Raw genomic sequence first — 72,089 nt, forward strand, 5'->3', positions numbered from 1 at the left:
TCCTAGTAGTAATATGGAAGACTTTGTTGCTGAGAGTAATTTTAATGGTGCAGACCAAGAGGTTTCAGAGGAGAATATGTTTAGTATGTTGCATAGAAACTGTTTTTTGTACTAATTTGGTGAAGAATGTGGTTGCTTTTTTGCCCTTGTCTGAAGAGTCTATCTGAGGCTAAGCTAAAGAGATTAATGTTAATTGCATTGAAAAGGGAAGTCTCAAAAAAGCCCAACAGAGACTTTGTTCTCTGGTTAAGTCTCATGAACAGCATTTTGAACAAGCATAGCAAGCTTAGAAGGGGAAAAAAAACAAAATATATGGTTTGAGTATTATAGAGGCACCAGGACGAGAAATTCAGCTGAATCCTGTATTCTAAGAGATAGCTAATTAAAGGGAATAGGATTTGGGGGTAGGAGGCAAGATCCTACACAGCTAAATTTAGATCCAGGCATAGTGGTACACACCTTTAATCCCAGGAAACAGGCATGCAGATATCTGAGTTCTAGGTCAATCTACAGTGCAAAATCCAGGACAGCCAAGTTTATGCAGTGAAGGAGTTGGGAAACAGAAAGCAAGCAATAATGTAATAGGACAAGGGGGTCATGTTCCAGTTCCTAGAAGCAGCAGAACTCAGCAGATTCAGCCATGTGGCTCTGGCTTTATAGTGAAAAATAAAAGAGTCTTCTGGGACAATTGATGATGGTTAGCTGGAGCTAAGAAATTAGCTATGATGAACAAGAGACCAGCATAACTAAGGTGAAATTTTCTGGGAAGTTTTTTTCTGAGATCATAAAGAAGCTGTGTTTCAGACGTAGCCAAGATTGTACATCATGCTGCAGCTAGACTTGGTAAATGTGTGAGAGTTACCCAAATGACACTGGTTCTGAAGACATGAAGAGGTCATGAAGAACAGATGAGACTTGACACTGTGAGAAGTCATGGATGGCCGCTAGTTAAGGTGCAGCTTTGATTACAGTTGATGGCCCAGGACTGAAGGTATCATATAAAGGAGTTGAGGCTTGGAACTATGAAGAGAGCTTATGAGAGTTTGTTGGTGAAGCCTAATTATAGTGAAGACCTCAGTGTATTAGAAATACTAATACAAGTGATGTATTAGTACAAGAAATAGTACAAAGTGATGATCATGAAGAACAGCAGTGGCAGTGGGGTGGATCAACCTGAACTTGGAGTGCTACAGAGGGCAGATCTGGAGAAGTGACACTGAAATAACCAGAGTTGGGGGGTCAATCTAAGGCCAGTGGTAAAGTTCCACCACAAACCTCTAAACACAAAGACCCCTCCCTTCCAGGGAGTAGTCAGTTCCCAGAGCAACTGCAAGCCAAAATGTCAAACAAAGCCACCTGTAACTCCCAGCTGTCTCCCCTGGAAAGTACAGAATGGTCCACTGATCACAAGTCAGCTTGGAGATCACTTTGCCCCATCAATAATACCATGCCTAGTTACCAACTGTTTCAATTGTGCCCCAATTGTTTGATAGGTATATAACTCCCTGTCAGAGTCTGCTCGGGGTCATCTCCCCTTGAAGTGGGAGGACCCTAACATGTCAAAATTAAACTCCTCTTGCTATTGCATCAATCACTGCCTCTGTGAGTCTCATTCAAGAGGTCCTGGAAGAGATTCAACTCGGACCTCACAACACCAGCCCTATGAAGGAGCCCAGAAGATCATGTGTGGATCTCAGACATTGAAATAAGATGCTGTAATATTAAAGCTGCCTTGGAGAGCACAAGGTGTTCATGATGACAGAGCTGTGGGCTATCTTCTGAGAAAAGCTGATAACAGAAAGTAGAACCAAACAAGGAGAAGTTTGTTGAAGTCAACACAGAAGAAAAAGGATGAAGATCGTGTTGACATCAGACATGGAGATTCAGAGTTTGGAGTTAGTCCATCTGGTTTCCTGGCTTGCTTTGGGGATTACAGTTAATTGATTGGATAAATCTCAAAAGAGACATCAAACTATGGACTTTTAACATTGTTGAGACTCCTATAGACTACGGGAAATTTGGGAGTTGGACCAAATGTACTTTTTTATTATACTGTGGCTAGATTTGGCCCCTTTAGTCTCATATGTTTGAACAAACCTATTGGGGCCAAGGAGTAGAATGTAATGATGTAATGGTTTATATATGCTTGCCCCAGGGAGTGGCATTATTAGGAGGTATGGCCTTATTGGAATAGGTGGTCACTGTGGTTATGGGCTTAAGACCACTACCCTAAACACCTAGAGTTCAGTCTTCCAACATCAGCCTTCAGATAAAGATATAGAACTAGTTAGTCTTCCACTATCAGCCTTCAGATAAAGATATAAAACTCTCAGCTCCTGCACCATACTTGCCTGCATTCTGACGTGGCCCTGCATTATTGATTATGGACTGAACCTCTGAACCTGTAAACCAGTCCCAATTAAATGTTGTCATTTATCAGACTTGCTTGGTCATGGTGTCTGTTCACATCAGTAAAACCCTAACTAAGATAACAACTTTCACTGCATTTGGTTAACATATCACCCCCAAAATGCCTACCTGTTCTAGTCCCTCCCCATATTCTCTCCCTCAATTGCTTCTTTGACCTTGAATCCACTCATAATAGCTATTCTATTTCTTCTTCCCAAGGAGATCCATGCATCACCCCTTGAGCCACCCTATTACTTAGCCTCTCTGGCTGATTATCCTTTATTTAACAGCTATTATCAATTTATAAGTGACCACATAACATGTTTGTCTGGAATACCCTACTGAGTCTGGGTTACTTTGCTTGTGATAATTTTTTTCTAGTTCCATTCATTTGCCAGCTAATTTCTGATTCAAATGATGTCATTTTTTCTAACAGCTGAGTAATACTCCATTGTGTAAACATACCACATGTTCTTCCTTCATTCTTTGGTTGAGAAACATCTAGGTTGTTACCAGTTCCTGGCTATTATGAATGAAGCTGCTATGAACATGGTTGAGCAAGTTTCCTTATGACAGGATTAAGCATCTCTTGGGTGTATGTCCAAGAGTTAAAAAACTAAGTATTGAGGTAGACCAATTCTTAGTTTTCTGAGGACTCCCATATTGATTCCATAGTGGTTATACAAGATTTTACTCTCACCAGCAATGAAGAAGTGTTCCTCTTGTGCCATATTCCTCACCAACATGAGCTGTCACTTGTAATTTTAGTCTTAGCCATTCTGACAAGTGTTAGATGGTGTATTAATCAGGGTTCTATAGAGTCGCAAACCTTATGGAATATCTCTATATATTAACGGAATTTATTGTAATGACTTACAGTCTGCAGTCCCATTAGGCCGACAATGGGCAACTGTGAATGAGAAGTTCAAGAGCCTAGTATTTCTCAGTTCCATGAGGCTAGTAGTTTCATCTGGTCTTTTGTATAAGCTGGAATCTTGACAAAGTAGATTCGAATAGATGTGCTGGTAAGTAAGTGCAAGCAGGTAAAGATGGGTAATTCTCCTTCTTTAAAAGGGGAACAAGAATATCCTTGGCAGGGAATAGGGAGGCAAAGTTTAGAACAGAGGCAGAAGGAACACCCATTCAGAGCCTGCCCCTCATGTGGCCCATACATATACAGCCACCAAACTAGATAAGATGGATGAAGCAAAGAATGAAATTGGGAGGCAAATGGTCGGAACTGGAAAATATCATCCTGAGTGAGGTAACCCAATCACAGAAAAACACACATGGTATGCACTCATTGATAAGTGGATATTAGCTCAAATGCTTGAATTACCCTAGATGCCTAGAACAAATGAAACTCAAGACGGATGATCAAAATGTGAATGCTTCACTCCTTCTTTAAAAGGGGAACAAGAATACCCTTGACAGGGAATAGAGAGGCAAAGATTAAAACAGACACAGAAGGAACACCCATTCAGAGCCTGCCCCACATGTGGCCCATACATATACAGCCATCCAATTAGACAAGATGGATGAAGCAAAGAAGTGCAGGCCAACAGGAACTGGATGTAGATCTCTCCTGAGAGACACAGCCAGAATACAGCAAACACAGAGGCGTATGCCAGCAGCAAACCACTGAATTGAGAATAGGACCCCCGTTGAAGGAATCAGAGAAAGAACTGGAAGAGCTTGAAGGGGCTCGACATATGTACAACAGTGCCAAGCAACCAGAGTTTCCAGGGACTAAGCCACTACCTAAAGACTATACATGGACTGACCCTGGACTCTGACCTCATAGGTAGCAATGAATATCCTAGTAAGAGCACCAGTGGAAGGGGAAGCCCTGGGTCCTGCTAAGACTGAACCCCTAGTGAACTAGATTGTTGGGGGGAGGGCGGCAAGGGGGGGAGGATGGGGAGGGGAACACCCATAAAGAAGGGGAGGGGGGAGGGGGATGTTTGCCCGGAAACCGGGAAAGGGAATAACACTCAAAATGTATATAAGAAATACTCAAGTTAATTAAAAAAAAATCCAAATATATATATATATATATAAAAGAAGTGCAGGCTGACAGAAACTGGATGTAGATCTCTCCTGAGAGACACAGCCAGAATACAGCAAATACATAGGCGAATGCCAGCAGCAAACCACTGAACTGAGAATGGGACCCCAGTAGAAGGAATCAGAGAAACGACTGGAAGAGCTTGAAGGGGCTCGAGACCCAATATGCACAACAACCAACCAGAGTTTCCAGGGACTAAGCCACTACCCAAAGATTATACATGGACTGACCCTGGGCTCCAACCTCATAGGTAGCAATGAATAGCCTAATAAGAGCACCAGTGGAAGGGGAAGCCCTTGGTCCTGCCAAGACTGAAACCCCAGTGAACATGATTGTTGAGGGGAGGGCAGTAATGTGGGGAGGATGGGGAGGGGAACACCCATAGAGAAGGGGAGCGGGAGGGGTTAGGGGGATGTAGGCTGGGAAACCAGGAAGGGGAATAACAATCGAAATGTAAATAAGAAATACTCAAGTTAATAAAGATGAAATTTAAAAAAAAAGAAATATCAAATGGCAAATGCCTGCTAGAAAAGAAACAAAAAGGATTTAAGTCAATGGTTTCAACTTCTATCTTGAAAGTCGAAAATAAGAGGAGAAAATTAAATGCCACATGAAATAGAAGAAATCAAATAATAATGATCTGTATAGAAACTAGTGAAATAAAACAAAAGGGAAAATAAATGAAACTAAAAATTAGTTCTTTGCAAAGATAAATAGAATTGATCAAATTTACCTAATGTAATTAGGGAAAAATGAACAAGAGCTTCCAGGGACTAAGCCACTACCTAAAGACTATACATGGACTGACCCTGGACTCTGACCTCATAGGTAGCATTGAATATCCTAGTAAGATCACCAGTGTAAGGGGAAGCCCTGGGTCCTGCTAAGACTGAACCCCCCAGTCAACGTGATTGTTGGGGGGAGGGTGGCAGTGGGGGGAGGATGGGGAGGGGAACACCCATAAAAAGGGGAGGGGGAGGGGCTAGGGGGATGTTGGCCCGTAAACCAGGAAAGGGAATAACACTCGAAATGTAAATAAGAAATATTCAAGTTAATAAAAAAAAGAAAAGAAAAACTGCATTAATTTTATGAGAGTCTTATATTACATGCTTTGTTGACATTCATTAAACAACTCTTTCTTGATTTACCCTACCTGCTCTCTCCAGACAACTCAGTGTTCTTATTTTGTTTTATAAATCTTGCAAGAGAAACTGATGTCACATAAGTATTCCTTTTGGATTAATCAATTTAGAAAGAACAATTTTTAAGTAGCTATAACCCAAATATTGCATATATAATATTATATGATGTAATAAATATTGTGTGACATTGAGGGCATTGAAGGGTAATAGAAAATAATATAGTACCTGAAATTGATAAGTGATGTTGGTTAGCACAGGAATAAATATAGCAATATCTGTTAATGTCCCACATATAAATATATACATAGTATGTATACATATAAATATATATACATATAAATATGTATACATATAAATATATATACATATAAATATGTATACATATAAATATATACATAGTATGTATACACACATATGTATGTATGTATTTATGTGTATATGTATGTATGTATGTATGTATTGCCTCAGGTTCCCACCTCCATGTGTAGTGTGACTTGCAGTGCTGGATTCAGAAAAATTCACCAGGAACGAATAGCAGACTGCTGCTTTGATTGTGTCCAGTGCCCAGACAATGAGGTTTCCAATGAGACAGGTACATGCTTGCATGCAGGGAAAAAAATACTGAATTTGAATATCTTCTCTTTCCAAATTAAAAATGTAAAAGGGCCTAGATGGAAACTGAAGAGCTAAAATCTGTGTGTTTCAAAATACAATTATTTAAACAATATCAATTTCTTTTGCATCTTGCAGATAACCTGCACTGTTTTCTACAAACAACTCATTTCTCCCACAATATAGTGCTTATTAATTTTATATTATGCAGAAAATATGCAGAAGGACATAGCTGTAAACATTTTAAACAAAATTTAGGCATAATCTATACATAAGTTTAATCTTCTTTGATTCTTTGTACAAAGTAACTTGACTACATGATCAGTCCACAATTTTTCATGCCTATATCCAGTTTGGTCCCTGACAAAGACCAGATACATGCTCAGGGTAGCAGTTGTTGTTCAATAAAATACATTTTAAGAACATAAAGGATTTAAAGGATTAAGTTCTTTTTGTCAAAGAATTGGAACAAGAGTGAAGATTTCAACAGTGCACCCAGAGATGTGATAGTGCTCATCAACAATCACAGACTAAATAAGGAAAAAGGGATGAATGTGAATATCCAAAAGCCTTCATGCCATCTAGCTCAGGACGCATAGTTGAGAAGAATCTTACTACAATGAGAAGAACATGGATAGGTCTATGAGGCATACAGCTCCAATAATGGAAATATTCTTTATGCAAACAACATTCTGCATTAATAATTGTGTTCTTGTGCCTTTGTGAAGACACAGAAAAAAGACACAACCCTCGAACCCAACAAAGTTCATAATTCAATTCATCAACTGGTATTGAGAACTATGTCTGCACATTGCACATGTCTGTGAGTAGTGAGTTTATGCTTTGAAGAATTAAATAAGCTGATATTGTACATATTATTGTTTATAGCACTAAAAAACAACATATTTTTCCTTCTCTTTGTTTAATAAATATGTTCTACTCCAAAAAAAAAAAAAAGAAAAGAAAAGAAAATCAGGAATGAAAGGATTGTATCACATACATATTCTAGAAAATTTAAAAGCATAATTGATTTTGGATAGTAAATTTTTTCAATAATTTAAACAATATTAATAAAATTGACAATTTGCTTAAGAACACTAAATACTAGAGGTCACTAAAGAACAGATAACCCGGATGGATGCACACACACACACACACACACACACACACACACACACACACACACACACACACACACGAAGCAGTGATAGAGAGAGAAAGGAAGGGAGACTGAGAGAATGTAATTTAAAAATAAAAAGGGTTAAATGTTTCTATCCCTTATATTTTCAGTCATTCTGCATCATTTACTTATTCATTCTGCTTGACTAAATTACATTAAACTGTTAAGGCTTGACAACTTGTTTTACTACCCTCCTGGACCTTATAATTTGTTTATGTTATATACTTTATCATTCTCTGCCTTATATTTTTGGCCTTAATCATTTGTTTGTTTGCTTGATATACAGTATTAGCTTCTCAAACAGTGTTTGTTATCCTTAAGAGAAGAGAACTGGCATCGTTTCTGTGATCTTTTTCATAGACTCTGTACCATGCAGGATACAAAGCAGACATAAAAATATTTTTTTCTGTTTCCACTGAGAACAAATATACTGTAGTTTATAATGTCTGAATAACATGCATTTACTATTGATCAAAATTTAGATTGTTTGAGTTATAAAAGCCTCTTCATAAAAATGTCTCTGAAACCATAATCAATATTTCACTATTTCCCAAAGTTATATTAACACCCCAAATCCTATGTCATCTCTGGATAATTCAAAGGAAATCAGCATACATCAATCCACCACATTTCATCCAATAGAGCTGCATCAAGATAGCTTTTATATTTCTCTTTTGCTTTCTACTTAACTTTCTTTCCCATATTTTGTCTTGAAAAAGGATAGTTTATGTATATGAAATAGTTAATTTTATCACCATCAATAATAATTAGGAAAAGTAGGAAACAGCAAATTAAGTTACAGTGAGATACAAAGACACAGAGAAATGTGTTTGAAGGGGATACTGATGGATATTTATATGCAGAGGACCTAAATAACAAAAGTATGTGTGCATAAGGATATAGATAAGTATAACTGGTAAAAATGGAAGAAATATATATATAGGGAGTATCATGTGTCTCTGTTTATTCGTGTGGATACATGTACACATGTATATTCATAAATATGAATATCAGAGGTCAAATTTGGGAGTAATTTCTGAAGGCCCATTCACCTTGTGTTTTGAGAAATCATTTGTCACTGTCCCAGAGCAATGTCCTATGCTGGCTATCCAGCAAGCCCTTGGAATACATCATGCACACTACTACAAGTAGCTTTTCTGCCTTGCTTCTCTGAATCAAGCTGATATCCTCACTCTTCCATTGTAAGAACTATACTATGTAAGATATCTACCAAGTCTCAAAGATTTTTAAAACTTCAATTATGAAATGCTTCTTTAATGTTCAATTAAAATCTATAACAAAGGAAAAAGAGATGGGTAATTCTTCCTTCTTTCAATGTCTTTATGTAGGCAGAAGGTGTGGCCCAGATTAAAGATGTGCATCACTGCCCCTGGATTTGGAACTTGCTTTGTTTCAGGCTGGCCTTGAACTCAGATATGTACTTGCCTCAATCTTCTGGAATCAAAGGTGTTCACTACCTTGCCTGGGCCTAAACTTTTCATGGCCACTATGATTCAAGATCTCCATGTCAAGATCCCAGTCAGGAGCCTGTATCTTCCAGCCTCAGATCTGGAACATGCCCTCCATTTCTGGATTGTAGTTCATTCCAGATGTAGTCAAGTCAACAACCAGGAATAGGTTACAGATGGAATGTCAAAATAGTTTTGATTTGCATTTTCCTGATGGTAAAAAATATTGAATGTTTCTTTCTCAACCATTTGAGATTCCTCCTTTGAGAATTCTTTGTTTAGATATGTACCCTATTTTAAATTTGATTATTTCGTTTGTTAATATCTAGTTTCTTGCATTCTTTTTATATTTGGATATTAGGACTCTGTCAGATGTTGAGTTGGTGATAAACTTTTCCCATTGTGTAGTCTCACAGAAAGCAAACTACATTGGTGACAAAAAAAAAGTCGAAAGAAAAATAAAAAAGACAAAAAAAGTCTATACTTTTTGTGATTGTGTTTTTGAGTGAATATAAAAGGAATCTACTCCCTGAAAAACTGGAAAGTTGGCAAATGATTGTTTCTCCCAACGGGAACAACCAACAAGAGAATTCAATAATGGAATATTGAGTCTACAGTATTTTTTATTCTTGTAGCACATAAATATCTTCTCAGATAAAAACAAGTCATATATTGTGCTATGTAATAGGGGTGGGTCCTGAGAGGACAAAAAAAAACAACATTTTCTTCTACAAGAGTGATTTTGTAGAAACAACAAAAGGCTACTTAGGAAACATTTGGTTTTCAGCCCCTTTATATTGTAAAACTTAAAACTGACCAATAACATGACATACTTAATAGCCTGATATACAGCTATGGTTCCCTGAGAGAAGGATATGATTATAAATGCCTATGTACATAACATAATGATAACCTAGTAGAACATGTCAAGGTTGTAGAAAAGAAAGAATGGGAAAACAAAATAGTAATTGAATAAATATCCCCTTAATCATAAAAGTTTTCCAATGAAAGCATATACCTCTCCTCTACTGTAGGGTTCCATATCTCTTCTCAAGTATACTTCAACCCTATCATCTGACTTTTAAGAATCTAGAAGTTTATTTTGCCAAAATCTAACATCCACATAAAAATATTTTTAAATTATGATAAAATAAGGAATACTCTTGAAAAAGATAATCTGTTTCAAATGGGGCTGCTTTATCAAATGCCTTCCCTCCAAGGTTCGTATGGAAGAGAAGATATGAGTATTTTAATAAACAGGTCCTGAATATCTACAAAAAAAGTGGTGTTTGCCAGACATGGCAAGAGTACAGAACATATGAGCTCATAGTTGTTTAACTCCATTCATAAAGACCTTTATAAGATCATATTGGGCAAAATCCCAGCATGGTTTGGGGAGCAGTTCATGAAGAACAACAATAAATAGCTCAGGAGCTGTAGACAGCTGATGGCTTTCACGAAAGGGACAATCAGTTTTACTCAGGAATGCAGAAACACGAGACACTGACCATGCTATGAAGACCTAAGCATATACCAAAAAATCAAGTGGACACAATGTGTTTTTAAAATAGGAAAGCATAAAATTTGGAAGGAAAAGTGGGGGGGTGGGGGAGGTAATACCAGAAGAATTGAAGAAGAGGGAAAATGGAGTGGGTTTATCAAAATATAGTACAAACAAGTAACCAATTTTCAGAATTCCTTCTATGAAGCCATTATTATATTTATATCTAAACCACACAAAGACCCAAGAAAAAGAACTTCATAACATTTTCAATTATGACTATCAATGCAAAAATAATAAGATTCTCACAAACTGAATCCAAGAACACATGAAAATGATGATACATCATGATCAAGTTGACTTCAAAAAAGCAATGCAGATAGGCTACAGCTGGTCCTCAATAACAATAAGGGAAGAACGCCCACATATACACGGAAGTTGAACAAAGCTCTACTCAATGATAACCTGATCAAGGAAGAAATAAAGAAATTAAAGACTTCTTAGAATTTAATGAAAATGAAGGTACAACATACCCAAACTTATGGGACACAATGAAAGCTGTGCTAAGAGGAAAACTCATAGATGAGTGTCTGCAGAAAGAAACAGGAGAGAGCATATATCAGCAGCTTGACAGTACACCTAAAAGCTCTAGAACAAAAAGAAGCAAATACACCCATGAGAAGGCAGGAAATAAATAAACTCAGAGCTGAAATCAACCAAGTAGAAACAAAAAGGACTATACAAAGAATCAACAAAACCAAAAGCTAGTTCTTTGAGAAAATCAACAAAATAGATAAACCCTTAGCCAGACTAGCCAGAGGACACAGAGAGTGTGTCCAAATTAACAAAATCAGAAATAAAAAGGGAGACATAGTACAGAATCAGAGGAAATTCAAAAAATCATCAGATCCTACTACGAAAGCCTATATTCAACAAAACTTGAAAATCTGCAGGAAATGGACAATTTCCTAGACAGATACCAGGTACCAAAGCTAAATTGGGAACAGATAAAACATTTAAACAACCACATAACTCCTAAAGAAATAGAAGCAGTCATTAAAGGTCTCCCAACCAAAAAGAGCCCAGGTCCAGATGGGTTCAGTGCAGAATTCTATCAGACCTTCATAGAAGACCTCATAACAAAACTATCCAAATTATTCCACAAAATTGAAAGAGGTGGAGCACTATTGAATTCCTTCTATGAAGCCACAATTACTCTTCTACCTAAACCACACAAAGACCCAACAAAGAAAGAACTTCAGACCAATTTCCCTTATGAATATTGACGCAAAATAGTCAATAAAATTCTTGCAAACCAAATCCAAGAGCACATCAAAACAATCATCCATCATGATCAAGTAGTCTTCATCTCAGGCATGGAAGGATGGTTTAATATACGGAAAACCATTAACATAATCCATTATATAAACAAACAAAGATAAAAAGCACATGATCATTTCATTAGAGGCTGAGAAAGCATTTGACAAAATTCAACACCCCTTCATGATAAAAGTCCTGGAAAGAATAGGTATTCAAGGCCCATATCTAAACATAATAAAAGCCATGTACAGCAAACCAGAAGCTGATATTAAACTAAATGGAGAGAAACTTGAAGCAATCCCACTAAAATCAGGGACTAGACAAGGCTGCCCACTCTCTACCTACTTATTCAATATAGTTCTCAAAGTCCTAGCCAGAGCAATCAGACAACAAAAGGAGATCAAAGGATACAGATTGGAAAGGAAGAAGTCAAAATATCACTATGTGCACACGATATTATTGTATAAGTAAGCGATCCCAAAAATTCCACCAGAGAGCTACTAAACCTAATAAGCACCTTCAGCAAAATGGCTGGGTATAAAATTAACTCAAATAAATCAGTAGCCTTCCTCTACACAAAAGAGGAACAAGCTGAGAAAGAATTAGGGAAACAACATCCTTCATAATAGTCCCAAATAATATAAAATATCTCAGTGTGCCTTTAACCAAGCAAGTGAAAGATCTGTATAAGAACTTCAAGCCTCTGAAGAAAGAAATTGACGAAGACACAGAAGATGGAAAGATCTCCCATGTTCATGGATTGGCAGGATTAATATAGTAAAAATAGCCATTTTACCAAAACCTATCTACAGATTCAATGCAATCCCCATCAAACTACCAATCCAATTCTTCCGAGAGTTAGACAGAACAATTTGCAAATTCAGCCGGAATAAAAAAAAAAAACAGGATAGCTAAAACTATCCTCAACAATAAAAGGACTTCCAGGGAAATCACTATCCCTGAACTCAAGCAGTATTTCAGAGCAATAGTGATGAAAACTGCATGGTATTGGTACTGAGACAGACAGAGAGACCAGTAGAATAGAATTGAAGACCCAGAAATGAACCCACACACCCCCTCTGGTCACTTGATTTTTGACAAAGGAACCAAAACCATCCAATGGAAAAAAGATAGCATTTTCAGCAAATGGTGCTGGTTCAACTGGAGGTCAGCATGTAGAAGAATGCAGATCGAACCATTCTTATCACCCTGTACAAAGCTTAAGTCCAAGTGGATCAAGGACCTCCACATCAAACCAGATACACTCAAACTAATAGAAGAAAAAGTGGGGAAGCATCTTGAATACATGGGAACTGGAGAAAATTTCCTGAACAAAACACCAATGGCTCATGCTCTAAGATCAAGAATCGACAAATGGGATCTCATAAAACTGCAAAGTTTCTGTAAGGCAAAGGACGCTGTTGTTAGGACAAAATGGCAACCAACAGATTGGGAAAAGATCTTTACCAATCCTACAACAGATAGAGGCCTTATGTCCAAAATATACAAAGAACTCAAGCAGTTAGACTGCAGGGAGTCAAATAACCCTATCAAAAAATGGGGTTCAGAGCTAAACAAAAACTCACTCTTGTGGAATGCCGAATGGCTGAGAAACACCTAAAGAAATGTTCAACATCTTTAGTCATAAGGGAAATGCAAATCAAAACAACCCTGGGATTCCACCTCACACCAGTCAGAATGGCTAAGATCAAAACTCTGGCGACAGCAATGCTGGCAAGGATGTGGAGAAAGGAACACTCCTCCATTGTTGGTGGGATTGCAGACTGGTACAACCATTCTGGAAATCAGTCTGGAGGTTCCTCAGAAAATTGGACATTGAACTACCTGAGGATCCAGCTATACCTCTCTTGGGCATATACCCAAAAGATGCCCCCACATATAAAAAAGACACATGCTCCACTATGTTCATAGCAGCCTTATTTATAATAGCCAGAACCTGGAAAGAACCCAGATGCCGTTCAACAGAGGAATGGATACAGAAAATGTGGTACATCTATACAATGGAATATTACTCAGCTATCAAAAACAATGACTTTATGAAATTCATAGGCAAATGGATGGAACTGGAAAATATCATCCTGAGTGAGGTAACCCAATCACAGAAAAACACACATGGTATGCACTCATTGATAAGTGGTTATTAGCCCAAATGCTTGAGTTACCCTAGATGCACAGAACACATGAAACTCAAGGATGACCAAAATGCAGAATGCTTCACTCCTTCTTTAAAGGGGAACAAGAATACTCTTGGGAGGAATAGGAGGCAAAGTTTAGAACAGAGGCAGAAGGAACACCCATTCAGAGCCTGCCCCACATGTGGCCCATACATATACAGCCACCAAACTAGATAAGATGGATGAAGCAAAAAGAAGTGCAGGCCAACAGGAACGGATGTAGATCTCTCTTAGAGACACACCCAGAATACAGCAAATACATAGGCGAATGCCAGCAGCAAACCACTGAACTAAGAATGGGACCCCAGTTGAAGGAATCAGAGAAACGACTGGAAGAGCTTGAAGGGGCTCGAGACCCCATTTGAACAACAATGCCAAGCAACCAGAGCTTCCAGGGACTAAGTCACTACTCAAAGACTATACATGGACTGACCCTGGGCTCCAACCTCATAGGTAGCAATGATAGCCCTAGTAAGAACACCACTGGAAGGGAAGCCCTTGGTCCTGCATAAGACGAACCCCCAGTGAATGTGATTGTTGGGGGAGGTGGTAATGGGGGTAGGATGGAGGGAAGCCCATTATATAAGAGAGGGGGAGGGTTAGGGGGATGTTGGCTGGTAACCGGGAAGGGGAATAACAATTGAAATGTAAATAAGAAATACTCAAGTTAATAAAGATAAAAAATAAAAGAAAATATCCAATAAAAGAAAAATGTTAAAAAAAAGAAAAAGAAATTTATAATGAGATAAATACCATTAATTTATTTGGGGAAAAAGGGTATTTTTATAAAAAAAAATTAAAGGAACTTAGATGTGACTCAGTAATTCCATCTCTAGGTGACCCCCGAAAATATTATTGAAATGGTACTCAAAATATTATAAATGTATATCATCAGCACAATTCATCACACTAAAAAACCTAAAAATTACTCATACATTTACCATCAAATGACTTAATATGCAAAGGGTTTAACAAAAATATTTCCCAATAGAGAACCATTCTTTTATCATGCTCCCCCTCAACAAGACCAAAAAAGGACCAAGGGTCTACCAGCTCAGGAAAATATCTCAGTAGCACATTGACATGAGCCAAGTAAAGGTATATAAGACCCAAAAGGTAGGAAAAATGTGTCACATACCACCCCATAATTTCTTGTCATATTACCCTGTAGAATGAACAATTCAGAATTCTGGGAAGAATGTGGACAGAACATGATACTTTGAACACTCTTTTGGTATGTAGCAACAGATTTCACATGCCATGACCAAGGAGACCTCAGCAGAGGTATAGTAAGAGTCTGAAGGCCAAAGATTCTCACCATTTCCTACCCAAGTCATACCATGTAAGAGCTCTTCAGACAGAACATAGCGCAACAGCCTGGTAGAACTAAAGTGAAAAGAAAGAGCACTAGCCCAAGCTAGAAAAAAATCAGGACATAGAAAGAAAAGTGAGCACAACATCTCACCCTGGCCAATAACCTATTCTGTAGTTGATACCTACTTGAAAGTGGAAAATTGGTTTTCCTCAATGGAGTGACACCCACCATACTTCAGAAAACTCATTTCTCTCAGGAATAGTGACTGTGGGGATATTACCTTATATTTTATTTCATTGGTCATTTGTGTTCATATATTTTAATCCCTAATATTATTTCTTTAAAAATGGCATCCAATATCTTGGTGAGGGGAGAAAAAAGAACAGCTGGAAGATTGAAGGGAGAGGTGGATATAGTACAAAATGAGTACTGATGTATACAAATTTCAAACTATGTTTAATATTAAAAGTGGAAATGGAATTCTTACCTTACACTGCTAATGAGACCAAGACCCTGAGACTAAAAAGTCCATGGGCCTAGGGGAAAGCATATCACTATTATTCTACTAAATGAACATAATGGTAAAGTAAGCCCTAATAACATAATCTATAGCATAAATCATTTCATCATTCAACCCTTATCAAAGAAGAGTTTTCCTGCATAGACAGTAATTAATGAAAAAACCCACACCTGGGCACTATTCAGAGAGTGAGACAATTTGGAGCACTCAGCCATAAATGAGATAGATTTATCACATCTCTCCTCCCAGTGCTCAAGTAGAATACTGAAAAGGGGGGAGAAAGATTGTAAGGGACAGACATGCTGAGTGACTTCAAGAAAATGGCTTTTCAGACACAGAAAATAGACATATGAAGTCACAGAAACTATGAAACAATCCAAAAGACTTGAACAAAATTTAAGCCAAACAAAATCCAAGCACAAAATACGAAAAGTGACCACAAAGTCCCACCCCCAAACAGGAACCTATTTTGCAGTTGATACTTACTGGAAAATGGAAAACTACTTTCCTTTTTTTGTTTTAATTTTTATTTTTTATGTTATTCCCTTTCCTGGTTTCCCGTCCCTAAACCCCCATCCAATCCTCCCTTCCCATTCTTCTATGAGGGTGTTTCCCCCTCCCCATCCACTCACCCCTTCCTACCTCCTTGCCCTGACATTCCCCTACACTGGGGGATCCAGCCTTGGCAGGACCAAGGGGGTCTCCAATTGGTGCTCAACAAGGCCATCCTCTGCTACACATGCAGCTAGAACCATGGGTCTGTCCATGTGTAGTCTTTGGGTGGTGGTTTAGTCCCTAGGAACTCTGTTGGTTAATATTGTTGTTCTGATGGATTTGTGAGCCCTTCAGCTTCTTCAGTCCTTTCTCTAACTCCTCCAATTGGGACCCCATTCTCAGTTCAATGGTTGATGCATTCACCTCTGTATTTGTCAGGCTCTGGCAGACTCTCAGGAGACAGCTATGGCATGCTCCTGTCAGCATGCACTTCTTGGCATCAGCAATATTGTCTGGGTTTTGTGGCTGTATATGGGATGGATCTCCCAGGTGGGCAGGCTCTGAATGGTCATTCCTTCAGTCTCAACCCCAAACTTTGTCTCCATATCTCCTATGACTATTTTTGTTCCCCCTTTTAAGCAGGACTGACACTTTGGTTGTCCTTCTTCTTGAGCTTCATGTGATCTGTAAATTGTATCTTGGGTAATTCGAGCTTTTGGGCTAATATCCACTTATCAGTGAATGCATACCATGTGTATTTTTTTTCTCTTTTCTTAAGTGGAGTGACAACTGAGTAGATGAGCCACACCTGATGAAATGCCTTATTCTCAGGAACCAATCAGCAGACTCCATGTTCTTTTGTGCTTTTTGCTGCTGCTTTAGTTTTGTTTTCCTTTTATTGAAAATAGAATTTGTTTTTCCTTCTATGTGACTACTTCTTTTCCTGCCAGTTCCTCCCAACTTCTTTCCCATCTATATCAACCTCCTTTCTGTCTCTCCTTAGACAACACAAGCATCTAAGGTACAATAATAACATAACATAATGTAACAACATAAAATAACATAACAACATCCTAAATCAAAATCAAAAAGTACAAATAGGAAAAAACAAACAAAAGTAAAAGAATGGAAGAAATAGATACAGATGCAGAGACCCACTTATGCAATCCACAAAACAAGAAGCACTAGTGTATACACAAAATCTGTAAGGTAGAAAGCAATTAAAGTAAAAATAATAGACCATGACATGACATTATGAGACGAGAATGGACATTACCTCAGGCTAAAGGGTTAGAAAAAAGATATTACAAGCAAATGGACATAAGAATCAAGCTGGTGTTGCCATTTTACTATCTAACAAAATAATAAACCAAAATTAATAAGAAATAATAGGTAATAATATGCTCATAGAAATTCTATCAGGAGGATATTTCATTTCTTAACATCTATGCCCCAAACACAAGGGAAGTCCAGTCACATTTGTAAAAGAAATACCTCTACTGCGTCATTCACATATTGAGCCTCACACACTGAGAGTAGGAGAATTTGATGAACCACCCTAAACAGTAGACAGGTCATCTAGACAAAAACTAAACATAGAAATCTGCAAGCTAATTGAAGTTATAAGTCTGTGGATCTAACAGATATTTACATAATATTTCACCCAAACACAGCATAATGTACCTTCTTCAGCTCTGCAGCATATGGAAATCTCCACCAAACTGTTTAGATACTCAGATACAAAACAAGTTTCAACAGATAGAAGAAATATGAAATAACTCCGTGCATCCCATCAGACAGCCATGAGTTAAAACTAGATACCAACAATAACAGAAGCAATGGAAAACATATAAACTTTTGGAAGCTGATCTATATGTAGATTTATCCAGCATCATGTCTGCCTGCATGCTACCACAGTCCTCACCATGAGGATAATGGACTGAACCTCTGAATCTGTAAGCAAATCCCAGTTAATGCTTTCTTTTTTCTACATGAGTTGGTGTGATTATGGTAGCTGTTAACAGCAATAAAGCACTGACTACGACAAGTGGTATAGCTCAGTCCTTAAGAATGCACTGTTTTCTAGAGGAGATAAACTAGTTAGTTTTCAACCGCACCAACAGTGAGTGAAGTTTCCATCTTCCCCACAGTAACACCAGTAATTCTTATGATTCATTTTGTTGACCTTGTCAATTCTCAGTATAGAAGGATGGTATGTCAAAGCTGTTTCGACTTGAATTTCCTAGGTTTCTAGGAATTGGTGTCTTTTCCTTTGTTTGTTTTTCTGACTTTTTATGTGCTGATAGTTTGTTTGTTTATTTATTTATTTATTTTACATCACAATCAATCACAGAACACTCCCTCCTATCCTCCCAGTCCCACACTTGAAAATTCCTCACCACATTACACCCTCCCCTTCTCCTCAGGAAAGGGGAAGCCCCACTTGTATATCACCCTGTCCTGGGATATCCAATCCCAACAGAGCTAAGCACATCTTCTCCCACTGAGGCTAACCAGGCTGTACTCTAGGTAAAGGGGATAGGGGACCCAATGGCTGGCAGGCAACAGAGTCAGAGACAGTGCCCGCTCCAATTTTAGGGAACCCACATGAAGACCAATCTGTACATCTTCTAGGGCCTAGGTCCAGCCCCTGCATGCTCTTTGGTTAGTGGTTCAGTCTCTATGAGCTCCCATAGACCCAAGTTAGTTGTCTCTGTAGGTCTTGTGGTGTCCCTGATCCCTCTGGCTCACTTAGTTCTATCCCAGACTCTTCCACAGGACATCCTGAGCACTGTCCGGTGATCAGCTGTGGATCCTGCATCTGTTGCTGAATGAAGACTCTCAGGAGACAGTTTTGCTAGATTCCTGTGTGGAAGCAAAACAGAGTATCATCAATATTGTCAGGGAATAGTTCTTGTCCATGGGATGAGTCTGTATTTGTCCAATCATTGGTTGACCATTTCTCTTCCATCTCTGCTCCATCTTTGTCCATGTATATCTTGAAGAAATGACACATTTTGGCTCGAAGGGTTTGTAAGTCACTCCCCTTATCCCTATACTGAGAGTCCTTCCTGACTACAGGAGGTGGCCACTTCAGTCTCTACATCCCCTACTGCTACAAGTCTCAGCTAAACTTACCTCCAGAGACTCCCTGGGGCCTCCCTACACGCAAGGTCTCTGACACATCCTAGAGATACACCCTGGTCCATACAGTGTTTTTGTTGGTCTGGGTTAACTCAGGTAGGATATTATTCTCTAGTTCCATCCACTTCATGCAAATTTTATGATATCTCTGTTATTTTTAATTGGATTTTAAATTTACATTTCAAAAGTTATCCCCTTTCCAGGTTTCACTACCATAAACTTCCTATCCCGGCCCCCATTCCCCTACCTCTATGAGGGTGGTCCCCCTCCCATCCACCAACCCCTTCCCACCTCCCTACACTGACATTCCTCTACACTGGGAGGTCCAGCCTTGGCAGGATCAAGGGCTTCTCACCCCTTTGGTGACCAACAAGGCCATCCTGTGCTACGTATGCAGCTGGAGTCATGGGTCTGTCCATGTGTACTAATTGGGTAGTGGTTTAGTCCCTGGGAGCTCTGGTTGGTTGGTTGGTTGGTTGGTTGGTTGGTTGGTTGGTTGGTTGGTTGGTTGGTTGGTATGGCTGTTCTGAAGATGTTGCAAAAACCTTCAGCTCCTTCAATCCTTTCTCTAATTCTTCCAATGGTGACTCCATTCTCAGATAAATGGTTGGCTGACAGCATTCACCTCTGTATTTGCCATGCTAGGACTCAGCCTCTCAGGAGATAGGCTCCTATCAGCACCTACTTCTTGGCATAAGCAATATCATCTGGGTTTGGTGACTGTAAGTATATGGGCTGGATCCCCAGGTGGGGCAGGCTCTGAATGTCCATTCCTTCAGTTTCTGCACCAAACTTTGTCTCCATATCTCCTCCTATGAATATTTTTGTTACCCCTTTTAAGATGGACTGAAGCATCCACATTTTATTCATCCTTCTTCTAGAGCTTCATGTAGTCTGTGGATTGTGTCTTGGGTAATCTGAGATCTTGGGCTAATATCCACTTATCAGTGAATGCATACCATGTGTGTTTTTTTTGATTGAGTTTCCTCACTCAGGATAATATTTTCTAGTTCCATCCATATGCCTATGAATTTCTCGAAGTCATTGTTTTTAATACCTGAGTAGTACTCCATTCTGGAAATGTACCACATTTTCTGAAACCACTCCTCTACTGAAGGACATCTGGGTTCTTTCCAGCTTCTGGCAATTATAAAAATGACTACTATGAACATAGTGGAGCATGCATCCTGTTATTTGTTGGAGCATCTTTTGGGTATATGGCCAGGAGAGATATAGCTGGGTTCTCAGGTAGTACTATGCCCAATTTTCTGAAGAACCTCCAGACTGATTTTCACAGTAGTTGTACCAGCTTGCAGTCCCACCAAAAATGGAGTAGTGTTCCTCTTTCTCCATATCCTCACTAGCATCTGTTGTCACCTGAGTTTTTGATCTTAGCCATTCTGACTGGTGTGATGGGAAATCTCAGGGCTGTTTTGATTTGCATTTCCTTGATGACTAAGGATGTTGAACATATCTTTAGGTGTTTTTTGGCCATTCGATATTCCACAACTGAAAATGTTTTGTTTAGCTCTGTACACCATTTTTAATAGGCTTATTGGATTCTCTGGAGTGTAACTTCTGAAGTTCTTTTTATATATTGGATATTAGCCCTCTATCAGATGTAGGATTGGTAAAGATCTTTCCCCAAACAGTTGGTTGCTATTTTCTCCTAACAACAGTGTCCTTTGCCTTACAGAGGCTTTGAAATTTTATGAGATCCCATTTGTCAATTATTGATCTTAGAGCATAAACCATTGGTGTTCGCTTCCGGAAATTTTCCTGAGTACCCATGTGTTCCATGATCTTCCCCACATTTTCTTTTATTAAATTGTGTCTCGTTTTATGTGGAGGTCCCTGATGCACTTGGAATTAATCTTTGTACAAGGCAATAAGAATGGATCAATTTGCATTCTTCTACATGCTAACCTCCAGTTCAAATAGCACCTTTTGTTGAAAATACTATCTTTTTTCCAAAGGATGGTTTTAGTTCCTTTGTCAAAGACCAAGTGACCATAGGTGAGTGGGATCATTTCTGGCTCTTCAATTCTATTCCTTTGATCTACCTGCCTGTTTCTGTACCAATACCCTTTAGGTTTTTGGTTTGCTTGTGGTTTTTTTTTTCACAATTGCTCTGTAATACAGCTTGAGGTCAGGGGTGGTGATTCCCCCAGAAATTCTTTTATTGTTGAGGATAGTTTTTACTATTCTGGGTTATTTGTTATTCCAAATGAATTTGCAAATTGCTCTTTCTAATACTGTAAAGAATTGAGTTGGAATTTTGATGGGGATAATGGAATCTGTAGATCACTTTTGGCAAGATGGACATTTTTACAATATTAATCCTGCCAATCCATGAGCATGGGAGATCCTTCCATCTTTCAAGATCTTCTTCAATTTCTCTCTTCAGAGACATGAAGTTCTTGTCATTTAGATCATTCATTTGCTTGGTTAAAGTCACATCGAGGTATTTTATATTATTTGTGACTATTGTGAAGGGTGTCATTTCCCTAATTTCCTTCTCAGCCTGTTTATTCTTTGAGTAGAGGAGGCTACTGATTTTTTTTTAGTTAATATTATATGCAACCACTTTGCTGAAGTATTTTACCAGGCTTAGGAGTTCTCTGGCGGAAACTTTGGAGTCAGTTAAGTATGCTATCATATCATCTGCAAATAGTAATATTTTGACTTCTTTTCTAATTTGCATTCCTTTGATTTCCTTTTGTTGTCTGAATGCTCTGGTTAGGACCTCGAGTACTATATTGATTAGTTAGGGAGAGAGTGGACAGCCTTGTCTAGTCCCTGATTTCAGTGGGATTGCCTCAAGTTTCTTTCCATTTAGTTTGATATTGGCTACTGTTTTGCTGTATATTGCTTTTACAATGTTTATGTATGGGCCTTGAATTCCTTATCTTTCCAAGACTTTTAAAATGAAGGGATATTGGAATTTTTCAAATGCTTTCTCAGCATCTAGTGAAATGATCGTGTGTTTTCTTTCCTTTGAGTTTGTTTATTACATTGATTATTTCCGTATATTGAACCATCCCTGCATTCCTGGAATGAAGCCTACTTGATCATGATGGATGATCATTTCATGTGTTCTTTGATTCGCTTTCCAAGAATTTTATTGAGGATTTTTGCATTAATATTCATAAGAAAAATTGGCCTGAAGTTCTCTTTCTTTGTTAGGTCTTTATGTGGTTTTGATATAAGAGTAATTGTGACTTCATCGAAGGAATTTGGTAGTGCTCTGTCTGTTTCTATTTTGTGGAATAGTTTGGACAGTATTGGTATGAGGTCTTCCATGAAGGTCTGATAGAATTCTGCACTAAACCCATCTGGTCCTGGGGTTTTTTTGTTTTTTGTTTGTTTTTTTTTAATAACTGCTTCTATTTCTTTTGGAGTTATGTTGGTTTATCTGATCCTGATTTAACTTTGGTACCTGGTATTTGTCTAGAAAATTGTCCATTTCCCCAGATTTTCCAGTTTTGCTGAGTATAGGCTTTTGTACTAGGATCTAATGATGTTTTTTAATTTCCTCAGATTCTGTTGTTTTGACTCCCTTTTCATGTCTAATTTTGTTAATTTGGATACTGTCTCTCTGTTCTCTGGTTAATCTGGCAAAGAATTTTCCTATCTTGTTCATTTTCTCAAAGAACCAGCCCCTATTTATTTGATTCTTTGCACATTTCTTTTTGTTTCTACTTGGTTGATTTCTGCCCTGAGTTTCATTACATCCTGCCATCTACTTCTCTTGTGTGTATTTGCTTCGTTTTATTCTAGAGCTTTTAGGTTACTGTCCAGCTGCTAGTGTATGCTCTCTCCAGTTTCTTTTTGGAGGCTCTCAGAGCTATGAGTTTTCCTCTTAGTACTGCTTTCACTGTGTCCCATAAGTTTGGGTATGTTGTGCCTTAATTTTTATTAAATTCTAAAAGGTCTTTAATTTCTTTATTTCTTCCTTAACCAGCTTATCACTGAGTAGAGTGTTGTTCATCTTCCATTTGTATGTGGGCTTTCTGTTGTTTTTGTTGTTATTGAAGACTAGAATTAATCTGTGGTGATCTGATAGGATGCATGGGATTATTTCAATCTTCTTGCATTTGTTGAGGTCTGTTGTGTGACCAATTATATGGTCAATTTTGGAGAAGGTACCATGAGGTCCTGAGAAGAAGGTATATTTTTTTTGTTTTAGGATGGAATGTTCTATAAATATCTGTTAAATCCATTTTGGTTCATAATTTCTCTTAGTTTTTCTGTGTCCCTGTTCAGTTTCTGTCTCCATGATCTGTTCATTGCAGAGAGTGGGGTGCTGAAGTCTCCCTCTCCTCTTGTGTCAGTTGTAATGTGTGCCTTGAGCTTTAGTAATGTTTCTTTTATCAATGTGGGTGCCCTTGCATTTGGAGCATAGATATTCAGGATTGAGAGTTTATCTTGGTGGATTTTTCCTTTAATGAATATAAAGTGTTCTTCCTTATATTCTTTTATAACTCTTGGTTGAAAATCAATTTTATTGGATATTAGAATGTCTACTTCCACTTGTTTCTTGGGACCATTTGCTTGGAAAGTTGTTTTCCCACCTTTTAATCTGAGGTGGTGCCTGTCTTTGTCACTGAGGTGTGTTTCCTGCATGCAGCAAAATGTTGGGTCCTTTTTAATGTAGCCAGTCTGTTAGTCTATGTCTTTTTGTTGGGGAATTGAGTCCATTGGTGTTAAGAAATATTAAGGCATAGTGACTGTTGTTTCCTGTTATTTTTGTTGTTAAGTGTGTAATTATATTTTTGCGGCTATCTTCTTTTGGTTTTGTTGCAAGAAGATTACTTTCCTTTTCTGTGATGTAGTTTCTATCCTTGTGTTTGAGTTTTCCATCTATTATCCTTTGTAGGGCTGGATTTGTGGAAAGATATTTTGTAAATTTGCTTTTTCCATGGAATATCTTGGTTTCTCCATCTATGGTAATTGAGAGTTTTGCTGGATATAGTAATCTGTGCTGGCATTTCTACTTTCTTAGGTTTTGTATGACATCTGTCCAGGATCTTCTGACTTTCATAGTCTATGGTGAGAAGTCTGGTGTAATTCTGATAGGTCCACCTTTATATGTTTCTTTCTTCTTAATTGCTAAATAGTATTTCATTGTGTAGATGTACTATATTTCCTTTCCCTTTCTTCAGTTGGGGGACATCTAGGTTATTACCAGTTTCTGTCTATTATCAATAAAACTGTGAAGAGCATAGTAGAGCAAGTGTCCTTGTGATATGGTGAAGCTTCTTTTGAATATATACCCAGGAGTGGTACAACAGTGTCTTGGGGTAAAACTCTTCCCAGTTTTCTAAGAAATTGCCAAATTGATTTCCAAAATGCTGGTCCAAGTTTACATACCCACCAGCAAGAAGGAATGTTCCCATTGCTCCATTCCCTTGCCAGCAAGTGCTGTCACAAGAAGTTTTGATCTTAGGTATTCTGACTGGTGTGAGATGGAATCTCAGAATCATTCTTGTTTGCATTTTCATGATTACTAAGGACATTGAACATTCTTTAAGTGCTTCTAGCCATTTTAGACTTGCTTGTTGTTTTTGTTTGTTTTGTTTTGTTTTTGTATTTTTGGGAGTTTTTTTTGTTTTGTTTTTTTTTTTTTTTTTTTTTGTTTTTTTTTTTTTTTTTTTTTTTTTTTTTTTTGTTTGTTTGTTTGTTTTTTTAAGAACTCTCTGCTTAACTCTCTACTCAATTTTTAACTGGGTTATTTTGTTGTTGGTGTTTAATTTCTTGAGTTCTTCATATATTTTGAATATTAGTCATGTCTCAAATGTTGGGTTGGTGAAGGTCTTTTCCAACTCTACAGGCTGCCAACCTGTCTTATTGATGGTATTTTTAGCCTAGTTTCATGAGGCTTTATTTATTAATTGTTGATATAATGCCTGAGTTATTAGTGTTCTGTTCAGAAATTTGTCTCCTGGGCCAATGTGTCCAAGTCAGTTCCCCAGTTTCTCTTCTATTAAATTTAGTATGTCTACTTTTATATTGAGGTCTTTGATCTACTTGGAGTTGAGTATTGTGCAGGATAATAGATATGTGTCTATTTCCATTCTTCTAAATGAAGACATACAATTAGGCCAGCACAGTTTGTTGAAGATGCTTTCATTTCTATTGTATGGATTTGGCATCTTTTTCAAAATTTAAGTGTCCATAGGTATGTCTGTTTATTTCTGAGTCTTTGACTTTATTCCATTAATTAAAATGCTTTTATGCCAACACTATGCCATTTTTATTTCTATTGTTCTGCAATATAGCTAGAAATCAGTGATAGAATACCTCCAGAAGCTCTTTTATTGTACAGGATGGTTTTAGCTGTCCTGTGTTTTTTGTTTTTCTATATGAAGTCGAGAATTGCTCTTTCAAGGTCTGTAAAGAATTATGTTGGAATTTTGATGGGAATTGCATTGAATCTGTAGATTGTGTTTAGTAAAATGACCATTTTTACTATGTTAATCCTACCAATCCATGAGCATGGGAGTATTTTTTTTAATTTTTTAAACCTCTACTTGCATAAATAGTTTCATTTGTAGCCAACAGTGTTTCACCAGAATTTATTTATTTATTTACTTATTCACTTATACAATATATCCCAACCAAATTTTTCCTTCCCTCCAATTCTTCCAGTTCCCAACCACGCATCCCTTCTCCATATGCACTGCTCCTCTATTTCCCTTCAGAAAAGAACAAGCATCTCAAGAATCTAGTAAACATGACATAACAAGTTACAATATGACCAACTACAAGTCCATAAATCCAGATTTTACAAGGTAACCCATCTGGAGGAAAGGGATCTCAAGCACAAGCAAAATGTCAAAGACACCCCCACTCCCACTGTTAGAAGTTCTACAAGAACACCAAGCTACACAATCATAACGTATATGCAGAGGACCTAATACAGGCTGAGGTAGGATCCTTGAATTTCATTTAAATCTCTGTAAGCCCCAATGAACAATACTTAATTGAGTCTGTGGGCCATCCTCTTCTGATGCCCTTGACCCTTCTGACTCCGATAATCCACCCCCCTCTTCTGCAGGGTTTCCTAAGTCCTACCCATTGTTTGACTGTGGCTATCTGCATCTGTTCCCAACAGTTGCTGGATGAAGCCTCTAAGGGTCTGATAGCTCAATATAGCAAGTATAGAAAAGTATCATTAAGATTTTGTTTCATTACTGGTTGTTGTTGTTGTTGTTGTTGTTGTTGTTGTTGTTGTTTTGCCAGTCATGTTTTGTTGTACTCTAGGTCTCTGGGCTATCCAGCCTATGGTTCTGGGTCATCCAGAAAGTGTGAAATATGTCCTCCCTCTCATAACATGGGCCTCAAGTTAAACTAGTTATTGATTGTCCTCTTCCTCCAATTCTGTTTCCATTACCCCAGGACATCTTGCAGATAGGACAATTGTAGGCTGAAGAATTTGTGACTGGGTTGGTGTTCTATACCCATCCTTGCCTGGTTATAGAAGATAGCTGGTTTATTCCTATTACTAAGAGTCCTCACTTGGGTCACCTTTATAGATTCCACGGAGTTTTTTACTGTACTAGATTTTCATATTGCTCCCATTATGCCCTCAATCTAGTCATCTCTTCCACCCCATTGTCTATCCCACCATCCCTTACCTTCTAGCTGATCCCTTCTCTTCTTTTCTCTATCCTCTGCTAATCCACCCACAAAATCAATTTTATCTCCTATCCCAGGGAGATCCATGGGTTCCTCCTAGAGCCCTCCTTAACCTCTTTTGGTCTGTGGATTATAACATACTTATTATTACTTAGTTAACAGCTAATGCTCACTTATAAGTGAATACATGCCACTTTTTTAGTTCCATCCATTTCCTGGAAAAATTTATGGAATTATTGTTTTTAACAGATGAATAATATTCCACTGTGTAAGTATACCAATATTTTTCTATATCCATTCTTCAGTTAGGGGACATCTAGTTTGTTTTTAGTTTCTGGCTACTATCAATAAAGTCACTGTAAACATGGTTGACCAAGTGTGCTTATGGTAGGATGATATTAAGACTTAGGTAAAATGTTAAGGTCTAGGTAAATGTTACCTGTTTAGACTGCCATTTTCTGTTGTTACTAATGTTATAAGGAAGTGTTCTCATGTGCTATTACTAGGAAACTTTCTCATGTTCTAGTTGATTGCATATTATGTTATGTTTTTGTGCTTTAGTGTTCTTGGGAACCATTTGCAATAAAAGTCAGATAGAACTGCTTGATATAGTTAGCAACAATAATCTTGTACTGCCCAGTAGCACTTTTTGCACCTATGTATGAGCTTTTATGGATTTTGCTTTCATAAGCTATCTCTGGGATTGACCCCAACATAAGAGAGAAACCTACACCAATATAAGAAGCCATTTGGAGTAAATCTTCCATTTTGACTAGGGTTTGAATAAAGTTTAAGTTCCCAAGACTTCCCTGGGAATTGACATCCTACTTGTCAGAGAGAGACATGTACATGGGTAACTAACTTCCTGGTTGGCAAGTTAAGACATAGATGTTAGAAAAAGCAAGTCTCCTGCCATAGTGGATCACCCCAAACAATGGGAGCAGTATAAATGTACAACAGAAACAGTCTCCCAAGGAAGTCCCCATCCCTATATCATGATCCATGGAATAACTTGTCACAGATGTTTGTAGATTTCCAGGCTTAAAAACCCTATAGGATCTTGACTCAGTGTTGGAGCCAGATCCTAAGTATGAGTGGTGGTTCTGATCAATCAGCCCTGGGGCAAATGCTCAATAAACTATCCATTTCAGACTGACATCAGTGTTTTTGTGGTGATTCTTGGACCCCAAAAGATAGAGTATCTTTTTGGTATATGCCCAAAAGTGGTATAGTTGGATCTTGAGATAGATTGATTCAAAATTTTCTAAATAAATGGAATATTGATTTCTATACTGGTTACACAAATTTGCATTCTTACCAGCAATGAAGGAATCTTCTCCTTGATCCACATCCTCACCAGCATGACCGTCACTTATGTCTTTTTAGCTCAGTATATCTGACAAGTGTAAGATCTCAGGGCTAGAGTGATGGCTCAGTGGTTAAGAGCACTGACTACTCTTACAGAGGTCCTGAGTTCAAATCCCAGCAACCACATGGTGGCTCACAACCATCTCTAATGGTATCTGATGCCCTCTACTGGTGTGTCTGAAGATAGCTACAATATACTCATATACATTAAATAAATATTATAAAATTTGTTTAAAAAAAAGATAGAATCTCAGAGTCATTTTGGTTTGCATTTCCCTAATGTCTAAGGACTTTGTATATTTCTTCTAGTGCTTCTCAGCTATTTGAGTTTCCCCTGCTGAGAATTCTGTTTAGATATGTACCTAACTTTTAGCTGGATTATTTAGTTTGTTGATGTCTAGTCTCTTAATATATTCTGTCATAGGAGAATTTGGTAAAAAATCTTTTCCTATTCTGTAAACTTCTGTTTTGTCCTATTAACAGTATTATTTGTCTTATAGAAATGCTTCCATTTCAGGAGATCCCATTTATTAATTATTGATGTTACGGCCTGTGTTATCAGTGATCTGTTCAGAATATTGGCTCATGTGGCAATATGTTCAAGGTTATTTGCACTTTGTTTTCTACCTGGTTCACTGTATCTGGTTTTATGTTATGGTGTTTGATCCACTTGGATTTGAGTTTTGTTCAGGAGGATAGATATTTATCTATATGCATTATTCTACATGCAGACATTCAGTTAGAACAGCACCATTTCCTGACAACATTTTCCTTTTTCTATTTGTTTTTTCTGGTTTTACCAAAAATTGGGTGTCCATATGTGTATGGATTTATGTCTGGGTCTTTAATTTGATTTCACAAATCAGCCTGACTGTATTTATGCTAATACCATATGGGTTTTATTACTATTACTATGTAGTATAGCTTAAAAGCATGGATGATGATACCTCAGAATTCTTTTATCGTACAGGATTGCTGTAGCTATCTGTGATCATTTTTTTCTCCATATGAAGTCATGTATTGTCCTTTCAATATCTGTAAAATATTGGGTTGGCATTTTGGTGTGGATTGCCTTGAATCTGTAGATTGATTTTGGTAAGATGGCCTCTTTTTTGTGTTGATACTATCAAACCATGAGCATAAAGAGTCTTTCCATTCTCTGATATTTTCTTTAATTTCTTTCTTCAAAGACTTGATTGGTTAGAGTTACCCCATAATGTTTTATATTATTTGTGCCTACTAGGAAGAGTGGAATTTTTGTGATTTCTTTCTCAGCCCATTCGTCATTTGAATATAGAAAAGATACTAATTTTTTTAAAAGTTAATCTTGTATTCAGCCACTTCACTGAAGGCATTTATTCACTATAGGGGTTCCAGGGTAGAACCTTCAGAGTCACTTATGTATTATATCATCTGCCAAAAATAACACTTTGACTTCTTCATTTCCAATTTCTATCTGTTTGATCTACTTAAGTTGTCTTATTGTTCTAGCTAGAACTTCAGTTACAATATTGAGTAAATATGGAGAAAATAGGCAATCTTACCTTGTTTCTAATTTTAGCTTTGTGTTTCTTTTCATTTAATGTGATTTTGGATATTGGCCTGCAGTAAATTACCTTTATTATATTTAGGTATGTCTCTTGTATCCCAAATCTATCCAAGACTTTTATCAGGAAATAGTGGTCAATTTTTTTTAAAGACTTTATCAGCACCTGAGATGATCATGTGGTTTATTTTTCTTCATTCTGTTTGTTTATATGGTGGATTAATTGGTTGATTTTCATAGTTTATATCATCCATCCCTGCATAGTTTTTCTCAATATTTTTACTTTAATTATGATGCAAATATATCACTTCCTCATTACCTTTTCTTTCCCACAATCCCTCCAGTGTCTTTCTTCTCCAATCATTCCCTGGCCCACCGCATCTCATTCCCTCTCAGAATCATGGCCTCAGTAGTAGCAGTAGTTCTCTTTTTTTGGAGATTTTCATGGCATTTTTCCCTCCACCTTTATTAAATTGGGTATTCCTTATTTACATTTCAATTGTTATTCCCTTTCCAGGTTTCCAAGCCAACATCCCCCTAATCCCTGCACCTCCACTTTTATATGGGTGTTCCCCTCCCCATCCTTCCCCCATTACTGACCTCCCCTCAACCATCACGTTCACTGGGGGTTCAGTCTTTTTCCTCAAAGATTTAAAGCTTACATGAGAATATTTCTTGATGGCTGATGGTACATATCAAAATTTCATAAATTGTACCTTCAAATGTCACCTGTATCTTTTTTATTTTATTCTTGCAGAGTTATTTTAAATTAAAAATAAGAACAAAGATATTTAAAATGTGTATCTATGTCTTTTTTCCTTAAACATAACGGGGGAGTATGAGAAGATATCTTGTAAGAGAAAAGGGTTTGCTTATGCAAGTCTGTTAACCTGAGTTCAGTCTCAGAGCACTTGATAAGTGGAAGAAGAGAAGCAACTTTACAAAGTTCTACTCTGACTTCCATAATCAAAGCAGGACTCACAAAAAGATGCATACTACATAATTTTAAAAATAAAAATTTAAAATTCTAATGTGGTTTTTATAACTTGGCACCCAATTCATACCTGCCATCATCATATAGAGTCACATATCAGACTGAAATGCATTAACCAAGTAACCAGGGTTGTGTGCCAATTTAACACAATCTTGTCTCATGCACTAGAAAACTATATTCGCAACATAACTCTATCTTATCATATCTCATACTGTTCAGCACCTAGCCTCTTGTATCTATAAAACAATTTTATTCACTTAGATGATATAGGCATAGAAATATATCACAATATCACAAAACTCCTTGGTTCTTATTGGCCAAGTGAATTTTTTTAAAAAATGTACAAATGTTGTCATTTATGGACTAATAAGAATCTCTCTATAATTTCACAAGTAAGTAGTAGCACTTGGTATCATTCTTAACAGTGAAATCCCTAAGAGATATTCAAGATAATTAATTTCAGGGTTCTCATTTTGTTCAAGAAACAGAGCAAATCATTTCACCCATGGGACAACTTTAGGCAGTGAACATAGGTGAAGCTTAAAAGAGGTGCTTCAAGACAATACATCTGCGTGAAATGGACATCTTCATGAGAACACATCAGAAGAAAGAAAATGTGATCAAGGAGGAAATATGAGTTTGGTAAGTCATCTTATCTCCCCCAAACTCTAAGGCATTGCTTGAAATATTTATAGGTATCTTTTCTGTTAATTTCATTATATATGGACTTGAGCATGTTTTTAGTATGTCAATTTTAGAAGCCAACTAAATGGCTTCACTATCTTTTGAACCACCAGAATTTTCTGTAGATTAATATGAGTCTCCTACCACCAAAAGGCACACCCTTAGAGGGTGTAGATACAGTACAATGTTCTATTACTTCATCTGGAATTCTTTAACTTGGTGGCTATTCTCATAATTTAGGTGAGTGATATTTAAAAAGTTGGTAGAAACATGCCAAATTGTCCTTTTAGTAGCATTTAAACCAACTATTATTTTCTCTCATTAAATATTTTTTCTATGCAGATTGATTTGGTATCAAAGTTTTAAACTCTGTAATAATGTCAATATTTATATTTGGTAAGAACTTGTGAATCAATTCATAATTACACACTGTAATCAGATTATACATAATTATACTCATTAATAATACCCTTTTGTATTGTACTGTAGGTGCTTTTAAAGTGATATATGGGGGTTGGGTTGCATGCCTATGTTTGTGTGTGTGTGTGTGTGTGTGTGTGTGTGTGCGTGTGTGTGTGTGTGTGTGTGTGTGTAAGTGTAATTGTAAGTGTAAGTGTATAATCTGAAACAAAGTTCATCTGATTGTCTAAATATAAGCAAAATTACTTTAAGATGTACACAAAGTTTAAAGGAGACAATCTTATGGATCATTTTACTACAAATACTAGAAAATATTGCTGATTTCTCTGTATGTGCGTCCTAAAAATCTACTCTGCTAATATTGATAGAATAATATGATAATTACTCCATGATTCTGAGTAATGTCAATATAAAACTTAATATCCAAACTGATACATTTTTATTGGGCAATTGCATTCTAAGAATGTGTATGATCATCTTGCAGCAAATTTTTATCTTTTTTATTTTATTTTTCTTGGATATTTCATGCATTACATTTCAAATGTTATCCCCTTCCCCCTCCCCCTGCTTCCATGAGGATGCTCCCACCCACACCCACCCACTCCCACCTCAAAACCCTGGCATTCCCCTACATTGTGAAAATGAGCCTTCACAGGACTAAGGACTTTTCCTCCTGTTGATGCTAGACAATGCCACTGTCTGCTACATGTGTGCCTAGAGGCATATTTTTATCTTAAATACATGAAGAAATACTAAATTTCCATCATCTAAGTAAATTGTATAAGAAGATACAAAAATGAGTTTTTGAAAGCTATCCTGGAAATTTTCAGGGTAAAATCTCATTTAGAGGTAGCATTCAGAAAATTATCAAAAATTTCAAGCTTCACAGTTGTGTTTTGTGAAATAGCATTGTATTTTCCTTAGAGAATCTGGTATTCTCCAGAAATTTCACATATTTATGTAGCACACAAGTTTCCTATCATGCTTCTATAGCAAATAGACGTATTACCTAATGCCTTTGGAGTATACTTTTCATTCTTACTCTTTGGAGTCCTCAAAAAGGGAAGGTGAATATAACTTTAATGATAATAAGAGAGATTGATAATTCACTTGCTCTGTTTCTCTCACTACAGAGATTTCAGAGAAAAAAACGAATGAGACCTAAACATTGAAAACACCAGGAAAATTACTGAAGATGAAGAAAATAAGCAATGATTTCCCACCATCCAGCTTGAGTGTTAATTACAGATCACTATCTACACAAAGCCTGGCCTTTGATGTGAATAACTGCTATTCACAAAAAGTTCAGCATTACATTCATCCAGGGTCAACAGTCAAAGGCATCCTCTGCTTATTAGTTCAAGTAATTTATTTTCTTTTTTAAAACAATATAGATGATCAATAGGTAAGTGTCATAATGAGAAAACATGACAGAAGAATGATAAATAACATATCATTCATGTCAGGAAACTAAAATATTTCAGTGTAAGGATTCTAAGCTTTCATTAGGGTTCAGTTAGCTTTCATAATTCAATTTGAATATGATGCCTTCTACATTCATTATCACTTCTATATGAATAGGCAGTGGTAGCTCAATTGGCAGTTTAGATGAATAAATAAATCCTATGATAAGTTTGTTAATAAGATATTGTAATTCTGGTTTTTACATCCCAGGCTCAAATCATATATTTCATGTATGGAGTTCTATATAGCATAGCTACAAGAATAAGGATGAAACATCTACATCTACTCTACAGATTTAAGTGAACCTTTAAATTCAATGATGTCAGAGAAATTACTGATGATCAATGGAGTCATTATACATGATGTTGACAAAATGGCAAGATCCTATCAGAACTTTTATACTGAAATTTAATGTAATTCATATCAAGTCAAAAGTTTATACTTATTCAAAGTATAAGTCTCATTTCTGTTACAATTTGTTATGACTGCTGGTGAGATTAATATCCAGAAACTCACTGGTAAAACACGCACATCTTTAGGCTTTCAAGTTGCTGTTTTGCTTCCTTACTCTCTACTGCAAAAGGAATTTCCTAATAGAGCATGTGTATAACAATCACACCTTTTGGAGAGTTGCTCTTGGCTCATTAGCTTTCACATTGGGCACTGATGTTTCTCAAAGCTGGCACAGACTTGTCTTCCATTTGTGCTTTTCTATTTCAGGTGTAGATGTTAACTTTCATTGTGAATGTCATATTCAATTAGCTAAGTCATTTTCTACTTGCCTCTAATTGATCTCTCTTTCCCAGAAGCTTGTTTCTGAAGACACATGAGTAAAATGGATAGAGGTAATCAGTCCCTGGTATCAGAATTTGTGCTTTTGGGACTTGCCCACTCACAGAATATTCAGGCCTTACTCTTCATGATGTTTTTGATGCTTTATCTGCTCATTGTATCGGGAAATATTGTCATCATGGTCTTAATAACCTTTGACCCCCATCTTCATTCCCCTATGTACTTCTTGTTGGCCAACCTGTCTTTTGTTGATATGTGGCTTTCCTCAGTAACTACTCCTAAGATGATCACAGACTTTTTCAGAGAAAACAAGACCATTTCCTTTTCAGGCTGCATGTGTCAGGTCTTCTTTGCCCATTGCATCGCTGCAGGAGAGATGGTGCTGTTGGTGGTGATGGCTTATGATCGCTATGTGGCCATCTGCAAACCACTCCATTACTTCACCATCATGAACCTGAAGAGATGCACTGGGTTGGTGCTGACTTCCTGGACAATTGGCATTGTGCATGCCTTGAGTCACCTGGTAGTGATTGTAGAGCTGCCCTTTTGTAGTCCCAAGGAAATCGATAGTTTCTTCTGTGACATGCCACTGGTAATCAAGCTAGCATGTATGGATTCTCATAATTTGGATATTTTAATGTATGCTGACTGTGGGGTTGTAGGTGTAACCTGTTTTATTCTGTTGCTCATATCTTATACATATATCCTTATCACTGTTCACCAAAGCTCTAAAGCTGGGGCATCTAAGGCACTGTCGACATGCACTGCCCACATTACTGTGGTGATGATCTTTTTTGTACCCTGCATCTTTATCTATGTGTGGCCCCTCAATATCACCTGGTTGGACAAATTTCTTGCTGTATTTTACTCTGTTTTTACACCTCTCCTAAATCCAGCCATTTATACACTGAGAAATAAAGAGATGAAAAATGCTATGAAAAGGTTCATAAACACCTACAGGGATTTCCAAGGAAAGTTCTAATATCCAGAAACCTGAAATAAATACAAATAATAGAGACTGACTCCACAGAATAAGTTTCAAGCCAGAAAGTCTATTTATATTCAATATTTTACCACCCCCACTTCCAGTATAGGTTTAATGTACTTCAAAGAACATAACACATTATAATCAGCCACCACAACATTGTGAGTTATTCACCTACAGTAAAAATATGATTGATAAAAAAAATATGATTGATCCTTCATACAGAAATATTATTCAACCCATTCTCTTATGTCATCAATAAAGTAGAACAGTGTCTATTTACCAAGCTTACATGTTTTTCTCTGTGAATCATAACTTAGTAAACTTTATTTGAATATAATTCTATGTATCACCACATTCCCCAAACTTGTAACTTACCCCTTGCCAAGTTGTAACATCATTATTTTTGGTTAACATTGATATCTACAAAAATGTTAAATAATTAAGAAGAGTTCAGACAAATGTAATAAGCTGTGTATGAAATAACAGTAAACTCTGTACATATTCTTATTCTACTTAATGAGCATAATATCATAATAAAGTTTACCAATGAAGCCTGATGTTTTTTTTTCTAAGTTGCCTCAGCCATAAGGACTGAAATTTCATTCTATATTTGTTAACATTTATGTAAAATTTTAAATGTCATCTCCCCAAGTACCATGAGCACAAATTCACTGTTTAATTCATGCATTTGTACTTAATCCATTCACTAATACATAACAGACCTCTAACATACATTTTTTTAAGAATTTATGCTGTTCTGGCTTCCTATATTTTATAGGTCAGAAAAGCCTCCAGAGGCTTCCAAAACTGTTGCTCGCCATGACCGAATGGTACAACCCTCTTGCAACATACTTTGGCTCTAACACATAGAACAATCAGTTTCAAAGTGACAGAAATATTTCTGAGCTGATTCACTATCATGGTATTGGAAGGTCCTATGTAAGGCACTGGAAATGAAAAGACATCAGTGATTTCTATCTCTGGAATCTGCATGCAATGAATAACCTACCAAGCAATATGTGTCCACCAGTACAATAATAGCTTTGCTCCTATGGAGTAGCCCACAACTTTCTGATTAGATTTGAGGCCTTTTCCATGGGTAATAACCCAAACCATTGGTTTGGTCAGACCAATAAACCTGATCAAAACTCTGGAGCTGGGAGTCAGATGCAAATTCACTGAGGAATCTACTATTACTAATTTGCAAAATGATCATGTCCAACTCCCTTCAAACACTTGTGATTGTGGCAATATATCTGTGTTTTTCTCAACCTGAGGGAAAGAAATTGTTTTATTTTTTGAAGTGGGTACTATTAATGTAGAGACATGATAGTATTTAAAGTGCTGAGAAGCCAATTATACCCCAATAAAATTGTTTATGTTTTCATACTTTTAGGTGATTATAAGTATGACTCTGAAATAAGAAATGTATCCCTCTAAGTAAAAATAAAAGTGTACAGATAGCCTATGAGATACCAGACAAGTATTTTACTGATTATATTATTTGTCCTAGAGTCTTCGACTGAGTTTCCTTCTTTCCAAGTAGTCATTGTTTATACCAACTTGGAAAAAAAAATTAAGCAATTATGGTTTTCTGTAATTATCAATTTGTACATATTGAATCATCCCTATCTGGAATAAAACCAATTTTACCATTGTGATTTTTTTCATTTTTATTCTAAGTGCGTGGATTTTTTTTTCTGCATGTATGTCTGTGCACCACTTGTGTACCTTGTGCTCATAGAAAAAGCATATCCTGAAAATGGATTTCCATTGTTTGTGAACCTCCTTGTTATTAATGGGCATCAAGCCTGGTCCACTGAAAGTGCAGCCACTGCTTTCTCTACAGCTCTACAAATAATCTTTGGATGTATTTCTATATCCCTTTGCAAGTATTCTGTTGAGAATATTTTTATTTCTTTTATGTTTTTACAGTCCAGTTGTTACCCCCTCCAGATCTCCAGATCACCCTCCCATAATTCCTCATCCCATTCCTCCTTACCCCCTTGTCTCCAAGAGGATTTCTGCCCATCTCCAGGCCTTACCATTCCCTGAGGCCTCAAGTCTCTCAAGGGTTAGGCAGGTCTTCTCCCACTGAGGCCAGACCAGGCAGTCCTCTGCTGTATATGTGTTGGGGGCCTCAGACCAGCTCCTGTATCCTGCCTGGCTGGTGGCTCAGTGTCTGAGAGATCTTAGGGGTATGGATTAGTTGAGACTGCTGGTCTTCCTATGGGATCACCCTCCTCCTCAATTTCTTCCAGCCTTTCCCTAATTCAACCACAAGGATCCTTGACTTCCATCCAATGACTGGGTGTCAGTATCTGCATCTGTTGCATCTATGTTTATCATATATGTCTACTATTCTTCATATTATTTTGTTGTCTATGTAGTTTTAGTATTAGAGAGATACTAACTTTAGAAGAGTTTAGAAATATTCCTTTGGTTTCTATAAAATAATTTTAGAAGCACTGGTTGTATTTTATCTTTAAATGTCTTCTAGCATTCTGTAGTAAGTCTATCTACAACCTTTGCTGTTAGAAGTAGATGTTTTATTAGTATTTAATTTTTTGTTTGCTTGTTGTAGGACTGTTTAAATTATCAGTATTCTCTTGGTTTATCTTTGGTGGATCAGCAGTGCATAAAAATTAAGTTCTTGCTTTTTGTTTTCTACCTTGGTAGAATATGTGATTTGAGATGTAGAATTATGATTTTCTGAATTTCTTTGATGTTTCTTGTAATGCCCCACTATTCATCTCTAGTTTTATTAATTATGTATTCTCTTTTTTATGATTAATTATGAAAACAGTTGTCAATCTTTATCTGTTAACAGAACCAAGTCCTCCTTACAGTGATTCTTTTCATTTGTTTTTGCTTATTTGTTTGTTTCTCGTGAGTTGATCTATGGAAGACAGTTAATGACAACAGGCTGAATAAGCCAGTTGAAAGTTTTCAGTTCTTTACTAATTGCCAGACCAAGAACAGGCTCACGCCTTAGAAACTCTTTTGGTGTTCAAGCTCATTTACATCATAATTACATCAGTGCTGGGGGGGTTACATTAGTAATGGATTTCAAGTTTTCTAATTACATCTGCTTCATTTGCAAAGCTCAGTGGCATGCTCCAGACACTACATTTTATATTTAAACTATAGTGAATGTCATGGTTGTCCCCAGAAGCACTGTCAAGTTGAATTTGTCTTTTGTGGTAGAAAGACTAAGAAGTGACCAGGTAGGCAAAGAAAAACACTGGGCCAAGGTGATGTTACCTTCATAATCTCACCATTTCATTAACTTCTATTGTTGTTTCTATCATTTTTTCCAGTTGACTGCTTTTGAAATTAATTTTGTGGGGCTTTTTGTTGGTTTTGGTTTTGTTTGTTTTTTTGTTTTGTTTACAAACTCTCTAGGTGTATCCTTAAGCTATTTATGTGGGCTTTTTCTGAGTTATTTTTTTTGAGGGTGCAGCGAACTTTATTGATGGTATTCAAGAGAGAAGGGAGGGCTCCCTAGGCCCTTCCTGTTTTTATGGGGTCTGGGATGGAATTGTGAGGGAGATGCTCAGTGTTGGGGACTGAGTTGGGATGGGGACTCCTCAGCAACTGAGGGCCTCTCTCTTGCTCTCAGTATCCTTGCTGGGCTGTGTGGTCCAGGGTTTCTTACTCCTTGGAGGCCATGTAGGCCATGAGGTCCACCACCCTGTTGCTGTAGCAGTATTCATTGTCATCACAGGAAATAAACTTTACAAAGTTGTCGTTGAGAGCAATGCCAGCCCCAGCATCAAAGGTGGAAGAGTGGAAGTTGCTGTTGAAGTCGCAGGAGACAACCTGGTCCTCAGTGTAGCCCAGGATGCCCCTTAGTGGGCCCTTAGACGCCTGCTTCACCACCTTCTTGATGTCATCATACTTGGCAGATTTCTCCAGGCAGCATGTCAGATCCACAACGGATACATTAAGGGTAGGAACACGGAAGGCCATGCCAGTGAGCTTCCCGTTCAGCTCTGGGATGACCTTGCCCACAGCCTTGGCAGCACCAGTGGATGCAGGGATGATGTTCTGGGCTGCTCCACAGCCATCACGCCACAGCTTTCCAGAGGGGCCATCCACAGTCTTCTGAGTGTCAGTGATGGCATGGACTGTGGTCATGAGCCCTTCCACGATGCCAAAGTTGTCATGGATGACCTTGGTCAGGGGGGCTAAGCAGTTGGTGGTGCAGGAAGCATTGCTGACAATCTTGAGGGAGTTGTCATATTTCTCGTGGTTCACACCCATCACAAACATGGGGGCATCAGCGGAAGGGGCGGAGATGATGACCCTTTTGGCCCCACCCTTCAGGTGAGCCCCAGCCTTCTCCATGGTGGTGAAGACGCCAGTAGACTCCACGACATACTCAGCACCAGCGTCGCCCCATTTGATGTTAGCGGGATCTCGCTCCTGGAAGATGGTGATGGCCTTCCCGTTGATGACAAGCTTCCCATTCTCAGCCTTGACTGTGCCGTTGAACTTGCCATGGGTAGAGTCATACTGGAACATGTAGACCATGTAGTTGAGGTCAATGAAGGGGTCGTTGATGGCAACAATGTCCACTTTGTCAGAAGAGAAGGCAGCCCTGGTAACCAGGCGACCAATACGGCCAAATCCATTTACACCGACCTTCACCATCTTGTCTATGAGACGAGGCTGGCACTGCACAAGAAGATGCGGCTGTCTCTGGAACAGGGAGGAGCAGAGAGCTGAGTTATTTATTTTTTAAAGCTTTATTTTTCTTATTTTTAATTGCATGTTTATGCGTGTACATGCATCTCTCTCTCTGTGTGTGTGTGTGTGTGTGTGTTTGTGTGTGTGTGTGTGTGTGTGTGTGTGTGTGTGTGTGTGTGTTTGTATACATATAAGTGAAGATTCACTCACAGGGCCCAAAAGAAGGCATCAGATTCCCTGAAGCTGTGCTCTTTGGAAGAACAGTCCATACTCTTAAACACTAAGTCATCTCTCCATGACAAGAAGATAATTTTTAAAATATGTTCAGCTGCTCAAAAAATATTATATTTTCCAGAATCTGGCAGCACACTGTCAATGAGAAATAAGAGGGAATGTCCTAGAAGAGAAAACTCATGAAAGAATGACTTTCTATATAATTTTGAATTTTTGTCAAATTATGTCTTATATATTCAAAACATAATATTAGAAAAAATAAGACAACTTGGCAAAATGCCTACAAAATGGATTCTGATAGTATTGTTTAATATTTGAATTAAGGGACACAGCATGTGTAGTAACAAGCCAGGTTCCAGTACCTGTCCTCAATAAGCCAATTAAAGAGCCAAATTAATAGTACAAAGCATAAAAAAAGAGAGAGATTTGTTCAATGTGTCCACACCTCCAAAATGAATGAAGAGATCAGTGATTGTGCTAGTCCCCCTCTGGGCACTGACATGAGAGTAGAGTGTAAATAGAAAGCATGTGATATGTAAAACTAAGCAGGGAAAACAAGATATGCTCCCATACCTGCTGTTTTTTCTCACCTACAAGTTTCTCCAGCTAGGCCATTTTATAAGTTGCACATCTTTTTCTCCAGCTGCAAGTGTCCTGAGAGATGCTAGAGAACACAAGAAGTGAAAGGTGAATTGAAGGTGGTACTCCATGATGCAACTTCCATGTGGTCACCATCCATGATATATGACATAGATATTTGAGGATTACAAATAATCCTATAAGTAACCTCTCAGCTGTGCTATGTAATCAACCTCATAAACTCATTTACGTCATCAAGTTGGATTGATGAAATCATACTTTGACCTATCATTGTTGACCTTCTAGAAGTGTTAAACATTAGAGTCTCATGGGGAACACTAACAAAACATGAAAAACACCTACAACTTGATGCAAATATATATATATTTGTATGTATACAATATGTGTGTATATATACACACACATATATATATAACGTGTGTATATATACATGCTATTATTTTATTGTTTTATTTATTCACTTTACATCCTGCTCACTGCCTCCCTCCTGGTCATCCACTCCCACAATCTTTCCTCTCTCCTCCCTCCCCTTCTCCTCTGATCAGGTGGGACACCCTTGGGTATCCCCCTACCATGGTACTTCAAGTGTCTCAGAGGTATGTCCTCCTCTCCCACTGAAGCCAAACAAGGCATCCCAGCTAGAAAATCATATCCCACACACAGGCAATCGCTTTGGGGATAGCCCCCATTCCCATTGTTGGTACCCACATGAAAACCAAGCTGTGCATCTGCCACGTGTGCACAGGTGGCCTAAGTCCAGCCTGTGTATGCTCTTTGGTTGGTTGTTTAGATTCTGAAAGCATCAAGGATCCAGATTAGTTGATTATATTCATCTTCCTGTGGAATTCCTATTCTGTTTTGGCAGCAATCCTTCCTCTTATTCTTCCATAAGAGTCCCCAAGTGTCATCCACTGTTTAGCTGTGGGTGCTGATATCTGTCTGAGTCAGCTGCTGGGTGAAGCCTCACAGAGGACAATGTGCTCCTGTCTGCAAGTATAACAGTATCATTAATAGTGTCAGGAATTGGTACTTGCCCATAGGATAGGTCAAAATTTGGGTCAGTTATTGATTGGCTTATCCCTCAGTCCCTACTCCAAACCCATGCCTGACTTTTTTGTAAACAGGATAAATTAAGCTTGAATTACCCAAGATACAATTCACAGACCACATGAAGCTCAAGAAAGACGACCAAAGTGCAGATGCTTCAGTCCTTCTTAAAAGGGGGAACAAAAATATTCATAGGAGGACATATGGAGGCAAAGTTTGAAGCAGAGATTGAAAGAATGGCCATTCACAGCCTGCCCCACCTGGGAATCCAGTCCACACATATACAGCTTCAAAAACTAGACAATATTGATGAGTCCAAGAAGTGCATGCTGACAGGAACCTGATATAGCTGTCTCCTGAGAGGCTCAGCCAGAGACATAACAAATATAGCGGTGGATGCTCGCATCCAACCATTGAACTGAAAACAGGTTCTCCACTGAAGGAGTTAGAGATTGAAGGATTGAAGGAACTGAAGGGGCTTGCAACCCCATAAAAACAACAATACCAACCAACCAGAGCTTGGAAAGACTACACATGGACAGGCCCATAGCTCCAGTTGCATATATAGCAAGCAGAGGATGGCCTTGTTGGGCACCAGTGGGAGGCCCTTGGTCCTGCCAAGGCTGGACCGCATCCCCCCTCAGTGTAGGGAAATGTCAGGGTGGAGAGGCAGAATGGAGAACACCCTTATAGAAGAAGGGAGGATAGGATGGGGGCTTAGGGAAACCGAGAAAGGTATTAACATTTGAAATGTAAATAAAAAATATCCAATAAATATTTTATATTCAAAATAATATATAGAAAGCAAGTTTTATGGGTAGTTCGATGTCTTTATTGTTCCAGTGCAGTTCCTCCCTGGCTACAGTAGGTGGCTTCTTCAGGTTTCATATTCCCACTGTAGTGAATCACAACTTAAATTACCTCCATTGATTCTTGGGCACCTCCCTCATCACAGGTTTCTGTCTCATACAGGAGATGTCCCCTATTTCCTCATCCCCATCAATTTCAAATTTCCATTCAGCAAAATATATTTTAAATAAAAAAGCATAACCAAAACTGAAGGAGAAAAATAGCTTCTGATATACACTTTGGCAGGTAATTTATTTTATAATTATTTTTTGAATGAAATAGAGATGCTGCATTTGTGACATACAGAGATAATCTAAAGAAACAAAATCACACCTGAGCTTGATTCAGAAAGGATGCCTAAGGAATCCAGAGTAGGAAGCAACAGGACTTCAGAGCAATTAAAGTAATTATCCAGACATAAGAGTTCTTGTGTAAACAAAAGAACGTTCTTTATTTCTATGAGTATTTTAACATATATTTCACTTCTTTGTATTGCCAAATGACCTTTTGTTTGTTAGTTGTTTGCTGTTACATCATCACATTTTCAATTTTATTTTAAATTTATTTCTCTTTTAAAAAAATACCCACACTGCTATCTTTTTATATACTGTATTTATTTATGGAGCCACTTCTATGAAAGATTTTCCACGTTGAAAATTTTAGTTATTTAACAGTTATGACCTGAAATATATATGAAAAAGCACAGAAACAAATATGAAGCATGGGGAGGCCAGAAGTGTAACATGTTGGATTAGAATTGGTGTTGTTGATGTCATATTCTCTCTCTCTCTCTCTCTCTCTCTCTCTCTCTCTCTCTCTCTCTCTCCTCTCCTCCTCCCTCCCTCCTCTCTCTCTCTCTCTCTCTCTCTCTCTCTCTCTCTCTCTCTGCCTCTATCTTTCTCCTTTACCTTATTTTACAAATATAAATGTGTATATGTATAAAGGGACATATTCTAGAATATATCAATGTATATCTATATATGCATCTATTAATGTTGAAAGTTAATAGCTGCTAGTAAAAGAAAACACATAATTATGCTTCCTAATTCATGAACATAGCACCACTCTGATACCAAAAATAGAATTTAACATGTGTTTAGACAGGCTTCTCTACCCAACTTTCTATTTAATAAAATGCAAAAGTGATTAAAATGTTAACATTAACTGAACTGAATCTATAACTGGAAAACTTCAAATTGCAAATCAAATGACTTTCAACAAATAAAGTAAGGAATTATTTTTGAAAGGAACTCTATATTACATGAAGTTCTAAATTTAAAATCTTAATGAAAAAGAAAAAATTTGAAAACTGAATTATAGTATTTTGTAGTGCATACTTGTACAGTAAAACTATAAAGCACAAAGATGTCATTTGTGATTCTTTACTAAAACCAATTTACTCTTCCATTTGTTGCTACTAATTGCTAGATTAATTTGCATTTCCCTGATGATTAATATAACCCAGATCACTCCTACTTTTTAAAGTATGTTTCTTTGTTCTTTGATAAGCTCCTTGATGAATACTGTCAACACACACAATACAATCATACACACTCCCAGCCCTTCCCCTGAAACTCTTTATTGCTCTCCCCACAACATGCATACTCCATTGCAAATTTCATGCTCTTTTTTCAGTATCTGAGTCAAGTTATTGTTGCCTGTATGCTCATGTATGTGGGGCTATGCACTAGAACAGAGGTAACCTAACAGGTGCCACATCCACGAAGAAATGACTCTCCCCCTTCCAGCAGCTGTCAACCTCCATTAGCATCTACATTAGGAATGAGGACTCATATGCCACTTCCCAATCAGTGTAGGAATATGACTAGCTTTACATAATAGAGGATTTGTGCAGGTAATCAGAGATGCTGTGAGTTCATTAATAGTAGGGTCCTGTTATGTCCAGAAGACTCTGATTCACAGCACTCTTCCCTAACCTCTGGTTATTACTATATTTCTGTTTCTCCTTTCACAATTTTCCCTGAGCTGTGGTTGGGGATAGGGTGATAGAGATGTTCATTTAGGGCTGAGAACTCCATTCTACACTTTGACCAATTGTGAGTCTCTGTATTAACCATTGCATGTAGCTAAAAGAAGCTTCTCTGATAAGTGCAGAAGGTTATGCCAGTCAGTGAATACAGAGATGAATATTTACTGTGGGTAGAATTAAACAGAACCACTTAAGAATTTTTGGGGTAGTTAGAAAATTTTATTTATAGACTTGAGCAGTGTTTGCAAGAATGCTCACTTTATATAAAATCATTTGTTCCTTTGTCTTGTCTCTACTCCAGCTTTTGAAATCTCAATAAAATAAATGAAATAAAATATAATGCTTGTTAGAAAACTGGAAATACATAAACCAACTCATAATCTTCCTTGTCTGAAAGCCAAGATTCAACTACCACTGCTAAAATCAAATCCCATCAGCACACTCTCTGTAGACAATGGAAGACAATAAACAGTAGAAACTTTGGTCTTATGACTGGAGGCCATAGGCATCCTCAGGGAATCAGAACAGCACACTAAGTTTCTGTCATTGCATGACCTTCCCCTGTGTAAAGAGTGTTACATAACTTTGGCATAGTAAAAGCAACTAATTACCAGTGCAAATTGTGCTTGGACAGTGACCAAGGGAAACTTCAGAGACCAGGTATTGACTGCCAGGAATCAGTCTATCATGGGACTTATGTTTTGGAATCACATTAGCTTTCTCATAGTAATGAGAGAAACAGTAGTTAATGGGTCACCTGGGGATGACACTGACTTTTGCACATTACCATTTCTTTACTCCTCTAATAACTATATTGCCTATGAAGCCAAATAATAACAAGTTAGAATTGAATACAAAATAACAAGAGAAAAAACAATTCTGAGAATTGTTTCTGTAATCTATTGTCAAGAAGAAGGAATTATCATCTCAGGGACCCTAAAATAGAAACTAGCAGGAAAACTTACTGCTTTGTAGTTTCTTATTAATGTTGTGATGGGAAATGAAAAGGAGTAATAGAATAAATAAGATGGAAGGCACAAATATCTAAGAGGGACAAATATTCATTACCTTGTTGACCATAAAAAGTTTAATTAGAAATTATAGAAAGAATAAACATCAATGATTTCACCAATGTGGTGAAAGTTTAAATCCATGGTTAATAATAAATTCAAATATGTTGTCTAATAATTGATGGTGCTAAACAGTATATTTTCTACTTATCCTTTACATTCATTCCAAATTGATGGATCTTATATTTGAAAACAGGAAATATGCCTCTAGGACATACACATCTAACCAGTTCTGCTCAGGTTTGCTACCTGCATTTTTTTATATATGTACACATACATGTGTGTGTACACATGCACATATGTGTATATAAACATAAGTGAAACAAAATGAGGACACATATATTCAAACACAGAAGTATAGAGACAGAAAATAGAGAAAACATGTTAGAACATGTTTGGTATTATTGTAAGATAATTCCACAAATATATAATCAACAGGATTTTTTAAATCATCCACATCAAGTGAAAATAGAAACTAAGAAAGTAGGCATGTCCACCTGTATTATATTTCCACCATTGCTCTCTCAAATCAGTATTCCAAAAACACAGTTTAATTCACCAGTGTTTTCTGAGTGGCTATAGGACATCAGAAACTACAGCTAACAAACAAAACAGAGCTAAGGTGCCTCTCTACTTCCTCTCTATCATGTTATTATTCCCTGTGAGAGACAGCAAGTAAACAGTAACAGGAGTTATGGGGGAGATCATAGTATGAAGAATTGGGTAGCTAGATCACAAAGATACTACAAGGTAAGAGCTGAAAGGATTTAAGATAATTCTCCAGAGAAAATGCAGAAATTGTGAGGGGATTATTGAAAGTAAGTAAACATTAGCCAAATGGTTATAGGGGTGCCTGTTTTAAACAAAACCAGTTCTACCTGCAGTGAATGAAGAAACAAAGCATCCTCTAGGAGCTTCCTCAGGTCTGTGTTGCTGCCAGATAATTGCAAGCTATTGGAAATGTGTCTAGGCCATGAAATTTTATGATTATAAAAAGGTTGAAGTGCAAGGGGGACTGAGGTGGTGAAATAAAAATGGTGTTTTTCCCTTTTCAAGAGATAGAAAGTATTGGTATACATTGAGCCACCCAATTGTGTCACTATTTAATCTCAACAAGTTTGCTTAGCAACACAGGAGACTTCAGTACAATGGCACTTGATGCAGGGTCCCGAGACTGGGATCCTACTTCAAATCCTTAGGAGCTGGTAAAATAAATGCCAACACCCACCCAATTATCACAATGATACTCCTGTGATTGTTCCCTACATCAGAAAAAGTCCAAACTTCTCATTCTTTATAAACACCAATTTTGGGAACAATCTGAAGTAAGTAATACATGGAGTAGAGAAATCTCCATGTGCCCTGCGTCTATCTATAGGGTCCCAGTCCCTAAACTGAATACTTGTTCCTCCTGAACAATATTTCTGCTGGCAGCTGAGCTGACTGTTCCATTTACTAATGCATCCCAACTACCAGAGTCTTTTGTGATCCTGTGAAAAGATTCATAAACAGGACAATGTTATTTGCTAGTCTCTACAGGGTGCCATGACTGTTTCCAAATGCTGTGAGAACCGCTAAGTGTGATTTCTTAAAAAATGTAAAGCGCTTTTGTTGCAGATTCTATCACTCACTAGTCATCACACAGGTCCTGTTCTCCTCCCTCACCGGATGTTCCAGTCTCTGATCCCCATTGTGACCATGCTTCCTTTCATCAGTACTGAACTGTTCCAGGTCATATTGCTACCCCTGACACTCCAAAAATTGTTCTTCTGCTTCACCACTGAAGACCTATCCAGAAAGTCATTGCTTAATGTTTTCAAGTGTTTCCCCTCTAAGATTTCCTCTAAATAGTTTCAAAATGTCAAACCTAATCCTTAGATCAACTTTTAGTGAATGCCTGGAACCTGCCAACCAAAAGACTGATGATCTCAAGCCTTTTCACTCTCTCTAACTGTACCAGGGCCTGGAAGCTGATAGCTTCTGGAGACTTAACACTCTCTTGCTTTTTCTACAGCTGAAAATCACTGGCTATTTTTCTTTTAAACTATATGCTTTATTTTACTTTGTAAATTTCTATGTTTTCCTAAACACTGGGGTCTTAACTCTTTCTAAACTGTTCTGTGCTTCAGTAAGCACTGAAGAGTTAACTCTTTATTATTGGTCTGTGCCAAAACCTTAACTCTTTCTTACTGTTTGGTGTTCAAATAAGCTCTAAAACTAAACCCTTTATGCTTAAATATATGTAGTTCTCTTAATTTTTTGAAAATATATTTTTTCTTGGATATGTTTTTATTTACATTTCAAATACTATCCCCTTTCCTGCTTTCCCATCCATAAACCCCCCTATCCCATCCACCTCTTCCTTCTTGTATGAGGGTGTTCCCCTACCCAACCACCCACCCGTTCCAGACTCCCCACCCTGACATTCCCTAACATTGGAGTGTCTAGCCTTGGCAGGACCAAGGGCTTCTCCTCCCATTGGAGCACAACAAGGCTATCCTCTGCTACATATGCAGCTGGAGCCATGGGTCTGTCCAGGCATACTCTTTTGGTGGTGGTTTAGTCCCAGGGGGCTCTTGTTTGCTGGTCTTGTTGTTGTTATGGGGTTGCAAACCCCTTCAGAACCTTTAATCCTTTCTCTAATCCTCCAATGAGGACACCGTTCTCAGTTGAATGGTTGGCTGCTAGCATCTGTATCTGTCATACTCTGGGACAGCATCTCAGGAAACAACTGTATCAGGATCTTGTCATCATGCACTTCTTGGCATCAGCAATATTGTCTGGGTTTGGTGGCTGTATGTATAAGGGCTGGATCCCCAGATGGGGCAGACTCTGAATGCCCATCCCTTCAGTCTCTGCTCCTAACTTTGTCTCTGTACCTCCTCCTATGAATATTTTGTTCCCCTATTAAGAAGGACTGAAGCATCCACATTTTGGTGTTCCTTCTTGAGCTTCATGTGGATTTATCTTGGGTAATTCAAGTTTTGGGCTAATATCCTCTTATCAGTGAGTACATACCATGTGCATTTTTTGTGATTGGGTTACATCACTTGGGATGATATTTTCTAGTTCCATACATTTGCCTAAGAATTTCATGAAGTCATTAATAGTCATTAGTCATTAATAGTCATTAGTCATTAGTCATGAAGTCATTAATAGCTGAGTAATACTCCATTGTGTAGATGTACCACATTTTCTGTATTCATTCCTCTGTTGAAGGACATCTGGGTTCTTTCCAGTTTCTGGCTACTATAAATAAGGCTGCTATGAACATAGTGGAGCATGTGTCTTTGTTATATGTTATAGAATTTTTGGCTATATGCCCAAGAGTGCTATAGCTGTGTCCTCAGGTAGTACTATGCCCAATTTTCTGAGGAACCTCCAAACTGTTTTCCAGAGTGGTTGTACCAGCTTGCAATCTCATCAACAATGAAGGAGTGTTACTTTCCCCACATGCTCACCAGCATCTCTGGTCACCTGAGTTTTTGATGTTAGCCATTCTGACCGGTGTGAGGTGGAATCTCAGGGTTGTTTTGATTTGCATTTCCCTGATGACTGAAGATGTTGAACATTTCTTTGGTTCTTCTCAGTCTTTCAATATTCCTGAGCTGAGAATTCTTCGTTTAGCTCTGTACCCCATTTTAATAGGGTTATTTGGCTCTTTGGAGTTTAACTTCTTGAGTTCTTTGTATATATTGAATATTAGCCCTCTCTTGGACATAGGATTGGTAAAAATCTTTTCCCAGTCTGTTGGTTGCCATTTTGTCCTAATGACAGTGTCATTTGCCTTACATGCTTTGCAGTTTTATGAGGTCCCATTTGTCGATTCTTGTCTTAGAGCATAAGCCACTGTTTTTTTGTTCAGGAAAATTTCCCCAGTGCCTATATGTTGCATGCTCTTCCCCACTTTTTCTTCTATTAGTTTGAGTATATCTATTTTTTATGTGGGGGTCCTTGATCCACTTGGACTTGAACTTTGTACAGTGTGTTAAGAATGGATTGTTTTGCAATCTTCTATAAGCTGACCTCTAGTTGAATCAGCACCATTTGTTGAAAATGCTGTCCTTTTTCCACTGGATGGTTTTAGGTCCTCTGTCAAATCAAGTGACCATAGGTGTATGGGTTCATGTCTGGGTTTTCAATTCTATTCCATTGATCTACCTGCCTGTCTCTGTATCAATACCATACTGTTTTTATCACTATTTCTCTGTAATACAGCTTGAGGTCAGGGATGGTGATACCCCAGCTGTTCTCTTACTTTGTATCTCTCTTATTTATGCTTAAATACGCACTAAACTCTGTCAAATTAACACATGCTATTTAGTAGCAGGTAATTAAGTAAAGGACTAGTTGCTAAAGTTCCTTTCTCTGGCCAGTCAGCCAGCAGCCCCTTCCTGCCCAAGCTATAGAAATGACCATGCATACCTACACAAATAGGCAAAAAGACATGCACATTTGTCACATGGATAGATGGGATAGAGCCCCCCAAAGCCAACACTTTATTCCTGTTCTCTGGCCTTTTTATAGACAAAAGTTATTAGAAAATTACTCTAGAGAGAATGTTACAAAATAGGAGTAACAGAGGATGATGATATTACGTTCAAAGCAGTATATTATTCTGTAACCTCATTATAAGTTCAAAGCATCAGTTTCACATGGCCTTGCCTTATCATAGTGCACACCTGTAGGTTCATCCCTGGGCCTGAATGTGTTTCCTTGAACAGAAGTTTGTTCCAAGTCTATTTCTCCTTTTAGTGTAATGGTGAAAGCTCACTGTATTCCTTATTATGCAGCCTTTACTTACTATTAATGAGGAGCAGGCATATTCTCTTCTTGATTCTAACTTTATTACATCTTTCTAGAAAAACAACTAAAATCATCTCTTAAAGCTAAAAATCAAATCAGAAATTCTATAAAATCATTAATTCATCTAAACAGTGTTAAGCCATGGAAGTTCATCTCTCTGTTGATCTGCAGGAAATTTGCTCAATATTGTGGGCTAATGCCCAGTAATCCTTAGGCCATGTCACTATTACATGATTAAGTTTTTATCAACTATAGGAATTCTCTGGGAGAATTTTGGGGCTTACATATGTATGTATGCTATCATATCATGAATAGCAATATTTTGACTTCTTCTGGTCCAATTTGTATCCCCTTGATCTCCCTTAGTTGTCTTATTACTCTATCTAGAACTTCTCCATTAAAGAGATATGGAGAGAAAGAATAGCCTTGACTTATCCTTGATTTTAGTGGAATTACTTTACATTTCCCTTCATTGAGTTAGATTTGGATATTGGCTTGCTGTATACTGCCTTTATTATTTGGCTATGTGCCTTGTATCCCTGACATCTCCATGATTTTTCACATAAGGGGATATTTGATTTTGTCAAAACTCATTTCAATATCTAATGAGACAATCATGTGTTTTTTTTCCAATTTGTTATATCATGGAATATGTTGATGGATTATGGTACATTGAACCACCCCTGTTTCCCTGGAATAAAAACTACTTGATCATGGTGGATGATATCTTTGATGTGTTCTTGAGTCAGTCTGCAAGTATTTTACTGAGTATTTTTGCATCAATGTTCATAAGAGAAATTGGTCTGAAATTCTTTTTATTTGTTCAATCTTTGTGTGGTTTAGGTATTAGGGTGACGGTAGCCTGGTAGAATCAGTTTGGCAATGCTCTTTCCGTTTATACTTTGTGGTCTAGTTTGAGGAGTATTGGCATTAGCTCTTTGAAAATATGGTAGAATTTAGCACCAAAATCAATTGTCTCAGGCCTATTTTTTCATTGAGAGACTTTTAATGACTGCTTCTATTTATTTAGGGGTTATAGGACTATTCAGATAGTTTATCTGATCTTGACTTAGCTTTGGTGATTGGTATCTGTTTGGAAAAATATCCATTTCATTTAGATTTTCAACTTTGTGGAGTACAGGCTTTTGAAGTAAGTCCTAACGATTCTTTGAATTTCTTTGGTGTCCTTTGTTATGTCTCCCTTTTCATTTCTGATTCTATTATTGTGGGTACTGTCTCTGCCTTTTACTTCATTTAGCTAAGGGTGTGTCTATCTTCTTTTTATCAGAGAACTAGCATTTGGTTTCACTGATACTTTATATTATTCTTTTTGTTTCTAATTTATTGATTTCAGTCCTGATTTTGATTACTTCTTGCCCTCTCCTCCTGGCTGTGTTTGCTTCTATTTCTGGAACCTGGAGATGCACTTTTAGTTAATTACTATGAGAAATGTTCAATTTCTTTACAAGGACACTTAGTGCTGTGAACTTTTCTCTTAGTACTGCTTTCATGGTGTTCCATAAGTTTAGGTATATTATGTCCTCATATTCATTTAATTCTAGAAAACCTTTATATTTCTTTCATATTTTTTCACTTCCCCAATGATCAATGAGTAGAGAGTCATTTATTTTCCAAGAATATGTGGGCTTTCTCTTGTTTCTGTTGTTGTTGAAATCCAGCTTTAATCCATGCTGATCTGCAAAGATGTATGGGGTTATCTCATTCTTCTTGTATCTGCTAAGGTTTGCCTTGTAACTAATTATATGTTCAATGTTGGAGAAGCTTCCATGATGTGCTAAGAAGAAAGTAAATTCTTCTGTGGGTGAAATATTATATAGATATCTGTTAGGTCTATTTGAATCACAACCTCTGTTAGTTTTATTTCTCTGTTTGGTTTCTTTCTCGATGTCCTGTCCGTTGATGAGACTGAGTGTTGAAGTATCCTACTACTTATGCCTGGGTTTCAGTGTGTGATTTAAGCTTTAGTAATGTTTTTTTTAGAATATGGGCACCCTTGCATTTTGGGCATAGATGTTCATAATTGATATGCCTTCTTAGTAGAGTTTTCCTTTGATGAGTATAAAGTGTCCTTCCCTATATCTTTGGACTATTTTAAGTTGAAAGTCTGTTTTATTAGATATTAGAATGGCTACTCCAGCTTGATTCTCAGGTCCATTTGCTTGGAAAAACCATTTTCCAGCCCTTTGTACAGAGATAATGACTATCTTTGTTGCTGAGCTATGTTTCTTATACATAGCAAAATGATGAATTCTAATTAAGCATTCATTCTGTTAGCCTGTGTCCTTTTACTGGAAAATTGAGTATATCTATATTGAGTTAATAATGACCAATGATTTTTACTTCCTGTTAGTTTGATGGTGGTGGTGGTGGTGGTGGTGGTGGTGGTGGTGGTGGTGGTGGTGGTGGTGTGTATGTGTTTCTCTTCTATTGGTTTTAGTGGTGTTACATTTTTTCATGTGTTTTCTTGAGTATAAGTAGCCTTGTGGTTTGGAGGTTTCCATACAGTACCCTCTGTAGGGCTGGATCAGTGGAAGGTATGTTTTAATTTGACTTTGTCATGGAATATCTTTGCAGTCAAATTCTCTACCACTGAGCTATACCCCCTCTGCTCATGGAAAATCTTTGTTTCTCCATCTATGGTGATTGAAAGTTTTGCTGAGCATAGTAGTCTAGGCTTTTAGAGTTTCAGATGAGAAATTGGGTATAATTATCATAGTCTGCCTTTATATGTTATTTGGCCTTTTCTCTTTGCTTCTTTTAAAATATTCTCTTTGTTCTGTGTATTTAGTTTTGTATTATTATGTGGAGCGAGGATTTTCTTTTCTGGTGCAATCTGATAGGTGTTCTGGAAGTTTCTTGTAAATTTAAAGGCATCACTTTCTTTAAGTTGGGGAAATTTTCTTCTATGATTTTTTTGAAGATGTTTTCTGGTCCTTAGAGCTGGAAATCTCTTTATTCTAGTCCTATTATACTTAGGTTTGGTCTTTTAATAGTGTTGGAAATCTCCTGGAAGTTTTATGTCATGAACGTTTTAGATTTTGCATTTTCATATCCACCTAGGATAACTAGCAGATCTGACTCTGCAGGCTGTCCTGGGTGAACCAGCTGGAATAGCAGATATAAGCAATTAGGATGGGTAGTCAGGCAGGGTTCCAAACTTGTTAGTTTTGGGTTCCTGAAATTTTTTAAGTGGGGTCAGGATGCTCTTGAGGTCCTGCAAGGTTCTTACAGACTGAGGAGCAAGGGTAGAGCTAGACAATGGTCCCAATGATTCTTTGAATTTCATCAGTGCTGTTATATCTCACTTTTCATTTCTGATTTTGTATATTGGATATTCTCTCTCTCTGTGTCTCTCTCTCTGTCTCTCTCTCTGTCTCTCTCTCTCTCTCTCTCTCTCTCTCTCTCTCTCTCTCTCTCTCTCTCTCTCTCTGCCTTTTAGTTAGTTTGACTTAGGTTGTGTCTATCTTGTTGGAATCAGCTTTTGACTTTGTTGATTCTTTGTATTGTTCTCTAATTAATTGATTTTAGCACTGATTTCAGTTATTTCCTACCTTCTACTCCTTTGGGTGTCGTTGCAACTTTTTGTCCTAAAAGTTTCAGGTGTGCTTTTAAATTGCTTATATGATATCTCTCCAATTTCTTTATGAAGACATTTAGTGCTATGAGCTTTGCTCTTAGCACTACTGTCATTGTGTCCCATAAGTTTGGTATTGCTGATCCTTAATTTCATTGAAATATTGTCTGAATTTCTTTTATCCTTTCTTATTTTCCATGCTTTAGCAGACAACCATTATGCTATTAGTACTAGAATTTCTAGGTAGCACTAAGATCCACGTTTCTCCTACAAAATAAAATGGGTCTTGAGAACCACAGCAACAACCACTCTAAAGAACTAATTTACATCTTAGTTTGTTTTCTGTTGCAGTGATAAAAACAAAATTTACTTGTGGAAGGAAGAACTTATTTCAACTTAAACTTTCAGGAAATAGTCATTATCTATGAAACCCAAGATAGGAACTCTCAGGAGGAACGTGTGGAAAACATGTCTGTGAAAAGCATTCCTCCCTCCTCTCTGGTTTAGTTTCTGTTTCCAGGTTATTTTCTTCAGCTCCTTCTCTTGATGATGAACTATTACCTATACTTAAAATATGAAATGATCCTTTTCTACTGAGGATGTTATTATTAAGTTCTTGATGAGCACCTCAGTAAGCAAACTAAGACAAGTGACATGCCTTTCATTCATTAGCCACATTGTTTAACATGATTCCTGCCATAGTTAATTAATTTTTATTCGTATGGTCCTGGTGTTTGTATACACAGCCTCAGACATGCTGCTCTAGTTCATGTCATCACATATGGAGTACTATAATAACACTGACTTTAAGTTCTGTGGAAATTCCAAAATATATATCATAAAGTAAAGATGAACCAATCTTTGAGGGCGTTTATACATTTCCCAAAAAGCAATATTCAAGACAGCTGTGTGAAAATAAATCTTCACATTCTTAATTCATACAGTTTCGTTTTCTTAAAAGGGTGTAAAAATTTTGCTTTACAATCCATTTTCCAGGTGATCCTATAACACTTTTTTACTGGTGCCTCTAGAGGTTTTTGAAAACGTCAAGGATCTATGGACAAAAGATGTCTTGTTCTTTTTATGGTAATGGATCCATGTGTTTTCATTAAAGATAAAGTAAGAAAAAAAAAGAAAGTCTTAAATTTCTTTCTTTTTGTTCCTCCCTAATCCAGTAGTCATTTAGTAGAGAGTTGTTCAGCTTCCATGAGTATGTAGGCTCTCTGTTGTTTCTTTTGCTATAGTAGTTCAGCATTAATTCATGGTGACTTGATAAGAAACAAAGAGCTATTTCAATTTTCTTGTATCTCTTGATACAAGAAAGATCAATCATATTGTCAATTTTTGAGAAAGACATGTGCTAAGAAGAAGGGTTTTTTGTGTTTGGGTTGAATATTCTGTAGATATGTTAGGTCCATTTGATTTATAACCTCTGTTGGTGTCATTATTTCTCTGTTTAATTTTTGTCTGAATGACTTGTCCATTGGTGGTAGTGGTGTGTTGAAATTTTGAACTATTAATGTGTGAAGTTTGATATGTGATTTAAGCTTTAGTGATGTTTCTTTTGTGAATTTGGATGCCCTTATATTTGACATATAGGGATCAGAATTGAGATATCATCTTGGATTTTTTTCCTTTGATGGGTATGAAGTGCCTTTTGCCATCTCTTTTGATTAGTGTTGGTTGAAAGTCTATTTTATTAGATATGATAATATCTACTCTAGTTTGTTTCTTGGGTTCATTTGCTTGGAAAATATTTTTTAGCCTTTTACACTGAGGTAACATCTATCTTTGTTGCTAAGGTATCTTTCTTGTATGCAGCAAAATGATGGATTCTGTTTTAGCATTCATTCTTTTAGCCTGGATTGGAGAATTGAGTCCATTGATGTTGAGAGATATTAATGACGAATGACTGTTAGTTCCTGTTATTTTTATGTTGGTCGTGTGTGTGTGTGTGTGTGTGTGTGTGTGTGTGTGTGTGTCTTATCTTGTTTCTGCTGGTGTGGAATTATATACTTTCTCTGTTTCCTTGGGTGTCATTAACTTCCTTGGGTTGGAGTTTTTATTCTAGAATTTTCTGTAGGACTGTACATGTGGATAGATATTTTGTAAATTTGGTTATGTCTTGGAATATTTTATTTTCCTCATCTATATTTGTGGAGCAGCAGACTGTGAGAGGTAACCTGGTCCTTGGTTAAGCTAAGGCTAGAAGCCCCGGATACCGTGAAAGGCAGTAGGAGCTTTGCCTGCTCCAGAGCACCAGGTCTCTGCCACTAGTGATAGCCCCCATCAGATTTTTGGCCATCAGTCACATAAGGGCAAAGCCCCAAGCCCCCACATGTAGATGAAGAAAAGAGATGTGACCACAAGTCACATAGGCTCAAGACAGCTCTCCATTCTAATGAGATACCTAGAGACTTGGAAAGCTTAGCCAATAAGCTTTGCTTCCCAGCCATTCCTCCCTGCAAAAGATGTTTAATTTCAGGGTCATCCTGAGAAGTGGGGTATGGTTTTACACATCTGATTTCTGCCATAACAATAAATGCCTTAAAACCATGAACTGCCTCTGCCTTTTTTTCATCAGAATCTACTGTGGGGAGCCATGGAGAAGGCCTTTGCCTATAGAGCCACCATCTAGTCTCCGGTAGACCTCCCTGTGCTACCAGCCATGGCCGCCACCAAGCCGAAGCCTGCAGTCAAGCCAAGGGCTCTCCCGGTGGGACCAGCTAGATGGTCCAATCCCTTCTTGCAGCATCTAGGTGTCTAAGAGCCTGGGAACTCCATGGCCACGGCCTCTGCAGGCTTGCAGACCCCTGAGCCAGCTCCAGCTGTGCTGTAACTCACACTGCACTTCCCATTCCCCAGAGTGGTGCCCTGGTGCTTTGAGACACCCCACACCTGCCCTGGTCACATTGTGGGATTGGGTAAGTACAGTCAACTCCCCATGTCCCACCTCCCCAAGCAGCCCAGAGTTTTGCTGGGTATAATAGTCTAGGTTGCATCTTTGGTTTCTCAGAGGCTGCAAGACATCTGTCTAGGCGACTCCAGGTTTTAGAGTCTGTTGAGAAGTCTTGTGTAATTCTGATGGGTATGCATATATGTTACTTGGCATTTTTCCTTGCAACTTTTAATTTTTTGTTGTTGTTTGGTGCATTCATTGATTTGATTATAATATAGCCATCAGATTTTCTTTTCTATTTGATATTCTACAAACTTCTTGTATGTTTATAGGGAACTTTTTCTTTAGGTTGTCCCCAACCTAAAGAAATTTGTCTTTTATGATTTTGTTGAAAATACTTTCTTGGCCTTGGAGCTGGAAATCCTTCCTTCACTTATTTGTATTATTCTTAGGTTTGGTCTTTTCACAGTATTTCTGATTTCTGCATGGTTTGTGTCAAGAACATTTTATATTTAATTTTTCTTTGGTCAATGTATTGACTTCTTCTATTGTATCTTCTACACCTGAGATTCTTTCTTCTGTCTCTTATATTCTTTTGGTGATGCCTTCTTCTGTAGTTCCTGTTCTCTTTTCTAAATTTTCCATCTCCAGAAATGCTTCAGTTAATGTTTTCTATATTGTTTCTATTTCCATTTTCAGGTCTTGAACAGTTTCATTCATTCCCTTCACCTGTTTGATTGTATGTCTTTAAGGAATTTACTCCTTTCTATTTTAAAGGCTTATGTCATCTTTATAAGATTGAATTTAAGGTCGTTTTCTTGTGCTTTGGCTGTGTTTGCATAGCCAGGGTTAGCTGCAGTAAGGATAACTGAGTTCTGTTTGTGCCCTGGCTCATATTAATTGTCTTCTTATGCTGATCTTTAGCCATTTGGTTGTCTCTGATTTTGGCAGTCCACCAGGGATGCAGGCAGAGTTGCGGGCTGGAAATGGAGCAAAGGGGCGATGACTGTAGTTTATTGCTTCTGGATGTGCCTTAAGGGGACATGGCAGGCAGGGGATCAGGGGGAGGGTTTTTACTTGGCAGTCCTTGGTGCCTGCAGGTCTCCAGGAATGCAGAAAGAGTCATGAACTTGAAAATGAAGTAGTTCCCTACTGCTGGGTGTGCCTAAGGGGATCTAGCAGGTAGGGGCCTAGGAAAGTCCAACTTGGTTTTCACAGATGCTGGAAGGCCTCTAAGAATGTAAGCAGAGTCATGGGCTGGGAAATGAACCTTAGGGGACATGGCACAGCTAATCATTTCTGGACATACCACAGGGGAACCTGGCAGGCAGGTTATTGGGGAGAAAGTGTTTCCCCTTCTTGGTGCCTGCAGGCCTCCAGTAATGTGGGCTGGACAATAGAGCTAGGGCAAGGAGCACAGCTAACATCTGCTGTGTGTGAACCAGGCAAGCAGAAAATTTGGTGGGAGGGCTCTATCCTAGATGTTTCTGCTGCCATCATGTCTCTTGAACTGCAGGCAGAGTTGTGTGCTGGAAATAGAATGCAGGGGACAGGGTGCAGTTCCCTGATGCTGGATGTGCCTACGGGGACCTGGCAGGCAAAGGTCCTGGGGCAGAATCCTACCTGGTTGCACCAAATGTTGGCTGGCCTAGGCATCCCTGGTGCTGGCAAGCCTCTGGGAATGCAGGAAGAGCTGGGTGTTCCTGCTGCCAGGAGGCCAAAAAAATAATTTTGAGGAGTAAATCACATTATTCCTATCAAACTCTAATAGAAAATTTAAGATAGGGAAATATACTTCAAATCACTCTAAAAGACCAACATTACCCTGATACTAAGACAAAAATATAATTTATAAAACAGTATTGATTACAAACTTTAAAAATGTCCTTTTTAAGATGTAAGTAAATCAAAACCAATAAGAAAAGGTGGAGAAATGTGCATGACTAGAATGTATTATATACATATGTAAAATTGTCACAGATAAATAACTTAATTTAAAAATAATCTCTGCAGAGACAGAGTTCCCATCTGGCCATCTCTTGTCACTCCATGTTGAGATGGAGTTTTATTCAACAGAGTTTTTGATCAAAACAGAATGTCATGGGGACAACCTTATGGGGGAGGGGGAAGGAATAAATGGCTTATGGACAGGAAACAGGGAAGGGGAATAACATTTGAAATGTAAATAAAGAAATATATCCAATTTCAAAAATAAAAGCAAAAATGTAGAACCTCAAAAAAAAGTGCCTGGATATCCCCCAAACAATGTAGGTAGGCTATTGACAATACAATGGGCTGTTCTCTGCAAACTCACAGCAGGGCCCTATTGCTGAAGACAGGGAGCTAAAGTTGGTGCATAGATAGAACCTTCATCCTCATGTTCTAGTGTCTTTGCTATAGGGAGGTACTTGGCAGACTACCAAAAAAGAAACATATATCCCATTTCACCCACAAAACATTTGATATTCAATGCTTTTTCTGTCTGCAAATTATGATGGGGTAATAGTGGCACAAAACTTGACCAAATAGTGTCTGATTTTACTTAAGACACACTCCAGGAAGTGGAACCTATTTTCAACACTGCTTGTGTCAGGAAACAGAGACTAGACATCCCAGAAACCAAAGCTAACACCAATACTACTGGACAATAAAAAGTAAAAATAAAATTATTCATAAAGATATTGTACTATACTCAGACTAGTACTTTATCAGCCATCATCATAGAAACTTCCTCCTGCTGTAGATGGGGGCAAATACAGAGATGCATACCCAGGTAATTATGCAGAAAGAGAGGAGGGGAGCGGAAGAGGGAAGAGAGAAAGAGAGAGAGAGAGAGAGAGACAGACAGACAGACAGACAGACAGAGACAGAGAGAGACAGAGACAGAGACAGACAGAGACAGAGACAGAGAGAGACAGAGACAGAGACAGAGAGATACAGACAGACAGAGAGACAGAGACCTTGGAACACATGTATCCACATGGGATGTTTCCCCACAAAGCTTAGAAAAACCCATGAAAGAGGAGGCAGAAAGAATTGGGGAGGCAGAAGGGATGGAGGGTACCAGGAGAGCAAGGCCCTCTAAATAAACTGAGTAAAGATGATATGAATTCTCAAAGACTGATGAAGCAATCATAGGGACTACACAGATCTGCACCAGATCCTTCACAGATAGGCACAGGTCTTCTATGTATATATTATAGCTTTCAGTTTATTGTTTTATGGGATTCCCGAGTGTGTGAATGAGTAGGTATTTGATTCTCAAGCCTTCCCTTAGTGCTGTTTTTCCTTTGATGGTTTGCTTTTCCAACTTCAATGTCATGGCTTTTGTTTTATTTTATTATATTTTATGTTTTGTTGTTATAGCTTAGAATTCCATCCCTTTCTAATGAGGGACAGAAAGAAAAGAAGGAGGAACTCAGAAAGTTACAGGGAGAGGAAAGAGTAATCAGGATATATTGTACAAGAAAACACTCTATTTTTAAGAACCAGGAATTTTAAGAAAAAGATTAACATGGGGGCCACATGAATGGTATAACAATAATGATATTACAAATAAATAGAAATGTTAGGACAAAAACAAAAGTGCACTAACTTTTCCTAGGGTATATAAATTATAAATGGGACCTCTATCTAAATCATCATTGTCATCATCGTCATCATTATCATAATCATCATCATCACCACCACCACCACCACCACCACCACCATCACTTCTGTAACCTAACCAAATCTACATAGGATGTAGTGTTGTATCTGTAATCCCCAGATTCTTGAGTGCTATAGCAGACAAATCATGAGCTCAAGACCAGCTTGGGAAATTTACTGGAATGCTATCTCAGAACAAACTTTTAAAAATAAATGGAAATGTAAGTCCATTATATCCCAATTGCCAAACAGATAAAAAAATGTACTGTCTAATAGTGAATAAAAAATTCATTTTCCTTCTCTTTGCCATAATTTATTACTTTGTTTCATTTCTCTAATGATAGCCAACTAAATTGAGAGGAGTCTTCAATGTAGTTTCGATTTATTTTTCCAAATGGCTAAAATGTTGAATATCTTTTCATGTCTTTGTAAGCTGTTTTTATTTCTCTTTCAAAGTATCTGTTTAATTCATTCCTCATTTATTGTATGGATTATGAGTTTTCCCTCTATTCAAGTTTTTCTGTTCTTTATATATTCTGACTATTGATCTTTTTTATTGGATTATTTTTTATTTAATTTCTAATGTTATCACCTTTCCCACTTTCCCATCCATAAAACACTACCCTGTCTCCCTCCCTCCTCTTTTATGAGGATGTTCCCCCATCCAACAATATACCCCTTCCCGCCTTGCCCTGACATTCCCCTACACTGGGGAGTACAGCCTTGTCAGGACTAAGGGTTTCTCCACCCATTGGAGCCCAACAAGGCCATCCTCTGGTACATGTGCAGCTGGAGGCATGGGTCTGTCTCTGTGTACCCTTTGCATAGTGGTTTAGTTCCGAGAGGTCTCGTTGGTGGTTATTGTTTTCCTTGTGGGGTTGAAAACCTCTTCAACTCCTTCAATCCTTACTTCAACACCTCCAATGAAGACATTGTTCTCAGTTCAATGGTTGACTGTGAACTTCCAGCTCTGTATTTGTCATGCTTTGACAGGGCCTCTCAGGGGACAGCTGTATCAAGCTCCTGTCAGCATGCACTTCATGGCATCAGCAATATTGTCTGGGTTTGGTGATGTTATGTATATGGGCTGGATCCCCAGGTGGAACAAGCTCTGAATGGCTGTTCCTTCAGTCTCTGCTCCAACTTTGTCTCCATATCCCCTCCTGTGAATATTTTTGTTCCCCTGTCTAAGAAGGATTGAAGCATCGGAACTTTAGTCGTCGTTCTTCTTGAGCTTGATGTGGTCTGTGGATTGCATCTTGGGTAATCCGAGCTTTTGGGCTAATATCTACTAATCAGAGAGAGCATACCATAAATGCTTTTTGAGATTCAGCATGATTTCTTTTTTATTGGATTTTTTTTATTTACACTTCAAATATTATTCCCTTTCCAGATTTCCTAGACATAAGCCCCCTATTCCATCTCCCTCTCCTTCTTCTATAAGGGTGTTCCCCCTCCCATCCACCCCTCTTTCTAGTTCCATCCATTTGCCTATGAATTTCGTGAAGTCATTATTTTTGATAGGTGAGTAGTACTCCATTGTGTAAATGTACCACATTTTCTATATCCATTCCTCTGTTGAGGGACATATGGGTTCTTTCAAGCTTCTAGTTATTATAAATAAGGCTGCTATGAAAATAGTAGAGCATGTGTCTTTGTTGAATGTTGGAGCATTTTTTGGGTAAATGGCCAGGAGAGGTATAGCTAGGTCCTCAGGTAGTAATATGTACAATTGTCTGAGGAACCTCCAGACTGATTACCAGAGTGGTTGTACCAGCTTGAAATTCTACCAACAATGGAGGAGTATTCTTCTTTCTCTACATCCTCACCAGCATCTGTGGTCACCTGAGTTTTTGATCTTAGCCATTCTGACTGGTGCGAGGTAGAATCTCAGGGTTGTTTGGATTGCAATTCCCTGATGACTAAGGATGTTGAATATTTTTTTAGGTACTTCTTAGCCATTTAATACTCCTCAACTGAGAATTATTTGTTTAGCTCTGTACACCATTTTTAAATTGGGTTATTTGGCTCTTTGGAGTCTAACTTCTTGGGTTCTTTGTATATATTGGATATTTGCCCTCTCAGATGTAGGATTGTTAAAGACCTTTTCTCAATCCATTGGTTGCCATTTTGTCTTAATGATAGTGTCCTTTGCCTTACAGAAGCTTTGCAGTTTTATGAGGTCCCAATAGTCAATACTTGATCTTAAAGCATTAGCCACGGGTATTCTTCTTAGAAAATTTTCCACAGTGTCTATATATTCAAGGTTCTTCCCCACTTTCTCTTCCATTAGTTTCAGTGTATCTAGTTTTATGTGGAAGTCCTTGAACCACTTGGATTTAAGCCTCATACAGGGCAATAAGAATGGGTCAATTTGTGTTCTTCTACATGCTGACCTCCAGTTGAACTAGCACCATTTGTTGGAAATGTTACCTCTTTTCCACTGGATGGTTTTAGCACCTTTGTCAAGTGACCATAGGTGTGTGGGTTCATTTCTGGGTCTTCAGTTCTATTCCATTGATCTACCTGCCTATCTTTATACAAATACCATACAATTTTTATGACTATTGATCTGTAATACAGGTTGAGGTCAGGGATGTTGATTCCCCAAGAAGTTCTCTTTTTGTTGAGGATAGTTTTATCTCTCCTGGGTTTTTTGTTATTCCAAATGAATTTGCATATTGCTCTTTCTAAAGCTATGAAGAGTTGAGTTGTAATTTTGATGGGGAATTGCATTGAATCTGTAGATTACTTTTAGGAAGATGGCCATTTTTACAAAATTAATCCTGCCAATCCATGACATGGGAGATCTTTCATTTGCTGAGATCCTCAATTTCTTTCTTTAGAGACATGAAATTCTTGTCATACAGAATTTTCACTTGCTTGGTTAGAGTCACACCAAAGTATTTTATATTATTTGAGACTATTGTGAAGGGTGTCATTTCCCTAATTTCATTCTCAGCCTGTTTATCCTTTGAGTAGAGGAAGGCTACTGATTTGTTTGAGTTATTTTATACACAGCCACTTTGCTGAATTTGTTTATCAGGCTTAGCAGTTCTCTGCTGGAACTTTTGGGGTCACTTAAGTATACTATCATATTATCTGCAGATAGTGATATTTTGACTTCTTCCTTTTCAATTTGTATTACTTTGATGTCCTTTTCTTGTCTGATTGCTCTGATTAGGACTTCGAGTACTATATTGAATACATAGGGAGAGAGTGGGCAAATTTGTCTTGTCCCTGAGTTTAGTAGGATTGCTTCAAGTTTCTCTCTGATTAGTTTAATGTTGGCTACTGGTTTGTTGTATATTGCTTTTACTATGGTTGGGTATGAGCCTTGAATTCCTGATCTCTCCAAGACTTTCAAAATGAAGGGATATTGAATTTTGTCAAGTGCTTTCTCAGCATCTAATGAGAAAATCATGTGATTTATTACCTTGACTTTGTCTATATAGTGGATTACATTAATGGATTTCCGTATTTTGAACCATTCCTGCATCCCTGAGATGAAGCCTAAATGATCATGATGATCATTTTGATGTGTTCTTGGATTTGGTTTGTGACAATTTTATTTAATATATTTGCATTGATATTCATAAAAGAAATAGTCTGAAGTTCTCTTTGTTTGGTCTTGGTATAAGTATAAGCATAACAGTGGCTTTATAGAAGAAATTGGGTATTGTTCCTTCTGTTTCTATTTTGTGGAATAGTTTGAACAGTATTGGTATTAGGTCTTCTATGAATGTCTGATAAAATTCTGCACTAAACACATCTGGTGCTGGCCTTCTTTTGGTTGGGAGACTTTTAATAAATGCTTCTATTTCTTGAGGAGTTATGGGGTTGTTTAGATGGTTTATCTGATCCTGATTTAACTTTGCTACCTTGTATCCATCTAGAAAATTGTCCATTTCATTCAGATTTTCCAGTTTTGTGGAACATAGGCTTTTGTAGTAGGTTCCGATGATTATTTTTAATTTCCTCAGATACTGTTTTTATGTCTCCCTTTTCATGTCCGATTTTGTTAATTTGTATAACCTCTCTGTGCCCTCTGGTTACTTTGGCTAATGGTTTATCTATCTTGTTGATTTTCTCAAAGAACCAGCTCCTGGTTTTGATGATTCTTTGTATAGTTCTTTTTCTTTCTACTTGGTTGATTTTAGCCCTGAGTTGATTATTTTCTGCCTTTTGTTTGTCTTGGGTGTATTTGTTTCTTTGTACTGCAGAGCTTTTCCATGTGCTTTCAAGCTGCTAATGTGTGCTCTCTCCAGTTTCTTTTTACAGGCACTCAGAGCTATGAGTTTTCCTCTTATCACAGTTTTCATTGTGTTCCATAAGTTTGGGTGTGTTGTGCCTTCATTTTCATTAAAATTGAAAAAGTCTTTAATGTCTTTCTTTACTTCTTCCTTGGTTAAGTTATCATTGAGTAGAGTGTTGTTCAACTTCCATGTGTATGTGGCCTTTCTCTTGTTTTTGTTGTTATTGAAGACTAGAATTAATTTGTGGCGATCTGACAGGATGCATGGGATTATTTCAATCTTCTTGCATTTGTTGAGGTCTGTTGTGTGACCAATTATATGGTCAATTTTGGAGAGGGAAACATGAGGTTCTGAGAAGAAGGTATATTCTTCTATAGTTTCTTGTCTATTATGAATGTGTTTTTAACGCAGACTATGAGAGAAAGAGAGAGAGATAGAAAGCAAGTTATAGATGTTCTCAGGTATGTCTCCAGTTCTTTCAACATTATTTTTTAAAGAGACTTTCTTTCTTCCTATCATAATTTAAAAATTTTGCCAAGAATTAAGATTAGTTAAAATAAATTAAAGAAATAAATATACATAAATAATAAGGTCTCCTAAGAAAAAAAGAGGAAGAAAAATAGGATAATAGGCAAGAGGAAGAAAAAGTAAGTGGAGATTCCAGAAAGTGGAGAAAATTAAAGAGATTAAAAAGAAAATATTTTCCATATTAAAAAATTGGAAATCTCTATAGAAGAGAACATTTGGACCCCAAAATTTTGTTTTAACTATGAACACAAAGATAATTATATGTTCAATAATAATTACAATTTTAAATATCCTATTAAAGAAATATCAGAATGTAATAGACTTAGAAAGGAATGGGACTGAAATATATATAGCCAGAATACAGGCAACAGAAAAGAAGTTAGAGGAGTCTTATATCAGAGTAAAGAATCAATCTGAAACCCACAAAAGCAAAAAATGTAGTTCCAGATTGAAAAAAAAATTCTACAAAGTCTTGAGAAGTTGGAATGGCATCCCATAGAGATAGAATATATTGAGTTAATAGTACAAATTATATATGATGCTACCTTAGAAAATTGTCACATAATACATTATACATTATATTTTATAGTGTTAGGAGAAATATGATATGTACATGTGTTTATACACCATACAACTGATACATGTTCAAAATTCCAAAAAGATCCTGCCTTGAGTTCTGAAAAGGCTGAGTCTGAAATTGGATATCTATTAAAGATGATGAGTATCTTGGAGATACCTTTGCAGATTGAGACTGATGATACTTCAACATGTGTATCCTTTAAAATACAACAATTTTTCCATCCTACATACAGATACCAAACCCAGACACTATTGCAGATGCCAAGAAGTGCTTGCTGACAGGAGCCTGATATGACTGTCTCCTGAGAGTTTCTGCCAGAAACCAACAAATACTGAGGAAGATGCTCACAGCCAACTGTCAGACTGAGCACAAGAACCCCAATTGAGGATTTAGAAGAAGAATTGAAGGTGCTAAAGAGGTTTGCAACCCCATAGGAAGAACAACAATATCAACCAACCAGACCTGCCAGAGCTTCCAGGGACTAAACCACCAACAAAAGAGTACAGGTGGAGGGATTCATGGTTCCAGCCCCATATGTAGCACTGGATGACACTGTTGGGCATCAATAGGAGGAGAAACCCTTGGTCCTGCCAAGGTTTGAAGCCCCAGTATAGGGGAATATCAGAGCAGGGAGGTGGGAAGGGGTGGGAGGGAGGGTGGAGGAACACCCTTATAGAAGCAGGGAGAAGAGGGATGGGTTAAGGGTTTATGGACAGGAGCTGGAAAAGGGGATAATATTTGAAATGTGAATAAATAAAATATCCAATTTTAAAAATTAAAAAAATACAGTTTTTGTAGACCTTATCGCATAAAGCCTATTGCAGATATAGTTTACAATCCTACATCATGAAGATATCTAACAGGATGTTAAAGGAAATGCTCATAGAACAAAGAAGAAAGATGAAATTGCCTAAAGATAGTTTAAATAATGCTTTATTGATGTTAAATTTATTTTATGTCAATAATACAAAAATACAACTGCCAAAATACATTAGATTAGGAAAAAAACTGCTGAATTGAATCAGCCTGTTTATGTTCAGTATTCCCTAACCAAAGGATGAAAGGAAAAAATATAGATTACACTGGTGGAGAGGTTTTGTATATGCTTTTCATTGGAAAAGAGAACTTATGGATTTCTTCCAAACTGATAAAAATCAGGAATGACTTGGGGAGAAACAATGAAGTTCCAGATTATAGGAGGGAATAAAGAAATCAAGAAGACCAAACAGGGCAAGTAACATGATTTTCTCCATATGTGAACAACTATGAGACTGGCTGAGAAAGGAAAATGTCTTTAGCCAAAACCTCAACAATGCATAGCCAATAAATCTTTGACTACAAAATTCTCACGACTTACCAATTCATCCTTTCAATTCACGTAGATAGAATTTTATTTTATACTTTTGCTATATAGTCAAAACTAATTAAGAAAACTAGGTGTATTACATGCTCCAACAGAGAGCAGAGAATAATCTTGAGCTGAATTGTGCACACCACACACTCCTTAATGATGTTAATGAAGAAGTGTAAAATATCTCTGAAATTTTATGTTTAGATAAACAATGAGAAAAGCATCTTAGACAGGATTCAACTTGATGCTGAGATGCTGAGGCATATATATTCCATCATCCTGACTGATCCTACCTCAGACTGCAGCAATGCTGTTTCTTCAAAACAGCTACAAAAAAGCTGTGATCCCAATTGGTTTCTGCATCAGAAATGTTACAATCAGGACTTCAGTTAAGCCCTAAACTGTCTCATAATACAAAGAATAGATAGCAAATGCTACAAACACAAAAATCCCTTAAAGAATTATAGGAGAACAAAACCAAACAGGTGAAGGAAATGGACAAAACCATTCAGGATTTAAAACTGGAAATAGAAACAATAAAGAAAGAACAAAGGGAGACAACCCTGGAGATAGAAAACCTAGGGAAGAGATGAGGAGTGATAGATGCAAGCATCATTAACAGAATATAATGAAATTCATAGACAAATGGGTGGAACTGGAAAATATCATCTTGAGTGAGGTAACCCAATCACAGAAAAACACACATGGTATGCTCTCATTGATAAGTGGCTATTAGCCCAAATGCTCAAATTACCCTAGATGCACAGAACACATCAAGAAGGATGACCAAAATGTGAATGCTTCACTCCTTCTTTAACGGGGAACAAGAATACCCTTAGGAGGGAATAGGGAGGCAAAGTTTAGAACAGAGGCAGAAGGAACACCCATTCAGAGACCGCCCCACATGTGGCCCATACATATACAGCCACCAAACTAGATAAGATGGATGAAGCAAAGAAGTGCAGGCTGACAGGAAACAGATGTAGATCTCTCCTGAGAGACACACCCAGAATACAGCAAATACACAGGCGAATGCCACCATTAAACCACTGGACTGAGAACAGGAACCCCCCCCGCTGAAGGAATCTTAGAAAGGACTGAAAGACGTTGAAGGGGCTTGAAACCCCTTATCAACAACAATGCCAACAAACCAGAGCTTCCAGGGACTAAGCCACTACCCGAAGACTATATATGGACTGACCCTGGGCTCCTCATAGGTAGCAATGAATAGCCTAGTAAGAGCACCAGTGGAAGGGGAAGCCCTTGGTCCTGCTAAGACTGAACCCCCAGTGAACATGATTGTTGGTGTGAGGGCGGTGATGGGGGGAGGATGGGGAGGGGAACACCCATAGAGAAGGGGAGGAGGAGGGGTTGGGGGGATGTTGGTCCGGAAACCGGAAAAGGGAATAACATTTGAAATGTAAATAAGAAATACCCATTTTAATAAAGATGGAATAAATTTTTAAAATGGGAGAAAATATTCATAGGAGGGGATATGGAGACACAGTTTGGAGCAGAGACTGAAGGAATAGCCATTCAGAGCCTGCTTGCCTCCCATGTGACATATATATATATATATATATAATATATATTATATATATATATATCCCCACCAAAACTAGGTAAGTTTAATGAAGCTAAGAAGTGCATGCTGCCAAAACCCAAATATAGATGTCTCCTGAGAGACACATCCAGAGCATATCAAATATAGAGGCAAATGCTAGCAGCAAAACAGAACAGGACCCCCGCTGGAAGAATTAGAGAAAGGATTGAAAGAGCTGAAGGGGCTTGCAACCCCATAAGAACAACAATGTCAACCAACCAGAGCTCCCAGGGACTAAACTACTACCCAAAGACTATACATAGATTGACCCATGGCTCCAGCAGAAGATGTAGCAGAGGATGGTCTTGTGCACCAAAGGATGGAGAAGCCCTTGGTCCTGCCAAGGTTGGACCTCCAGAAAATATCATGGGGAGGGGAACACCCTTGTAGAAGAAGGGGAGGGGTAGTGGATAGGGGGCTTATTGACAGGAAACTGGGAAAGGGAATAACATTTGAAATGTAAAAAATATATATCCAATAAAAAATTAATTAATTAATTAATTAAAAGAAAAAAGAAATGAAATAAAAAACTTAAGCTAGAAATGAAGTATAATTGCTGCATATTTGCACATGATATCTTAATCAACATATAGTTTTATTTGATTGAATCATTCTTCATTGAATATACAGAAATGCTAAATGTAGCTTTAATTTTTCAATGCCTCCTTTGAATGATGGTTCTTAAACACTTTAACCTCCATTTAGCCCACCACCCACCAGAGGTAGTTTGTAAGAAAAGATATAGGCAGAAGTCAAACAGTTTAAAAATTATTCTTTGGAGCAAATGCCATCTGCATTCTCAGGAAATAAGCAGGTTAGTTCACAAGTCAGCAGCAGCAGCAGTTCATTCCAGTGGCAAACACTTCACAAATATACCAGCAGTCCAATTCGATAAAGTTCGGATAGCAGACATCACTCAGCAGTGGTAACATGACTAGCAGAGACAGCCAGGCCTCCGCATGCGCCAGCAAGAGGGTCAGCAAGGATGGCAGAAGTTCCCAGCTGTGCTTCTCCAAACAAATCAAAGATCAGCAAATACGCTAGACCAGGAAGTATTTCAGAGTTAGCTCTACAGCAGCCCCTCTCACAGTTCACTGAGTTCTATTTATTCTCCCTCCAAACATCACATGTCCTCCTTCGGTCTTGCCTCACCACCTGTCTTGTCCGAGCACCTGAATCTGTCTCTGCAAAACTCTGTGTGAGTTCATCATAGCTGACATCACTCTGACAATCAGCCCAAGTCTGCAGAAGACCAAGGAACCTGCAAAAAACTGCTAGCACACCACCAAAAGTTTTTCTCTCCATGGAGTCACAACAAATAGAGCTCAACAATGAACGTAAGGCAAACCAATACATGCCTCTCTTTAGTGAAGTTTCCTTCATTTTGCATCCTTTCATGTGCCTGCTTTAGTGAAACATCTTTTCACTTGTGTCCATCTCAGGAATACACTCCTTCAGCGTTTGGCCCCAGCAAAACACCAGAACCCTTAACGTTTCCACTTCAGTTAAGGAACATGAAAGGACTCATCCACTACGCACACTGCTGATGCCATTTCAAAAATGCCTTCATATAAGACATATTGTTACTCAAATAAAGATGTTATACTATTTATGAAATATTTCTAAAAGTAAGTAATGCCTTGAAAACTCTCTTTATTGCTACCTTCATCTCTTTATTTCTGAATGTGTAGATGACTGGGTTCAGAAAAGGAGTAAGAACTGCATCAAAAAAAGCAAGAAATTTGTCTATCTGGGAGTGAGGATGGGGCCATGTATATATAAACAGAGTGGGACCAAAGAAAAGAAACACCACTGTGATGTGAGCTGAGAGAGTAGAAAGGGCTTTGGATGAACCACCTGAAGAATGTTTCCAGACACTGAACAGGATGAAGATGTAGGAGATGAGAAGCAACAAGAAAGAGCCAACACAGATGAACCCACTGTTGACGGTGACCATGAACTGCAACTTGTAGGTGTCTTTACAGACCAATCTGAGAAGTCTAGGAAGGTCACAGTAAAAGCTGTCCAGTACATTTGGACCACAGAAGGTAAATCAATAAGGAAGCCAGCTGGAACAGTGAGTGGCTAGTGCCTAGGCCCCAAGCAGCAGCCAGAAACAAAATACACACTCTTGGGCTCATGATGGTAAGGTAGTGCAGAGGCTTACAAATGGCCACATATCTGTCAAATGCCATGGCCACAAGGAGCACCATCTCCACTCCACCAACTAAATGAATGAAGAAGATCTGAGTGATACAGCCTCCAAAGGAGATGACTTTGTGCTTTCTAAACAAGTCATACACCATCTTGGGGGAAGTGACAGAACACGCTGCCAAATCAATGAAGGAGAGACCTGCTAGTAGGAAGTACATAGGAGAATGTAAGTGAGGGTCAATGGTCACAGAGAATACAATGAGGATGTTTCCAGTCATGCTTAATATGTAGAGCACAGAGGAGAGCACAAGGAGGAGGAACTGAATCTCCCATGAGTGGGTGAGTCCCAGAAACACAAATTCAAACACGACTGTGTGGTTCTTTCTATCCATCGATTCAGCCAACTGGGTAACAGATACCCTTATGAGAACTAAGAAAATGATAAGAAAGTATAATTATTAGCAATGACTGTAATTTGATTTTATCTGTTCATATTATAAATAAAACTACTTAATTATAAAATTAATCACACGGACATAATTTTAATGCTACTAAATGATACTGAAGATAACAATAATACTGTATAATAAAAGCACAACGAAGCCCCTAACAGTCAAAAATTAATGAGGAAATTACACAGAACTAAAATTTTCATGGATATCTATACCAATAAATAGAATATGCAAGCAAGTAATTATGCTTGCTTACAAATACAAAAAGGAATGCATGGGAAATATAATTTTCTCTAAAGGTAAAAAGACCAGTGTTAAATATGTCCATGAAATACTAAATCATTTCTTCAATTTATTACAATTTTGTATTTTACATTAAAGTCATACAAAGACTTACAGGGAAATATAAACTAAAAATTAATTGTTGGCTCTCCATCTAAAAGCAACAACTATATAATACTTAAGCTG

The 72,089-nt window shown here is 37.7% G+C and overlaps 2 protein-coding genes and 1 pseudogene across 2 annotated transcripts; 1 reads left to right on the forward strand and 2 right to left on the reverse strand.

The window, feature by feature from the left end:
- Nucleotides 1–34,313: 34,313 nt before the first annotated feature.
- On the forward strand, nt 34,314–35,261 carry LOC116900559 (olfactory receptor 4K13-like). The gene has a single exon (XM_032902284.1). It carries the CDS (start codon nt 34,314–34,316, stop codon nt 35,259–35,261), a length of 948 nt encoding a protein of 315 aa, XP_032758175.1.
- A 3,657-nt stretch (nt 35,262–38,918) lies between these two features.
- On the reverse strand, nt 38,919–39,976 carry LOC116900560 (glyceraldehyde-3-phosphate dehydrogenase-like). Its single transcript, XM_032902285.1, has one exon. It carries the CDS (start codon nt 39,921–39,923, stop codon nt 38,922–38,924), a length of 1,002 nt encoding a protein of 333 aa, XP_032758176.1. The 5' UTR covers nt 39,924–39,976; the 3' UTR covers nt 38,919–38,921.
- Nucleotides 39,977–70,624: 30,648 nt separating this feature from the next.
- Nucleotides 70,625–71,567, reverse strand: LOC116900561 (annotated as a pseudogene).
- Between the last annotated feature and the right edge of the window lie 522 nt (nt 71,568–72,089).

This window comes from Rattus rattus, chromosome 5 (genome assembly GCF_011064425.1).
Source record: "Rattus rattus isolate New Zealand chromosome 5, Rrattus_CSIRO_v1, whole genome shotgun sequence".
Classification (NCBI taxonomy): Eukaryota; Metazoa; Chordata; class Mammalia; order Rodentia; family Muridae; genus Rattus; species Rattus rattus.

Excerpts from the sequence above, each read along its gene's own strand:
- LOC116900559 (XM_032902284.1), top strand. The coding sequence starts at position 34,314 with ATGAGTAAAATGGATAGAGGTAATCAGTCCCTGGTATCAGAATTTGTG.
- LOC116900560 (XM_032902285.1), bottom strand. The coding sequence starts at position 39,923 with ATGGTGAAGGTCGGTGTAAATGGATTTGGCCGTATTGGTCGCCTGGTT.